Source organism: Oreochromis niloticus, linkage group LG17 (genome assembly GCF_001858045.2).
Source record: "Oreochromis niloticus isolate F11D_XX linkage group LG17, O_niloticus_UMD_NMBU, whole genome shotgun sequence".
Classification (NCBI taxonomy): Eukaryota; Metazoa; Chordata; class Actinopteri; order Cichliformes; family Cichlidae; genus Oreochromis; species Oreochromis niloticus.
Window position 1 is genome coordinate 19,893,824 of NC_031981.2, and position 71,257 is coordinate 19,965,080.

A 71,257-nucleotide genomic window follows, 5' to 3' on the forward strand; every position below is an offset into this window, starting at 1 on the left:
CATATCAATTCATATCGTATCAAGCAATTTAAAGCACAGAAGAAGATGGATTGTGTTCATAAAGGAATGGACCTATATATAGCAGGATGTATCCACCCTTTCATGCTGTTCATGCCACATTCTGACCCTACCGTCTCAGTATCGCAGCAGAACTTTTCACACACTGATGGATGTAGACACCATGACATCAACCTCTTATTTGTGAAGTTCCATGTTTGAAGCCTAGAAATAAGCAACCAAAAGCCATGAGAGACAGCATGTTCCTACGGTAATGATTTGTCAGTGACAAGGGAGCCCTGCAGGGTGATCTTCGGCAACGGATGTGGTCTTCTGCTGCTGCTTCTCCAATGACCTCTGACATCAGCAAGGCATTTTCTCCCAGGGAACTGCTGTTAGATATTTTTCCCTTTTTCAGGCCCTACTCTGTAAGCACTACAGATGGTCGTGTAGGAAAATCCCAGCAGATCACTGAGACCTGTGCATATGACACCACCAACCAAGCCACTTTCTTCCTCATGCCGATGCTCAGTTTGAACTCGGATTGACCGTCTCTACGTGCCTAAATGAGACAATTAGGCTTTTTTAGGTTCACCTAATAAAGTGGCTGGGAAATATATATTGTTTATTTTTTTTAATTGGATCACTTTTTATTTAAATCTTATCCAGTGACCCAATGAATAAAAAAGGAAAAATGATCTCATCTGATCTAGTTAAAAATTAGAGGAAAAATTACCCGCCATGCACGTTATTTTTCCTCGGTGCAGGACTTTCACAAAGTATGATGACATCGCAGGAGAGCTAACGCCCACACGCTCCTTCAGCTCTACATTGTTTGCTCTGTGCTGTACATTGTTATGAGGGGAATTCAGCAGCTGTTAATCGCTGTTTTGGTATATCCATTGTGTGTTTGTACAAAGCAAGCTGCTCAGTATTGTATCCTCTCTGACTGAAGGAAGTGATTTAAATATTTGCTTTTGCTCCTTGACTTCACCTCAATGCTTACAGAGGAAATGACCATTAAAGAAGAGACACTAGGGTTGGAAAAAAAAAAGTTTTCAGGACTTTTTCTGTTCTTTCCTGGTTTAATGAAAGTGACTATTATAAAATTAGACATTTGACCTGTAGGAAACAAAGCAACATGACTGAGTCATAGGAAGGATTTTTAAAAGTGATTACATCACACTGATGATTTGTAACCTTTTTCATGCCAAGCTCAAAAGAAACTTCATGTTTTTAGCTTTATTATTAGTAACAAAACATAAAACAAAAAAATAAAATTCTCTGTGTTATTGTAGGTTTTTACCTTAAAATAAAAAGCACAACTTTTGTTTGTGATTTGGCGCTATGTAAATAAAATTGAACTCAATTATATTGAATGCTATGTACAGTTGTGTTCATAAGGAACTAAAATAAGCTGTTGCTGTGTGTCCCTTCAAAGTATGTCACTGTCACGACTTTGGTGGGAACGTTTGTCCGACTGACCGGTCTGACCTCATTCCCTCAAAACCTGAGGAAGAATTCATGTTCAGCCTGTTTCACACCAACATGTCTACATTTTTTCAAAGATTTTAAAGACCTGGAGTTTTAAGGAAAGTCGAGTAAAAGGAAACAAAAATGAGTCAGTGTATTATCATTTTCATCTGTATTTCTCTCAAAGGTCAAAGGATTACAGTAAAATCAGTAAAACACACGATTCTCTCTCTATTTAAATTAATCTATAAAACCCTTAGCCTGACTACATTAAAAAACACGCCGAGTCATCTCTTCCCCCAGAAGTCCTCCCGTCTCTTCTGAGCGCGCTCCAGAACAGCAGACGCCGTGGAGCAGGAGGCTGCAGAGCGCCATGACATCACAGAGAGCCTGTCATCTGGGTAATAGATGCAAAAAGAAAAAAAAGTCAAATAATTGTCATTTTATTACAAGGAGTTAATCTTAAAAGATTTGGTTCACCTTCGTCTGAGCAACAGCCTCCGCCCGGACACGGCCGCTCCCTGAACCTCAACCCCAGCTCACCTGAGGAAATGCACAACAACCAGATTCATTGATCAGTCGCTGGCAAAGACGTGCAGACATACACACACACACATATACGCACGCACAAACACACACGCACAGATTGCCTCCTGTGGTAAACTATCTTTCCCTCTGTTAAGGTCTCAATATGAAATCTGAGCTGTTGAGAAAAATGAAATCTGAAAAGAAAATGAGAAGGAAGTGAGGAGCCGAGGGGAAGCCCAGGCCATGCGTCTGTCTGCAGCAGGAGGAGCTGCTTGTATAATCAGGACTGATGAGTACTTCATAAAAGTGCTCCAGTGTTACTCCTCTGCACAGCTGCAGGTGTATGTCTCTGCCACGCTCTCCACATTAAATTTAACACTTTTCATGTTTACTCAAAAACTGCCAAAGCATGTAGTTCCTCCAACGTCCTCTTGAGGCTCCAGCAGTCAGTCAGTCAGTCACAACAGGCTCACATTTTAAAATCTCTTTACAGCAGAAATAAACATGTTTACAGCCTGATACAAACACTGTTTTATCTCTGTAACTATTGTCTTCTTTCATAACAACTCTACAGGAGCTGAACATTTATTTAGCTTACCCCAGTTGAATTGAAGGCCTACAGTCTGTATTATTATATTTTTTAAATTATATTATTATATAATCATTATTATTATTATTATCATCATTATTATTATTATTATATTGGCCTCTTTGACTGGCATGTATTTTATTGATTGAAAGGTGCTAGCTGTCTGCTAGACTTCACCTCATCTAACTGGAGTCAATGAATTCTACCTCTAGACCATGTTTGTGCTGTTGGAGCTTTTTGTAGTATTTTTAATACAATTATCTGACCAATAATATGACTGTTCTATTGTAACTGTGCCAAAAGATCGTCCAAGAACTCTGAGCTCCAGTTTTGATGAGTAAGTCTATGCTAGCTAGCCAGCATTAACTAATAGCTTAGCACTCCACCCTGTTGCTCAGAGAACAGAGAACAACAACGTGGTAGCCAGAATGCTACATTTAAATCTCCAAAGTGGAGACTCCATCTTTAATCTTTAATCCCTCACCTCCCTGCTCACTTGGCTATTCAGCTGCTAGTCTATTCTTCTTTTTCCCATACTGCCAAACTTAATGGTGACATCATTGGTCTACTCCAGGGGTGGGCAATCTCAGTCCATGAGGGCCGGTGTCCCTGCAGGTTTTAGATGTGTCCTCAAACCAACACAGCTGATTTAAATGGCTAAATTAGCTCCTCAACATGTCCTGAAGTTCTCCAGAGGCCTGGTAACGAACTAATCATGTGATTCAGGTGTGTTGACCCAAGGTGAGATCTAAAACCTGCAGGGACACCGGGCCTCGTGGACTGAGATTGTCCACCCCTGGTCTAGTCCAATCATTGTCTCCCTCACATTCTGTGGACCAATGAGCCTTCCTGCTTTCAATCTCAGCACTCTTCTGTCAGTCTGCCTGTCAGACTCAAAGACTGATTCATGAGACCTACCTCCCTATCTCTTCCTCACCCTGGTCTAACCACTGGAGAGTTTATTACTAAATTCTGTTGTGCAATAAATCAAGTTGAACTCTTCCAAATGATCACTCCTCACTGAACTATGAACAGTTTATGAATCGTATGTATGAAGGTCTGAGGTCTCATCAGCTTGCTAAGGGGATAAGAACATGCCAAGAGGTCTGAAGAAGACGACGATCTCTAATCCTAACACGGTTTTGGAGGCCACTTCCAATCCTTTAACACGACTTGATCCTGATAGGCTGCAGGAATACTAATAGACTGAGTGACCAATCAAAACTTAGAGGCAGTTTATATAAAATGACACCTGCTTATTTCGAGCCTTCCTGCCGATGAGCTTGTACTTTAAATCTGTTCTAACTGCTCAGTAACAGAACTGGTGGCTGGTTTGTAAATCAAACTTCCTCCACACCACTGCACAGCCCAATCAAGTGCCTTAATTCCAGTTCTGATGCTCACCGTTGTGCTGAAAGTCCGGGTGTCTCAAGGTGCCCTGGAGACCATGCAGCGGGGCCGGGACAAGAGGCGGTGGCGCTGCAGCAGGTGAAAGTGTTTGCTTCATCCTGGTCGGTTTAAACGAAGGGCTGGAGGCTGATTTGTGGTCATGGGCTGGGCTATAGGAGACAGCGATATTGTCTGACCATGCTTCCTTACGTTTGGCTGGTGTTTCTGACCCTGCTGCCATGGAAACAGCCGACCCACATCTCTGAACACAGAAAGAATCCCATCAGTGTCATAAGCCAATATCATTTAAGTTCAGATGATCTATGCTTTCATCACTACCTGATGTTTGAGTGGAGAAGAGCCATCAGTGTTCCTCAGTTTCCCAACCAATATAGCGCCTCCTGCAGGACAATCACAGGCATTAATGTGTTTATGTGCTGGCAGTAACATCTGCTCATTTACAGTGATTTATTTTTGACTCTACCAGCGTGGCTTTGCATGATTCACAGATCACAATAATCCTTCTTTATCTTATACAGGGCCTTAGCGTGGCCCCTCAGTTCATTCTCTATCTGACAAATTCTGTTTTAGCTCCTCCCCCTTTAACAGATTCTTCTGATTGGTAAGCCCCTCGTATATAGCCTCTTTGACATCACACAGCCCTAAAAGCAAAAAAGAAACTGTGATAAACTGAGCTTCTGGCTCACACTGACTACTTGACTTCATTACCTGAAACATTGGTCATGTTTAATAATGAAATCCATCAGTAGAACAAAAGATAAATGTCAAAGTAAGTAATGGGAATATACACAAGTCTTTGGGATAAATGAATGAAAATTACAGCCGACAGATATCCGAGTTCAGACTTTTTTTCTATGTGTTGGTCTTTCCTCATGGATTCAGATGAACTTCAGTCAATTCAGAATGTGTAATTTCAGTTTGGTTAATATTCTTCTCCCAGGTCTTGGCAATCGGGAGACAAAACACGACCACTCTGCTTTTCTACAAATGGTAGGGTTAGTGTTGGATTCCTGACGACTTGGACCTCAACCACTTAAAAAGCAAATAAAAAGCTCAGATGGGAGCCGGTGGGTTTAAGATCTGGTAAAAAACCTTTTTAACCTGCAAGCAGTTGAGGCCAGATTAAATGTGATTGGATCACAGAACTCGAACTTGACTCGAACCAGCTTATTGTTACAGGTTACACTGCATCTATTTATTTATTAAATATGGAATTTATCTATCTAATGTGAAGGAAAGATGTCTGCATACCAGCAGCAGGGGTGGTCAGGTCGTGATGAGTCCTCTGAACCGGCTTCAGTTTTATCTCGGGAGTTGGCAGCCTTCCCTCCTCTCTACGTGCACACACACACACACACGCACGCACACACACACACACAGTTTCAGTTTCTGAGAATGAGCAAGGCTGCTTTGATCTGAGTGTCAAACTTCTGAGTCACTGTTTTCTTCAGCTGAAATGGACCTGATGAGTATCCAGGATCTCTGACGGTTTACCCTCGTTTTTCCTTTTATTTGTCACCAGCCTTTATGTAATTAGGCTTATTTCCTTTATTGTTTTTGATAACTCAAATTTCAATCTGACTTTTTAAAATAATTTCTTCATCTGTTTTTTTCTCATTTTTTATCAATAAACTCCTGAGATTATCTGTCAAATCCAGTAGAGACAGTCCCTCCATTACCCCGCTATCCTTTCACAGAGAACAGTGAGAGAAAAGTGAGATGGTAAAGAGAAAACTCACTCATCTGTAGTTTCTTCTTCTTCCCGTTTTTCCTCTTCTTCTTCATCTTCTTTTTCTTCTTCCCCCCAGGCTGTACGGCGTTCAGCAGGAGGTCCCGGTATGGCTTGTTTTTTTATTCGTGTGTCCTTGCTCATCTGCTGTGTTTCTGAGCCTGCGATGGAGGATCTCTTACTGGAGTGACTGAACAGACGACAGAAATCAGCACAGAGCAGTGTTCAGTTCTTTCTTTTACTTCTAACCAGTTGCATCTCTCACCTGGCCAGGTCCAGGGGCTCCACACCAGAAGTGCTGTGGCTGTCGCGGTCAGGTGAGGGGTTGGGGGGAAGGCGAGGGGAGGCAGGGTCATTAGCTGAGACTGTGGTGTCCGTCAGCTCCCACAGAGCATTGTGTTCGGATACCAGCTGGCTCAGATGGTCTCTGGAAAAGTTGGTCCCCCAGGCGCGATGACGATACAACAACGCCTTCTGCCTCAACTCCTTCACCTGGAAACAAAAAAATGGATCATCCCACCTTCTAAGGAGGAAGTCTTTATTTCCGGAAATTTTTTGCTGGCTGTAATACACAGCTCATGGAGGTTAAGACTGTAACTGAATTCCCGTAAGAACTTAGTTGGACAGCTGTTTTAAAGCATTATCTAAATGAACTTTAGATAACTGGCAACAGACGCCAGTCGGTCAGAAACTGGATGAGTATCAGAACTGTAAACACTGTGTCCGCGGTGAGTCTGACACCAGCATTATGAAGTTTGTGGATGACAATACAGTCATTGTGCAGAGATGAGGCAAGACTGGAGGCCAGGTGGAAAATAACCTTTCCCTAAGTGCAGATAAGATCAATGCATGTACATGTGTGATCTCCCTGGTGTTGCAGCATCCAGCAGCTTCTAAAGAAATCACAGCACAGACTTAACTTTGCTGAAGAAATTTGGAATATCAGCCAAAGTCCTTAGCAACGTTTATAGATGTGCAGTCGCTACCTCAGTCACAGTGCAGCTTAGAGGAGGGTGCTCAGAGGAAACGACCAAACTGTGGTGCACTTTTCTTCCCGTGACTTCATCCACTTTCAGAAATCGAAATAAAGATGATATAATCCAGACATGAATGGTAAATGGACTGGTACTTACATAGTGCCTTTCAACTCAATGCTCAGTACTCAAAGCACTTTCTACCGCGATAAACGACCACTGTATTCAAATAGAGATCCTCCAGCTTTAAAATGTATTACCCTTCCAGGACCTGAAGCTCAGGCAAGCACTCCATCGACAGCCAAATCCATCTGTTTTCTGATTGGATTGTTAAATTCGTGATTGACATGACATTGACCAATCAGCTGAAAGGAAGAAAAATTGGGTCAAAATTTGTACTTGCAAGTTGAAAGTCACAAGCAGCCAGGGAACTTAAGCGCAGAGTTTTACACGTAGTTTTTTGCTTTGTATCTGTGAGTAGACCTTAACAAAAAAAAAAAATTGCAACTTGTGTAAATATTTTTTACAAACACAAATCTTTTTTTATACACACACACACACACACACACACACACAAATTCTCATCTATAGATGCACAAACAAAAAAAAATTCAGATATGGTTTACAAAGTTACAAAACTCAGTTCACAACTATGCATTTGATGTACAAGTACAAAATATTTCTGACCACAACTTGAGCCCATATTTCTATGCCACCACAGTGGGGACATTTAAACTTAACTTCCAGACACATATGTCACCGCCAACCTATCTAGGGCTAGGGTTCACTTTCGGCCATTTCTGCAAAGCTTTGAACACGCATATGGAATGTTAAAGTTGAAATAAATGTTAATATCTAATTTTTAAAAATGTGCTAATTTAGCACACAGCTAAAACAAAACTTAACTATAACACTTGACAGGTTCCTGATGACCTCGAGGATGTTAACTGGGTAAGAGCGAAAAACATAATTAAGACCACGGTCTTCTCTCTCAAAAGACAGACGTAAACTTCAAATTTTAGGGATAAAACAGTCAAATAATAAGTAAAGTAATTTTCACAAAGACAAAAATGTCAAACCTTTACTGGTAACAGCTTCTAAAGTGTCAATGATTTTCTCTGTTTTACCATCATGAGTTGAATATTTCAGGTTACTGATCTGACTTTTTTATGGGCCAATTAAGATTAATTTGATGAACTTTTATCATTGCTGCCATTGTACATCATCTTCTTTACTCTGAAGTTTGCATAGGAATGCTATGAAACCCCCTTATGGTCACAGAGGGGGATTTCTTTTTTCTGGATAATTTCTCTGTTTACTTGAAGTGAAGTTTCCATTGTCTGTAACCACATAAAAAGGCTGAGATACAGCATTGTGTGTTTAGCAGAAAACTGCAGCTGTTTATGACCACAGCGTATAGTTACCGTCTCAGCTGTGACTTTCAGGCACTCTTCACTGACTTTGACGGTGTTTGGTGTTAATATCCTAACTGTAACACATCAGTTAAAATCTTAGTTGACGCTTCTATATCCCTGAACTCCTGTGGTGTAGTGCTGACACACCACAGCTATCAAAGAAGAACCACAGCTTTAAACAGCACGGACAGATACTTCCATGACAGCATACAATCGACCACAAATGATCTTTAAGGCTGAGCAGTAACCGTAAGCAGCCAAAGCCTCGGCAGCTTTATCCTGCCTTCTAAAAAAGGTAATAAGCAAGAAATGCATCATGTCACATCGTCAGTCCTTTCTATAGCATCTGCACAGTGTTCCCTAGAGGGATAAAGCAAAAGGTTTTGAAGACGGATACAAAAATTATGCCAAAAATATTCCCTGTTGGGAAAGAACTTTTTGATTGTCACTCTAAAGGAGCTCCAACAAAAGCAGCAGCTACAACAATATTTCTTAATACACTTTATACATTTACATTAAGACTGGCTGATGATAGTTTCAGTCCAGCAGTTACTCACCAGACTGCCTTTAGAGCGTCGGGGTTGCCTGAGGTGGCCTCCTAATGATTTAGCACCTCCTGACTTTTCTTGTTGATGTCAAATACACTGTTGTCAAGGTGTTTCTACACAGGACGAGGTTAAAGCAACAAGACTGACCAGGAACCACTGGATCCCCCCAAAAATTCAACAACGTATAGAAATAACCATTAGTGGCACAAATGAATGGCTCCCCAATTAAACTTATCCTAATTTTGAGGCAGTGACACACTGACCGACATGACAGAATGATGAGTTCAACAGAGGACTACTTCCAGAACCAGAGCCTGAAAATTGGAATGAGTTTCATGTTACCACAGAGACTCCAAAGCTATTTAACTGCCATCTTCTTTAAAAAAAACTCTAATCTGGACTTTTTGCTCTTGAGTGTCACGGTTTGTAGTCTGTGACTTTGGTACCTTCGGGCGATCGTGGCTCAAGGGTTGGCAGTTCGTCTTGTAATTGGAAGGTTGCCGGTTTGAGCCCCGGCTCGGACAGTCTCGGTCGTTGTGTCCTTGGGCAAGACGCCTCACCCGTTGCCTACTGGTGGTGGTCAGAGGGCCCGGTGGCGCCAGTGTCCGGCAGCCTCGCCTCTGTCAGTGCGCCTCACGGCAGCTGTGGCTACAAAGTAGCTTGCCATCACCAGTGTGTGAATGGGTGAATGACTGAATGTAGTGTAAAGCGCTTTGGGGTCCTTAGGGACTAAGTAAAGCGCTATACAAATAGAGACCATTTACCTCTTAAAGAGTCTTGAACTATTATACCTAAAGCTTGACAGTGTTTTTTTTCATGTAAAGGATCCTAAGACCATCTCCCTCTGCTGTCTTTGACTACCAACAACATTAGACCCTCAAAAAATTCTACAGTCTGCAATCTGAGTACAAAGAGGAGCTCAAACTACACAGGGACTCAGGCATGGCATGACCCTTTCATTCACTGCTAAACTTTACAGGGGCACATGTTCAGTGTGGTGTCCTCTTTTGTTGGCTAATACTGCATCCACTGATCCTGAGACCCTCCACATCTTTTGATTGAGTCTTTTTAGAGACATGAAATCTGATAAATCTGCACTTCAGCTTCAGCTGACTGTTTCATATGTGCTCTGAGTAGTATAATAAAAACTCAGAAAACTCTGTCACCAGTCCAAACATTTCCAGATCTGTATGTGCTCCAATGAACCCTTCTGTCCTAAAAGTTATACAAAGATACAAACTTAAATACTTGCACGTTGACTATATTGTGCAGCCTGACAAATTCGACAGTGAATGCTGCAGTCCAATCATGCCCAAGTTACTTGGAACGCAGCAACATGACGAGGCAACAAGAGCATAATCAGAAATAGAGTGGATCAAAAGACAACACATATTCGTAGAAAGTGTGTTGGTTGGTGCATGTGATTGGCACATTAGCAAATTAAAGAGTGAGCAGGAGGGAAGTGCTGAACAACGAGTTTCCTGCAGATTTATGGGAAATGATTTAAAGGGTTGCGCAACCAAATGTGCATTTGCTCAATAGTTCTTCTGCCTTTCTCACATCATGCTGGGGTCAAAAGACGTTAACAATGAAGCTGCTAATAAAGATGCTGATCTGCTCTGATTATGTAATGTGTCACAGTAGATTCTTGTAAAAAGTCACCCAACCCTGACCCCAGTCCAACCCTGGATAACCCTGACCCTATTTTGAAACCTCAGTATATTTCCAGTCTAAACCTAACCGAGCAACCCAGCAGCAGTAAGCCTGACGCTGCACCTCTCTTTGGCAACTGTCGTCCTGATGAATGACAGCAGAGACTGCAAGGGTTTCATAGCTTCCTCTGAATTCACAGCTCGTGACGCCAGCCGACAACTTCCCTGCACACACTGGAAGTTTTCGAAGGCCACCGCAGGCTTGGAAAGCTTAACCAGATGGTTACACCTCCCACAGATTCACTGATCTTATTTTCACTGAGCAGCTGTTTCTGTATGAAAGAATCTGCAGCACAGGTAGCTTTAATCTTCTACTGACGTTATGAGACAAAACCCTCAAAAATACACTCCTGAATGCTGCTTCACAAAGTTTCCTGTGAAGAGTGGAGGTCTGGTTTCAGGAGGGCGGAAATTCACAATCAAACCACATTAAAAGACTTTTGTAAATGCTTGCTGTTTACAGCCAGTTATGCAATAAATATGTTAAAGAAAGGGACCGAAATATGTGCCAGACGCTGTAAGATCTGACCTTGAAGCACCTCTGTAGTCGTGCGTGGGTTATTTCCATTTATAAATGGAACTGGTCTGACCCACTTTAGATCAAACTAGGCTGCATGCTGTCCACGAGCAAAGATCAGTCTGATGCCCCTGGAATCAAATATAAAGTCAACTGGTTGTTTTGGTCCTTTTAAGTGTCAGACAAACTTCTGACTGACAACTAGTTAGCCAGCAAGTGTGCAGAAAAGATGGTGATGGTGAAAACGCTTTATCATAGGACTCCACATCCATCCTTCAAACAGTTAGGCCTTTGTGCAGCGTGTTTTTGTAGATATTTGCCTGCAGAAAGGCCTTTCCTCCAGAAACCCACTTGCGCTGTGTAAGCTGAATGCTGATTGGTTGAGGAGTGGGAAAAGCCAAAATAGCTACCGCAAGGTTGAAGGGGAACAGGAGAAGCTTGAATGAAACGTCAAAGATTTAAAAAGACGGCATGAGACGCAGAGACAGCGGCTGCAGCGGACACGTTCAGTTTCACTTCAGATCTTTACAGAACTTCACTCTTCTCTGTAGCTGATGGACCAACAACACCCAAACCTGGAGTGGCCCAAAAGCCAGCTGCACCACAGACTCTGGGCACTGCCTCCATCAGGCAGCAGATGGTCTCTGCGGGGGAAGCAGGAGCTCACTATAAGAGCGGCAAAGCAGCAGCATGGATGGAGCTGAAGGAAGAGCTTCAGGTGAAACCAGCTAACAGGAGAGTTTAAAGTGTTTCATGTTGCTGTGACAACGCTTTCCATCCATCTGGTAGGAACATACCTGTGTGTGTGTGTGTGTGTGTGTGTGTGTGTGTGTGTGTATGACTAAGTCTGACATGTTTCCCTGAAATGAAGCTCTGTGGTTTTACTGCTGACACTAGCACTCTGGTTTTCTATCAGCAACATACAAACACACACACACACACTTGCACACACACACACACACACACACACACAGAAACACAAAACAGACAAACACACACTCTGTTCAGGCAGCATTGAGAGTGATCAGTGATCAATGCTGATGACTGGGGTTTACAGTTAAACATGGTTAAATGCTGTTTGAAACACTGAATGTTGAACACGTTATTTTAAAACCTCCGGTGTGTTTGTCCGCTGCTGGATGTTGGAAAATGTCAAATTCAGAGTCAGGGTAAGCTGTGTAACAGTGGCAACATAGTGCAGAGCAAGCGCCCGATCTGACCCTGACTCAGGAAGTCAGTTAACAGGTTGTGTGAAAGATAAGGAGACAGAGGTGAATGGGAACGGTTTCACAGGCATCTCCAGACACTTTCAGGCCTGTCACATGAGCTCTCCTCAGTGCAGAGAACAAGGCACCAGTGGAGGCCCGACAAGCTTTGGTGTTCTCTGTGAAGGAAGGTTGAGCTGCACTGTAAGCAGAGGGCCCACTGTTAGAGGATGGGCACTGTGATTGGGTCATTTTGTAGGATTTATTTTTGTAAATTTGTGGTTTTGTCAGTTTTGGCCCTCCATATAAACTAGGTAAGAAACAAACTTTGAACCTCTCTCTTCTGTGCTATGCTATGACCTCTGGTCAGTGTCTGATAGCGTCTCCACCTGCATAACTACAGATAAATAAATATGTGTGAACGACATGAACTGAGTTCTGGCTTTGCTGGATCCTGACCTGTTGGGCAGTGCTGTCCATGGCTCCGCCTCCCTCTGGGATCCTGCAGAGGGGAGAACGAAAGCTGGACTCATACTCTGTCAACATCCTGCCAGACACACACAAACGATTTCATGAATGAGTTCATGAGCACACAGAGCACACAAAACACAGCAACACACAAACACACACACACACACACACACACACACAGAACACACCTGTATCCTCTCCGCACTTGGCGCGGAGGAGGGGGCATGTCTCTCTGAAGAGCATCCCGCTGGAGGCGGGGCTTCTTCTGTGACTCCTCCTTCCTCCTCCTGGTGGTCTGCAGGTTGAAACAGAACAGGTGTGTGTGTGCAGCTCATCAGCACCTGTGGCTGTTTGCTTAAATAGGTGTTACATTTAAACCTACACCATCACTGATCAGCAGCTTTAAAGATGAGTAATGGTATGAATGCCTCTGGGAACAAAAGCTTTAAAAAATATGAAAATATCCCCTCCTCGACTCAACCTCCACTTTCTGCTTATTTACAGTGACTTTCTTAGTCTGACATTCATCCATTAGAAAGTGCCATTATACTCAAATCTTTAAAAAAAATCACATTTACAGGTCTTTGTGCTGAAGTCACAGGCAGAAATCATGAAAGCCGACCTCACTGAATGCATTCAGGGTTGTTTTAACTGACCTGGAGTCTGCTCTGCATGACCATTCCTGCTCATTTTTGGCCCGAGACTTCCTGGAAACTGACACTCACGGGTCTCATTTCTCCTGCTTCTGTTCTGAAAGCAGAGCTTTTAACTGTGACACACTGGTAATGGAGTCTTATCTGCCTATCTGACACTCTTCTTCACCTCGCCAGCTCTGTCTGTCATACTCCTCCCTTCCTCCTCATCTCTTCTCTCTCTCCTAGTCTCCTGCACAAAACCAATAAAATCTAACCAAGTCAGCCCTGGAGGCTGAAGCTTGGCGGGACACAAAGAAGAATCATCTCGCCTGCAGAACAGCAAATGAATCTGGGGCAAAGTCTTCCTACTGTAGAATTACATATAAACTCAAAGATATAAGACAGAAAAAAAAGACATGAACTGGTTGGGTTTCCAAAAACACTTGAGGGTCCAAACACACCATTAACCAAAGTATGAAGTGCAGAAATCAGCATCAGGATGCCTCGAGCTGAGCCTCCACCTTTCACACTGCCTGTGTCAAGGACAGGTTTAGGTTGTTGACCTTCAGGCAGAAGACCGTCAGGTTGGTGTGTGACCTTCAAAATGCAATGTGATGTTTCAGGGTGGAGGTCACTACACTAAGTAGGTCTTCACATCTGCACACATCTGTACCTTGTATGTTTGGAAGAGCGGGACTCTCTGATGCTCCAGGTGCTTCCGAAGCCGGGGGCCAGCAGGTGGCGCCAGACCCTGGAAGCTGCGCTGATACTCTGTTTCCATGGAGACAGGGTTTATCTTGAAGGGCGGGACAGACCTGCTGCTGGAGTGCAGCACCTGGAGAGCAGAAGTGACAATCAATCAATGAAAAGATCAACTGAATCCACAGCATCCACATGTGTGATCATCTAGTTTCCACCTTTCACTCTGCGCCCCTGTATCTGTGTTTAAAGCTCGGTGCTGACCCCTGCTGTGCACAGCAGGACACAGCGTGCTATCAAACCACTTATTAAACCCAGAAAGTCTGAGTAAGCAGTGCCATATTCATCAAAGAGTAAAATCTGTGACAACCACACATGATTACCACAGCACAAAACTATACAAAACAGTTGATTTACACAGTATCAGCATTTTGTGGCATTCATGTGCGACTGATCTGATCAGAAAATGTTATAGAAATGAATGTTTCTGACTTAATTTCATTTCAGTTCCTGTTGTGAAACAAAGAACTTTACGAATACAAATTCATTTCATTTCTTTGATGTGAATATTTTACTTTTATGAATGCTTCCATTTATTTACAGTCCCATTCATCCATTTAATTAGATACTGTTTCAAATGACTCACTAAAACTGTACGTTTATCATTAAATGCACCACAATCAAACAAACATCATTCCTAATATTATCTATTACCTTTTTTACTTTTTGTTTAATTTTTCTATTTATTTTATTTCTGTGTTTTATTTACAGTTGTACACAGACGATAAACTTTTGCAACCTGAGGAGCGCTGTATGTTTGGTTTATGAGCCGTCGGTCGGCCTGCTCTACAGCAGCTCACCTGGATCCGTGTGAGCCCAAACACAGGTGTGCATCTGGTCTCACCTGCTCTGCAGTCAGTATGGGCGAAGCAGCGGCGGCTGTTGGCTTCTTCCATCCAAACTGTCTGTGATACTCTGAGTGCTTCCCTCCTGACCTTTGACCTCCTGATCTCAGCCCCGCCTTTTGTCTCAGCGCATAATCGATCTGCAGGACAAGTACATGACATGCTGTTGGATAGTCTTCAAAGAAACAATCAGGTTTTGTCAGTTATTGCAGACTTCACCTCAGCCCCTGATGGCGCCAGCTGCCCGTTAGCTGCTGCTGTCACAGACTGGCTGGGCTGTGGTTGGCTGTCAGGATGCAGGGGACGGGGCTTCACTGAGGAGAAAAAGAACATGAATGTGCGTGTTGAATATTCAGAACATTAAAGGTCTGGCGGTCATCTGGAGCTGGTTTAGTTTCTCTTTGCTTTATGATATTTGAATCAGTCATCATGTAGCTGCTGCTCCATGTATTTATTCACCAGGTTTTCCATCAGCTGCCGGTTCCTCAGCAGGTCGTGGTCCGGCTGGAGTTTCCGGCTCTGTGGGGGATCCGGGATTTCCTCTGGGGGGTGTTGGTGGATTGGGCTCTGGGGAGGGCATCCTCCTGTGGGCTGAGTGGCTCCTAAAACCTGGCAGTTTGAAAATCATCAAATTTTCCGGCTTGTTCTTTCACTGAGAGACAAACACGATCAAATGAAACATCCTGGAGAGTCTGACCTTTTACTTAAAGCTGTTTTAGCAAAATGAACTAAACTTCAGGCTTAATCTGTAATCAGAGAACAGTGAGGAAGGACTTCTACTTTCCTCCTGCTGTTCAAATCGGCCTCTTTGTGGAGCCTGTTAGAAAGAGCAATAAAGGTAAAGAGGACTTTGTGACTGAATGCAGTCGTCCTTGAACTCCAGTGTGACGCTCACATTAAAGACACTTCTGCCACAGCTGGATCTGCAGCCTCTTCTACTTCATGTACACCTTCATTATGCAGCAGCAGCATGGGGTTCCTACCAGCAGAGGGCGCTGCTCTGTGAGCCAGTGAGTGCTGCTGCTCATCACCTGGAGGATGGAGCAGAGAGGTGGAGGACTGAGCTGGGCCCAGAGGCCTCCTCAGGCGCTGAAGACCCGGCTCCCTGCTGACACCTGACAGATAAACATCTCATGTGTTCAACCACTTCATGTCAGTGCTCAGGTGCAGCTCCTGTTTGTGTTATTGTGGTGGTTTCCTGTTTCTTACCCATCTGGTCTGAGCGAAGACCGGCCAATGGCATGCAGCGCTGAGGTGACGCACTCCTGGAGCGGGAAACACCAAAGCTCTTCTGATACTCAGTCTGACTCTAGAACAAAGACACAGAGATGCAAAAGCTCACAGGATGGAAACAGGTAATGAGGTATGATTGAAAAAACTGCTGATCAATTGATCATCAATAGATTAATTATTGTTTAATATAAATATTGGAACTTGTTGCTGTGCAGATAGATTTAAGGTCATTACATCCTCTCGGTTAGTTTCAAAATAAAACTCTTCACGACGTTCTTCACGTCTTAATCTGAAAAATCATTTTCAAAATAAAAGCAGTAATATGGTGCACTCTTAAGCGAAACAGCTTCAGGTCGACGTGTTGCAATCAGGTGTATGTTGTGTTGAATGATCTGGATGATCTGACTTCATCGGATTAAATCCAGATTAATCCCTCCTCTGCTATCGCGTGCAGACTGAGGGTCAGGATAACTCACTGTGTTCCGATTTATTACCATCTGCTGCTAACGCTAACACCTGTTGCGTTGTTTACCTTGAAGCGGACGGTCATGGCGCGCTTGCTGCTCTCCAGACACCGCGAGAAGTCACCCCTCTGTCATCACGCGAAGGGGTTAACTCGTTAAATAGTCGGTTAATGTGCTATAACTAGCATGACCAACATGCTGCTAACGACCGGCTCCGCTTCTGTCTTCGGACTAATTCACGGAAACAAGCTACCCCCGTTGCCATGGCAGCTCAGTGTCGTGCGCAGGCGCGTCCACAGCGGGGCGGCGTAGGACGGTGCGTCACTGAGCCGATTAACATTATGTATAATTATGTATATTAACATATTGCATAATATTTATTTTACAATTCTGCAGCTTTCTGTTGTTTCTGCTGTAAACATCATAGCATAAACGTAATTATTTCAACACCTGTACTGACCTGTTGTCAAATCGTGACAGCTGCAGATCAGTCACGTGGCTCAAAGTTTAGTCGGATTAAAATGACTATTATTTATTGTGATATTTTAACATATTCATAACAGTGAGGTACTCACCTGTGAAAAATCATACCATGGTGTTTAATTTTCTCTCACTGGAAAAGTCGAAATGCAGCATAGACATCTGGTATTTTATATAGAAACAGAAACCAACACGTTAAATCCAGCTGATGCAAGTGCTGAAGAGACAAAACCTGCAGTTCCTCCAACGTCCACCAGAGGCTCCCATTTAAAACCTCCAACTTTACAGCCTGGTTAAAAACACCTGCAGCCTCCATAAAAAATTTTCCCCTTAACAACAGCTGTGCACTGAATTATGTTTTACAATGATTTATGTTCGCTTCAGGCTCCAAAAGAAAACAAGATGGTAATGTTTACACTTCAAAATGCAGGAACAGTTGACAGCATTGACATCACTAATGATTCAGGTCATAATCTATTAAAACATATATTATTTCATTCATTAATCTTCAAACTGAGATTCTGATCTCAGTATCACCAGATCTGATGGTTCTCCACGCTGACGATGTTACGGATCATTCGGTCTTCTGTGGGTGACGGTAATGTGGGGTTTACACAAACCACTTGTTCACCACTTTGGTGGTGATGTGATAGAACTATTAGACCTTATGAATTCTATGACACTAAGCTTCTAGTTCCCACAGCTGCCACCTTCCAATACCCATGTTTCACACCGATGCACACTCCCCAACTTCAGGCCATGACATATATGCTCTTGATGCAGATCCCCGACATCTGCCTCCACATCTGCACACAATGCGGCTCAGGTGGTAGAGCAGATCATCTACCAGTTGGAAGATTGGCGGATGGTTCCTGATGCTGAACTCAAGAGTTTCCCCTGGTGCATCCATCAGCGTGTGAGTGTGTGTGACTGGTTGAATATGTCCGGTAGTAGGAAGTGCTCTCTGAATATTTAATGTCCATCTTGGTGGCTTCTTGGTTGTCATATCTTGCAGCTTCATCTCATCCTGTTTGTGCAAAGCGAGGTGTACGGCGAAGTCCAGGTCGCCGAGGCCTTTCTAAACAGCTTCAGGGTGATGAAGAAGAGGAGCAGAGACAGGACACAGCCTTGTCTGTGATGCTGAAGAAGTTCCGTTGACCATTTCTTGGTTTTGCAGCTCAATCGTCGACACAGATCTTTGAAGATGGTAACGAGAGCTCGAGGGATTTGCGCTGTTTGATTTCTACTAGTGGCTGAAATTCAGAATGACTCCACATCACAGGTTGCTGTTACAAAATTGCACCACTTTTATTCATTTAAGGCTTTTTAGTTTTTAACTTTACATTTGGCTTCACTGCCCCCTCCCCTCCCCCTGCCTCCCGCCGCCACTGTGGGTTTCCGTACTGGGAAGAAACCAGTTCAGACCATTTCAGCACCAGTGTTTAATCTCCCAGCAGCTTACTGGGTGTTTTTTTTTCTTTATTTTTTCAAAGCTGATACATCACTGGTTGAACTGGTTTCTTTTACATTTCACTGGTCATCATGCCATACAGAGAAAAAGAAGCAGAATTATATCAGTACTGAGAAAAAAAAATCAAAATAATTTCTTCGTATTGTGAACTGCTCATTCCAGTTTGCATTCGGCTGTGGCTGCCATGGTCACTTCGACGTCACATCAGATTGAGGACTGGAAAGCAGAGAGTGAAATATGTAAATGTGCCTCACATGGTCTGTGACACACTGCAATGCAGCTGTAAGAGTGAACTTTAATGCTTAAACACATGAAATGTAGTCAGATTTTGTTTTTAGTTACATTTACATGTTCATATCTGCTTACAGCTGCCGTACAGCGTTACCACTTCTATTAAATGTTTACATGCTGCTCTTAAATGCCAAATACGGGCACTTAAAGTGAAGTGTTACCATCTGCATCAGCCCCTATTTACTGTAGCTGTCAAGGCCTCAGTGCGCTTTAAATGAAGTGTGTAAAGACTTTAACACACGTCTGTTTCTGTCCAAACATTCAGACCTGGCTTCGCTGTCTTCAAAGCAACAATCGCAGCTACTTTTCAGTCTGCAGCATCGTTGCAGACGTGTGAAAATAAGGCCTAGCTCCCCTTCTTGTGATTTCACACAGCTGCTTCTGTTGATTCTCACAAGATTAAGAGATCTAAAGAACTTTTTTCCAAAACACCAGACTCGTTTCTTCATCTTCTTAAACCACACTGACGCCTTCAGAAGTCACAGGAAATGACGAATGGCACCACAGCCTCTGGGCGAAGGCCTGAAAGGTCCAAGTGCAGCCACGGCTGGCCGTGGAAATGACTGAAAGTTTTTTCTGAGGATGAAACCCCCGTGTTAAAGCAAGAACCCTAACAAACTCACTTTGAAGCAGTTCTAAACAGATAAAAGGACATTTCAAGCATTTATCACCTCATTTCTCCTCTTAAATGAATTACTCATAACCATAATCAGCTATAATCACATGAATGAATACATAATATGAAGCGTCTCTATTGATACATGAAGAAATACTTTCCAACACTGAGAATACACTGCAATGCTCAATGTATATGTGAATAAACAGTTAAACTAAACATAACACCATTATATGTAACTAAATATGCTTGCTAATCATCATTAATCATCAGTCATCAACTGCTAATACACCAGTTATGGATACTGTGTAGGAGAAGTGATAAAATATACTTAAAAATGGCCTCATATTGTTTTAAACTGTCATGAAAGTGGCTTATAAACATTATCAAGAGTACGATGGGGTGTATTTTTTATAATCCATGTTTGTTTTTGGCTATAAAAGGTGCTCTGCACTGCCCCTTGTGGCGTACACAGAAACATCTATTATACCTGAAGCTTTCAGAAATAACAGCAGTGGGTGTTTTCTGCTTTACAACCACCGGAGGCAGTAATAAGCCCCTCCTCTATTGATATTACAAGAATAAAGCTGGAATCATCATAATGCGCTGGCAGGAAACAGTTGGCGATCGGCCTGCCGCAGCCACAAACGGCCCTCCGGCCCGGAAGCTTCTGCTCGGCATGCAAACTGTCGCAGCAGCACCTCCTGGAGGTCAGACTGGGTACTGGCAGAAACATCAACATGCTACATGACTGAAGACACTGGAGGAGACCCAGAATACTGACAGCAGTACCCCGCTGATAGTACAACACTGTGCACAGCAGCACTCACAGAGGTCACGGGTCCGGCAAGCGGTTCCCGTGAGCTGACCACGCCCACAAACACATATTCAAAGGATTTCTGTGGCTTTAACCCTCTCCGGCTGGACTGCAGCCATGCTACTGTTAAACTGAAACACTGAGACTTTAAGTTTGTTCTTCAACTGATAAGAAAACACCTCCATCTATCGATGCTAACAGTTTAACATTTAAGTATTACTCAGCACGGTGCATGCAAAAGTGTTAGCATGACGTACCAAGAATACAAGAAACTCCGCCTTCTCCTGGTTGAGTTTGGGAATCCATCCATCAGAAGCTTAAAGGGGACCGATTATGCTTTATTAGTCTTTTATTGTACGCTACGTACGGTTATGATGACGTATTAGTGCCACGCCAAAACATGGAAAAGGGTTAAAAAGAATAAAACTGCAATTATTTTTTCAGGGGTGGTTTTAGCAAGAAGGAAATGATTTCACATTGTTTAGGAACACAGTCTAACAACTCCAAGGATGTGTGTGCTCTCTACAACGTGCTTCAACTTTATTCTCGATATTGAAACTTTATTCTTGAAATCTTGACTATCATATGCTTTTACTTTGTTTCTCATAATTTTGACCTTATTTCCAAAATCTTGACTTTTTTCATATTTCGGTTTTATTCTCAAACTCTTGACTTTATTGTTGAAATACCTACATCATTCTGCAACTTTATTCTGAAAATACAAACACATTTTTTTTTCCTAATGTGGTCCTGGTACTCCTTTCTAAACTTTAATGCCAGATATTTATTTTAAACATGGCCATAGTTTTAAATAATGGAATGAAAACGTGTGAAAGTTGTACTTGTAGACACAAAGCTCAGGCTTCATTTTGTTTTTGGTGCTGCCCCTCTGCATGCTTCCATCAATGGACCAATTAGAAGAAGGCGGGCTTTTAGGGACGGGGACGCCCTTAAAGCGACGGGTTAAAATGGCTCATTTTAAGCAGATTAGCCCAGAAGCTCCAAAAAGGGCCGGGAAAGGACAGTAAGGGCATTAATTTACTTTTAAATCAGGTAAAACTGCTCTAGTGAAAATAATATAGAGCTGAAAATGAGCATGACAGGCCCCCTTTAATATCTTATCAGTTAAAGTGACTAAAGGACCAATAATTCAGTGTTTCAACCCCGCAGGTCAAAAAACGATCATTACAGAAACTGGCCTGCTTCACTGTGTTACGTAGCTCACATACACTCACAAACACACACACAAACACACACACAGAGTTAAGGTACTGGACCAGTGTGAGTCTGCTGTCAAAAAGGCAACATGTCCGCCCTGAGCAGCAGATCAGGAGTCAGCTCGCCATGCTGCTATGGCAACAAGCCACCTAACATCTTCCTGTTATATCTGTATTCTTCCTGACTCCGCCCAGTTTGTTAGCTTTAGGCTAACTTTAATTACGGCATTGCTATCAGCACAGTAAGCTAACCTCTCGACTTGCTGCTACACCCCCCACCCCCGCCTCACCCCGCCCACACCTCCCTCCCCAAAAATCAAAAACATAAAATGACTTAATTGTTTTCACACAGAATCATAATAACAACCACTGTAATAATAACCACTGTATGAATCCACAGGTTTCACCAGAGCCATATACACACACGGTCAGCTGTGGCGGCGGCACCGTCATCACCGCGGCGATGCCGACACAGCTGACGGTCACACTGCGTGTGATTGGCTCAGGGCTGCCGGAAAACAATAAGGCGAAAGAAACGAAAAAAGAAAAGTTTAAAATTTTTTAAAAAGAAAAGAATGCAAGAAGCCACTCCCCACTGCAAAAACAGCCTAGCAGAGAGGATGATGGGAACCGTAGTTTAAATCAAGCCCCTGCATTCCCGCAACAGCAGAATCATCATCATCATCGCCACCGCCGTTGCAGTCCTTTGATGTTCTGTTTTAATGTTTCCAAGGCAACAGTCTCCTTTACATTGTGTGATGAAGGATGGGAGAAGCGATCGTCATGGTAACAGAGTGGCTGATGCTGATGGTGACATGGTTGTGTTAAAGGGGCGTGGCCAGCTGGAAGATGTCCTGTGATTGGTTGGTTGGTTGGTTATCAGGTGAGCAGGAATCTGGACACAGAGAACCGGTGTGTGAATAACAATCTGTGTGATCAACTCAATGTGTGTGTGTGTGTGTGTGCGTGTGTGTGTGCGTGTGTGTGTGTGTGTGTGTGTGCGTGGGACAAAAGAAGCTACCTGCCATTAGAGAAGCTGACAAGTGGACTTTTTGCGGGTTTTCCCTGGAACTGGACTCTTCCTGTTGATCTGTCGGACAAGGTCGTAGAAGATCTGCAAACAAACACGAAGAAATGAAGCCAATGCTGCCAAATACTGCCAAACATTTCCCAAACTACTAATGAAATGCCAAAAACTACTTAAAAATGCCAATGAAATGACAAAAAATGCATATTTAGACTATAATAGTCTTAAAATGGTCATATCCCAAAAACCAACAGAGCAGCAGCTGAAACACAAATGCTAAAGCGTCAAAATGTCTGACACTAACGATGAAATCCATTTTTTCTTTGTCTATGACAAAACTCTGGAGGAATAGTCTGATGTTTGTATTATTACAGCTTCCAGCCTTTTTGAGCCAGGACTGCACGCGTCACAGTGATTCTCTCATGTTGCACGCTGTAAGCTTTATTTCAGTTTTTTACAGAAGAACAAACTCCAGATGATATGTACATCGTTTTGCAGAATCAATGGTGCTCAAAACTCAGAAGCCCAAAGATATTTAGGTTTAAATTAGGGATGGGTATCGAAACCCGGTTCTTGTTGAGAACCGGTTCCCACTGTTTTTTTCCAATTCCTTGGAATTGTTTGCCATTTTTGCAAACGATTCCCTTATCGATTCCAGTCGCCCCGAATGACGTCACCACGTTGCGGAGCGTCATTTACTTGGCAGGGTGCCTAAGCGGCTCAAACGGTCAAAAGTTTGGTTATACTTTACGAGAACGGATGGCAACGGGGCAACTTGCAATACTTGCAAAGTAGATATTTCATTTAAAGGAGGAAACACTACGAATGTGCAAAAGCATTTGCTCACAAAACACGCGATAACCTTAAACGAATGTCGTGTTTTTAATTCCGCTCCAGACTCGTGAATCTCAACCCAGCAGCAGTGGTAACGTTTGCACGTCCTCTCCCGTTAATGCGGCAGGTAAATAATCAACTAACAGTGCATATTATGTTAGTGCGATCTGCCGTATTACAAAACCTGCCATTACTATGCGCTGCATTTAGGTGACCATGATGAGAGAGACAGACAGAGTCTGGCTGGCAGTTCTCGCTGCAGTCTACCGGTAGCATCTCCTTTCAGGCCAGGATAGACGAATGTCACCGAGCAGTGACTAAGTTTGTGGTCAAAGCTTTGCACCCATTTGCCACAGCAGATGCCCCCGATTTTCGGTAAGTGAATGTGTTTAATTGTAGGCAGGGACATTACTGGATATTCTTGTGTAATTGCTACAGAATAATTTATGTTATATTTTGTTAATGCTACAGAAGAATATTTATTTAATTATTTTACATTTACAATTTTTTTTCCTGGGGACCCTGTGACATTGAAGAGCCGTAGACTGTGGATCTCTTAAGATCTCACTGTTGGGTTTGTAAGGCCATGTTACTCCTAAATTTCTTGTTCAAAGAGAAGATATAAAACAAAGTTCTAAGCTAATCGACCTTAGTGTTCTCCTTTTTTAAAAATAAGAATCGATAAAGAATCGAATCGTTAAACAGAATCGAAAATGGAATCGGAATCGTGAAAATCTTATCAATACCCATCCCTAGTTTAAATACAGCTGTGACTAACTGTGTGAACTTTGCTGTGGGTGTGTTTTGTCACCTCGTTGACGTTAATCTTGCTCTTGGCCGAGGTCTCAAGGAAGGCACAGGAGTTCCACTGGCGAGCGAGACCAATGCCCGACTCTTTGGCCACCACACGCTCCACCTCCAGATCGCATTTATTTCCAACCAGGATCATGGGAACCTAAAGTGGCATGCCAAACACTCACATTCAGACAGCTGTTTGCAGCACATTCAAAGATGATCACTGGATTATTTTAATGGGAGAAAAATCATGTGAAAATCAGAAAAGAGGACATCAGTGTTTCATCTGGTTTTTAGAATCTGTAACGTTTGACATGAAGTCAGAATGTGTTTCCTTTATTTTTTTATTCATATTTATCCATTTTGTAAATAATCTGTTTCATAATAAAAACATGTTTGAAATTTTATTCAGTCATTTTATTGACTAAATAAATGCAGAATCATACATTTCTAGCTTGAAACATATTAAACATATTAGGTTTTTAAAAATTTTGTACAAAACAATGTTTTCTTTTTATTAATACTTTCTTTTTTAATTCACTTTTTTCTTTTTTTTTCTCATTTTAAATGTAGATATTATAAATTTATTTGCTTGTTTTATTTTATTTGTTTAAAAGCTTGTTTAGAAGCATTTTCTATTTTTTTATTACAAATTTGCTTGTTTATTTTTTTTAATTTAAACTGCAAATTTTTATTTTCAATTTTTTAAACTTTATTCTTCTTTCCCCACTAGATGCTGATTAAAACTAAAACTTTTTGGAACCTATGTAATATAAGTCATGTCCAGCAGGGGGAGCAATGCTAAAGGCCTGCACACAGGGTGTCTGATGGTGGCATGTTAAAACAAGTGACCTCTGTTTCATGCAAATAAATTACACGTACACCCATCAGCAGTCAGTTAGCTAGCTTAGCATAAGCCTGACAGCAGGGTTATGTGGAGGTGATAGAGTCCACTTCCTCTTAAACTCAGATTTAACTGATTTACCTAAAATTACATTTTTATGTCATGACAAACTATTTTTGGCTGCCACCAGAAACTTCTCCCTTTCTCCGCTGGTTTCTAGGCAACTGCCTCTGAGCCAAGAAACAAGAGTTTTAAATACAAACATCAGCAACTGACTAACTACGACCGGACAAATTACTCAGGAGCTCCTTAACTATGCTACAGACTCCTTCATCTGGCAAAGAAAGCTCCAGAAAACGTTAAGAGGAGCTTAATGTGCTTAACTTAACTGAAACCATGACTTAAACCTGCATATTAGGGTGAGTTTAGGCAAAGTATAGGGTGCTGTGGTTTCTTACATCCTCCGTGTCCTTCACTCTGAGGATCTGCTCTCGGAGGTCTTGAAGGTCGTTGAAGGTGGACTGAGCCGTGATGGAGTAAACCAGAGCAAAGCCCTGGCCATTCTTCATGTACAGGTCTCTCATTGCTGTGAACTGCTCCTAAAGACAGACAGACAGACAGGTGGTCAGGGACTCAGTCAGGCACATCACATGGTCAAAAGTATGTAGACACAGCTAGGTCTTACTGTTCCTGCTGTGTCCAGGATCTCCAGCATACACTGCTGTCCATCAACCTCGACTTGCTGCAGAAACAAAAGGAGTGAATCATAACTTTGGACTATAACTAAAACTAATTAAACTATAGATGCTTCTAAAAACGTGTGAGGATGAAGAGGTCCTACCTTCCTGTAGGAGTCCTCTATCGTGGGGTCGTATTTCTCCACAAAGATTCCCTGAACAAACTGGACAGTCTGGAGATGGACAGACGGACGGACACGAGTAGCGGGACAAAGAGAAGTAGGACAGCAGTGTTAATGGAGCTCTGTTCAGCTCCCCATTGGGAGTCATTAGAACGGAATTAATGTGACACTGTGACACATCTCCATTATATCATGGGGAGTAAAGCACTTCATTGTAGTGTGACTGACACCGCTGTGTTTGTGTGTCAGCAATGACCGGGCGCAAAAAGGAAGCACAGTGACATCACTGTGCAGCCATTTACACAGGAATCTGCACTGGAGCACTCCAGCCATGCAAGTTCCAAAGCTGCAAACACAGTTTTACCTCAATGTGCAAACGTGAATGTACAAAAATCTGTATATGAATAATACAAACACTAGTGCACAAACAGGACAAGCGATTTGCGAACGTTACATCAACAAAACATTTTTTTTTTCGTATTTTTTATTTTATGCTTTATTTTTTATATTTTTAATGTATATTTAAAATATATATATTTGCTGTATTTTTAATTATTGTGTTTTTTTATGTTTTGTACTAATATTTTAACCTTTGTTAATTAGCTGTTAACATACATTTGTCTTTATTCTATTTATTTGTCTATTTACACTGTATTTTTTTTATTTTTAATCTTTATCTTATTCAGTATTCATGAATATATTTTCTATCTAATTTATCTTCCTATTCATTCTTTATCAATTTTTATTTATTTTAAATATTTGAAAATATTTATTTATTTATTTTTCTTCATTTGTTTATGTAAATATTTGTCACTATTTCAGTGAGGTTTTTTATTTACATATTACAAGTATTTATTTTCAGTTTTCTATTCCTTTATTAGTTTTTGGTGGGGACTATTTTCAGCAGCAGATTAATCCACATTGAATAGTTGAGCTAAAATAAAGTACAAGGTGCTGCCCTGTGGCTCTGAGCTCATCAGTAGGATGATTTCAGTGTTGATTTTATTTTTTTCTGGCACTCACTGACATTAAATAGAATAACATCAGACTCTCACTTTAATGCAAACAACTGATTAACTTGGATTTTTTTTACTTACCAGAGCTGACTTGCCGACGCCTCCTGATCCTAAAACAACCAGTTTGTATTCACGCATCCTGACTGTCTGTCTGCTGGGTGAGAGACACAAACACAGAGGAGGAGACCGTTAACAGGTCGCTATTGGACATCCAGTCACAGCTACCAATCACACAGCAGGATTACAGTAAGCCCCACCTCCTCCTATGATGCACCTGGAGATGTAACACCATCAATTACAAACACACAGATGAAGACTTCCTGCCCCTCTCTGGGAGATAATGATTACCCAGCATGCATGCAGTAAGTTACTGAAAACTGCGGAGTCACATGATCTCACAGCTGGTGGTGATGCCACTGCTATGGAATCCTTCCTGGTTACTGTTGCTATGCGTTCATGTCTCAGTGTGTGGATGCATACCAATCATGCCTCGCCATGTGTGTGCAAACCTTCACTGTCACGGCAACAAGAAGCAACACGATGCACAAACACACACACACCCAAATACACACACGTTTAAGATAGTTCATGAGGACCCCCACTGACACGATGTGTTTACAGACCCTAAAACCATTTCAAATTTTACCGTCACAGCCTGTAAACAACACAAATACAGCTACTAACTGACAACCAGAAAAGACTATAAATGAGTAACACCAGGTGTAATCTAATATTTAAAGTCGACCCTTATACCCTGCCACATATCTCCTGCTCTGATGGTGGATGTTCATATTAAACATGGCCAAGTTTCTAATAAGGTCAGCATATGTACAATTAAGCCCCGTGAGCCAAACGGTTGCACTCTAAACACTGATTCAGACAGTTTTCACTATTATCGGATCTCTGTGATGTCATAAAGTGCAGATATCCCTAATCTGATCATCTCAGGCTCCAGAGCTCAACCTGCCTGCTGTTAAAACCAGAAATGTATTGGCCACCAGGGGGCGGCTCCTCGCCACAAACAGGCTTCTGTTTTTTCATTACCGAGTTTGAGGTTTCATTACAAGACTTCACTGATCAGCTAGTGATGTAACACTGGCTACACCCATCTCATATCCTGTCTGTGGTTCAAACATTCTGTTTACGAGGGGCAGCCAATCAGAACAATGGTGACTTAAAGGAAGGATAAAAGTCTTGCAACCCCGAAACCACGTTAGATCAGGTCTCCAGAAGCTGTTACTTTAATTTTAGTGGTTGCAAGGATATAAAAGAAGAACCGCATGCATGAAAGTTTGGTTTCTGTAACTGTGCAGTGTACAGGTCACAGGAAAACAACAAAAAGGTAAATACTGTGTCACAAATACTCTTAACTGACCCAAGACAAGACTAACTCAAGACAAAGTGCTTCTTAAATTTAAAGCTTTTATTTTGGTAACCTATCTGAGAATAACACTTATAATAAACAAGTTACCATCAAACATTCAGCTTAAGCTAAAGTTGCTTAATATTTTGTTCATAATTTTTAGGTAAATCCATTATCTCAAATAATAGGACTATTAATGTCTTCATGTAGTTATATTTAAGTCACGGCAAGACTCCTGCAGTAATTAATCACACTCAGTGAGTACTCTTGCTCGAAACTTTTGCCCAAATCCTATTTTCAGAGTTTATCTATTCTATTTTGGGGGCAAGAAACAAGAAGAGAAAGACTCCCAGTGGATTTTATTGTTCAGGGCTTTTGTACATATTTTAAATAAAAACTAGTGTGGTGTATGGGTCACAGGAAACCAGCAACAAAACAACAAAAATCGGAATCTTTTTGCCTCTTAAAATGTAATTATTGTGCATAAATACCCTTAAAAAATTATATTTTGGCCATCTCAAGTATCATTTTCAGAGTTAAAAGCGTAAAAATGAAGGGCTTTGAACTTTGGTACACTATGTTGCCTTCATGTGACTAATACTCACAGGACATTCATAACAAAAAGGTTAGTACAACTTTCCCTCTTAAGTTAATTTTGAGGCAATAAAAAAAAAAGACTCAATGAAGGGCTCCCAGTGGGTTTTCTTGTTCTTGAGTTGTGTTCAAGTCTTAAATACAAACTTGTGCTGTGTATGGATCACAGAAAACCCCCTAAAAAACCCTAAAAATGTTAAATGTCTCCATCTCCAGTCACGACAGCTGTATAAATGCGCTAAATGCACACAAGTGATCAGGTGGAGACTGGGAGGAGTTCAAATCTCAAGTTTTATCTGCCCTACTGTCAGTGAAGGCATCAGCAGTAATGGATTTCATCGCCTGAGGGTCTGAACAGGGCTTGCCTCACTACAACGCTCTGCAGCAAGTCCAGACGGGTTCAACGCTTCCCGAGAAGTCACTCACTGGAGCAGCAGAGGTGAGGCCATCGAGGGGAAAGTTGGATGAGCCAAAACATCGAAAACCCTTCGATCACACCTGAAGGCCTATCTCTGGACGTTTACGAGTCCCCCTGTCAGAAACCTGCCTCTGCAGGAGTGCACCTGCATCGGGACTTTCCCCCTCATGCTTCACGATGCTGTGCTTTGATGAAATATAATGAGACATTACAGAAACATGCACAGACACACAGCAACAGCAGGAAGTAAAAGATCATCACGTCTTCCAATAAATCATAACTAAGGCTCAGAAAGTACTTTAATTTAAAAAGCTCTCATAATCCATCCATCCATATACTTCCACTTATCCACTTCTGGGTCAGAGCAAAGTGAGCAAATTAAAATAGACACACTCTTCTCTTAAACTTCTTAAAGAAAATCAGCTGATTTGCTCTTACCAACCACTGCTGCTCATGAAATATTTGCCATTACAGCTCAGGCTGCCTAAACCTGGTTTGGCACACCCACAGGCATCAAACCCAGAAGAAGTGCCAAACAGGAACCTCGGGACCTGGAAAATTAACCTGAAGTACCAAAAAAGCTGCAGTTTCCCTAATATCGAACAGACACTGTTTTTGCTATAGAAAGATGGAGAGGCAGGTGGCTTCAGCTAATTGGAGTCTGTGAACTGGACTCCAATAATATCTCCAAAACAACCACAAAACACAAACGCCTTCACCATCTTTTTTTATACAGTCTGTGTTGAAAGCAACACACACTCCTGTCCCAATTCACAACATCAACAATACACAGAAGTAGAAAGCTTCCATATCTCTTTATAGTCCAAATTTGTAACAATTCAAAAAAGAAATACTGCCCTTTCTGCACACTGCGAGTGTATTTCCTTATAAATGACCCCTCACTGTGGGTCTGTTTCAGTTTAACTGCAGTTCAGACTTAATGCATGAACAACAACAATCAAACTACACAGCAAATTATTATATAACTGTAAAATGAGGCGTCACTGAGGGCTTTTATGTTGTATTGTGATTGTACCACATAAACGCTGACTGAAAGGAAGACTTTAACCTGAAACTTCATACTTCACATCAGTGTTTCCTGCTTGTTTTGTTTACATGTGAACAAAAAGAGGATCTGCTGCTATCAACATAGTCTGCTGGCCTTAATTTATAGGCTATAAATGCATTAATCTTTAGTTACCAGAGCCTCACTGCACAGATACACACAGTTCAACCCAACCTGAAACCTGCATTTTATTCTTATTTTTCAGTATTTTTGTTCACTCAGTGGGCACTTCTGCTTTTTCCAGCAATCACTGAATAATGTTAATCTACTAAAGTGAAGTTGTCAGAGCAGAAAGATGGACTCACAACACGCACAGATCCCTGAGTCAAGCAGAACTAGGTGGGGCCTGTCAATACTCTGTGTGTGTGTGTGTTGCTGACAGACAGTACAACAGGAGAGGAATAAAACCAAGCAGTGTCTGTGCAACCTGCTTTGGTTGCAGGTTCCCTCAAGCTCCTAAACTCTGCATCCTCTCATCAATCACTTCCGCTCTTCTTTTTTTTTTGCCTCCGGGACAGCAACGGGGCTTCCGCAGCTCTGTGGCCGCCTCACAATGCTCTCTGCCCGGGAAGCTCTGCAAGTAGGCCCCGCTGCCTCAGAAGAGCGGAGACAAAACGCGAGCAGAAGCGGACTTCGGGCTCTACAGACCGGAAACAGACACACAGACGGACAGACAGCCGCGTGAACGCCGTGAAGCACTCAGTCTGTGTCTGATATAAACTGTATTCTCATCAGGACAGCTGCCGTCCGTCTGTCTGCCTCTACGTCCATCCGTCTGTCTGTCCGCCGGTCGCTCGCTTCCGCAAACCCAGCCCAGCACGGCTCCCCACCGGCCTGTCTCCCGTCCCTGCTAGCCGGGACATTTCCCGGTTCGACCCAGGCTAGCTTACATCTACATGAAAGAGAGAGGAAAAAGGAGGGGGAAGCGAGGAAAAAGAGGTAAAAGCGAGAAACGGGAGAAAGGAAGCGGTACTCACAGTCATCCACCCGTCCACTCCGCTGCGCTCTCCGCCGCTCACTCTCTCTCCTGTTCGCAGTGAACGTCGCTCGACCAGAGCCGCTCCCTCCTGCTCCCGACGCGCTGACGTCAAGTTCGACACGGCGAACGCAAGAGCCTCCTGTCCGACTTTTCAAAATAAAACTCGTTAAAAAAACTGGTTCAAATATGAAATAAATTGTAATTTTAAGCATATAATTCTGCTTCATTTTGAGTTGCTCATTTGAAGATATTTTACACATTATTATATCATAAAGTCATAAAATACATATAAATAACATATGCTTACTTTAATTTTTAATCATTTGGATTTCATTTTACATCATTAAGATATCTCTGTTGTTATGTTGTATTTTAGGCAAGATAACATAAGATATATTTTATTTATAAAATGATTTGGAAAAAATAGCATTAAATAACTAGAAATGTATATACCTCAATAAATAAAGAAATATAATGTTGGGATTCTATTTGAATCTATTTGTCGCTAATGACAAAGAGTGACATCTTATTTACAAGGTGTTGCTACCGCAGGTAGTTCTGTATATTTGATTTGGGCCACAATAGTGTGATATGACTGAAAGCTACAATCTTTTGAGTACAAAATGCTGAGTAAAAGTTGTATAAATTTACTGGTGTGAAAACAATTGAACAAAAACAAAATGACAATAAGCAGCCAGAATGAAATAAATTAAAATACAACACAGAGCTGATGTTCTTCTTCAGAATTTCAAAAGTAAAGACACCTTCATAAGCAAAAAAATAAATACAAAATGTAAATAACTAATACCTGGTAACTAACTATTAATAGATAGTTAAAAAATATAGAACTAGTGAAGAAACCAGCTATGAAGTCAAGAAGTATTTATTGCTAATAAGCTAAGAAATAAAAACAAATTAATGTCTATAAATACACTAGCACAAGAAGATAATTAAAATTCTGTTATGAACCGCAAAATATAAACTTAGCAAAAATGCTAAGTTTATGTTAACTAACTGTAACCATGAACCTGAAGATTAGTATGATTTGATGAGACTTTGTATTTTTGTATTTTACTCACTAGAAGCCATTCAAAACACGTTTATTTAATATCAAACCAAATTACTTTCTCCACTCGTCCCCTGTTTATATGTTTATTTTGAAGGTAGACTGCATTTACTTCCGGTTTCTCCTAGGCTTCGTCACAGCTTTGGTTCAAGACCTCTCTTCTTTTTTTCTTGTGACGTTTCAGTCTCGCTCTCAGCTGCTTCCTGTTTCCTGTAAAACAGAACCTCTGTTTCTCTATGGTTTCTACTTTTATTTCAATAAAGTCACATTAAACACTTTCAGTTTTCTATCGTTGTTGTTGTCAGTGTTGTCAGCATGTCATCATCAGTCCAATCAGGACCAATCAGACCATATACAGGTCAGGTTTTTAGATAAAATAAGATAAAATTTGGAAAACATTTCAGTGGGAATATATCCATCATTTTTTTCATTTAGAACAATCTTTGTAATTTTTTATATGTAAAAGGTCAGAAATGTTTACAAACATTTTTAACTAATTGAAGTCTACGAAAACTTTTTTTTTCTTTCATCTAATTGTTTGGCATCCATTAAAGTATATTAAAAAACACATTCTAAAAGTGACAGAAAACAATGAAACTGTCAGATATTCACTAGCTAGAGAGGAATTGACAAATGTCTCTGTTCTTGGGCCTGTATTGTTCAATTTTTATATAAATGTCATCAAATACAGCAACTGTAGAGCCCTAATATCCACTAATAACAAGAAATAAAAAAGTCTACACTAATTATAAAAAGTTTCAAAATCACCATTCGTCTATAACATAATTTACCCCCTGTTTAATCTGCAAATTGCACAGGAATAATGAAAATGGGACATTTTTGTGCACTGAGATCCAAATACAGACTATTATATTTTTTCTAACCACTGGGTAAGACTTTGTGTTTACAATCATGGAAAATAATGAAACTGCCAAAAGTTTCCATGTGATCACCTGGTATCAGGGGCATTTGAGCTGTGGAGTACCCCAGGGCTGTGTTCTTGGTCCTTTACTGGGGGTGCTCAAGCACCCTTAAATTTAGTTACACCATCCCTAAAAATAACTGTAGCAATAGTATGTTGTCTTCTAATGTGATATATGCCAACTCATCTACTGCAGACAGGATAGAGTGAAAACTATCCAGTGTTGCGCATCGGCATAACTTTGTGCTGAACATTGGGGGGGGGGTGTCAAGATCTCTCACTAAATAAATAAATAAATCTGGGTAAATTCCCAGATGATTAAACATGCAACTATTTTGCTGGTAATACCTGAAATGAGTAAAGAAAATCAACAGCCTATTTATGCAAAATAATTAATAGTTTTATTGGGGGGGGGGGTTATATTGGTTCAGTCTGGAAATTACAGCCCTGGTGTTGCATAATATTGATAACAACTGACTGTAACATTTAACTTTTGGATGTCTGAGAGAGGAGGAGAGAGAGGGAGACAAAAGGAGAGAGCAAAAATAAACAGATAAGAGTGGACATGTAGGCAGCATGTAACAGCAAAAAATTCTAAAGCTTCAGCTTCTGTTTTTCCTACATTTATTGTTGATGACTCACATAACTAAAGAGTGTATTATACTGATATCAAAGTAGTTGTATACAATGTTTGTGTAAGATTATCAGTGGAATGAAGGAGTAAGGAGGATGGAGAGAAAGAGGAAGAACCAGGTGAGTAAATGATTATCGTTTTTTTTACCAAATATGTTGTCATGCATTTCATGGATGCCTGTGTGCTTTCCAGCAGCACACTTAAAATGGTCAGTGCATGTTCGAAAGAACATATTTATTGATGTGAGTAGTAGAATATGGCATAAAACGATTGTTGAAACTACACTGATGTCACAGACCACAAATCTGTTCTCCACTCTTGAACTGGGGCTACATGCTGATGCTCTGTGCTGATTCTGCATAATAAAAGGAGGGTTTGTATGAATTAAAAAACTGTAATGTAAAAGCAGCTCTCTTATCAGTTTACTTCATGTTGAGGTGTATGGAGTGGTAGTGTGATTTTCCACTTTCTTTGTTGAATTGTGCTACTTTAAGTGCTTAATGATCTGGTCAACTGCTTCTATGCGGTTAAGAGACTGAAAATACACTGTGTATGTTTCTCCTTTCTCCTCACAAGTTGTTCTTCACTTTCAAAAATTCTGATCAATTGAGCCTTTGATTGAAGATTGATAACTAAAGTTAGGTTGCTTTTAAATTTACTGCTTTTATTTATTGAAATAAGGTTTGCAAATGTGAAAAGAGCTGACTACATTTGAAAGTGGTATATTCCATTAATATTAACTGTAAGGCACTGTACGCATGACATAATGACTGGGGGCTGAGCCCCTCTAAAACTCTGAACCTACATTCACCTCTGTCCTTTACAATTCCAATTATATGTAAATAGCATCAAATCTAGAAACTAATATTAATAATACCCAACATAAATAACAATAACAAAGTTTGTAGTTGGTATATTAAAAAGTTAAATTATTAGTATGCCTCTATTAAACAATCTACTTCCTGTTTAATCTATAAATTAATGATGAAAAAGGGACATTTAGGTACCCTTAAGTCAAAATGAAGACTTTTATATGTCATCTTTTTCTAACCACAAATAACATTTTGTGTTTACAATCATAGGAAGGAATGAAATTACCAAATATTCACAACTGCACCTGAGGCGTCTATGCTGTGGCGTGCCACTGGGCTCTGTTCCTCTGCTATTCAAATTATACATGAATACCATCAAATCTGAAACTACAGACCACGAAGCTGTAACAAAAAAAGTTTCTTTTTCTGATGAGTACAGTGGCTTGCAAAAGTATTCAGGCCCCTTGAACTTTTCCACATTTTGTCACATTACAGCCACAAACATGAATCAGTTTTATTGGAATTCCACGTGAAAGACCAATACAAGGTGTGTACACGTGAGAAGTGGAAGGAAAATCATACATGATTTCAAACATTTTTTACAAATAAATAACTGTAAAGTGGGGTGTGCGTAATTATTCAGCCCCCTTTGGTCTGAGTGCAGTCAGTTGCCCATAGACATTGCCTGATGAGTGCTAATGACTAAATAGAGTGCACCTGTGTGTAATCTAATGTCAGTACAAATACAGCTGCTCTGTGACGGCCTCAGAGGTTGTCTAAGAGAATATTGGGAGCAACAACACCATGAAGTCCAAAGAACACACCAGACAGGTTTGAGAAATTTAAAGCAGGCTTAGGCTACAAAAAGATTTCCCAAGCCTTGAACATCCCACGGAGCACTGTTCAAGCGACCATTCAGAAATGGAAGGAGTATGGCACAACTTTAAACCTACCAAGTCAAGGCCGTCCACCTAAACTCACAGGCCGAACAAGGAGAGCGCTGATCAGAAATGCAGCCAAGAGGCCCATGGTGACTCTGGACGAGCTGCAGAGATCTACAGCTCAGGTGGGGGAATCTGTCCATAGGACAACTATTAGTCGTGCACTGCACAAAGTTAGCCTTTATGGAAGAGTGGCAAGAAGAAAGCCATTGTTAACAGAAAACCATAAGAAGTCCCATTTGCAGTTTGCTACAAGCCATGTGGGGGACACCGCAAACATGTGGAAGAAGGTGCTCTGGTCAGATGAGACCAAAATGGAACTTTTTGGCCAAAATGCAAAATGCTATGTGTGGCGGAAAACTAACACTGCACATCACTCTGAACACACCATCCCCACTGTCAAATATGGTGGTGGCAGCATCATGCTCTGGGGGTGCTTCTCTTCAGCAGGGACAGGGAAGCTGGTCAGAGTTGATGGGAGGATGGATGGAGCCAAATACAGGGCAATCTTGGAAGAAAACCTCTTGGAGTCTGCAAAAGACTTGAGACGGGGGCGGAGGTTCACCTTCCAGCAGGACAACGACCCTAAACATAAAGCCAGGGCAACAATGGAATGGTTTAAAACAAAACACATCCATGTGTTAGAATGGCCCAGTCAAAGTCCAGATCTAAATCCAATCGAGAATCTGTGGCAAGATCTGAAAACTGCTGTTCACAAATGCTGTCCATCTAATCCGACTGAGCTGGAGCTGTTTTGCAAAGAAGAATGGGCAAGGATTTCAGTCTGTAGATGTGCAAAGCTGGTAGAGACATACCCTAAAGACTGGCAGCTGTAATTGCAGCAAAAGGTGGTTCTACAAAGTATTGACTCAGGGGGCTGAATAATTACGCACACCCCACTTTTCAGTTATTTATTTGTAAAAAAATGTTTGGAATCATGTATGATTTTCGTTCCACTTCTCACGTGTACACCACTTTGTATTGGTCTTTCACATGGAATTCCAATAAAATTGATTCATGTTTGTGGCTGTAATGTGACAAAATGTGGAAAAGTTCAAGGGGGCCGAATACTTTTGCAAGCCACTGTATGTCTGTATAGAAAAACCTGCTGATATTTCACACTGTTTTTTGGCTGTAATCTGACAGCATAAATCAAATTTCCACAATAAACACATCAGTTTAAAACTAAAGAAATTCATTTGGACTTCCCTTTGCTTTGACCCAACAGTCACCCCACCCCCAACACCAACACATTGCTCCCCCCCGTGCTGCATCATCGTTGATGACTGAGCCGGATTACATTTGTGTGTGATGAACTCTACATATTGCACCAGAGCTTTCAGGCTACTAAACACACACACACACATTGAGGAAGTGTGTGTCAGTGAAAGGGAAGCTGTTTGGGTGGAGGGCAACTCTATTCTTGGTGACTCCTTCCTGTTTGGGTGTGGTTTCACAGTACTGTATCTGTGATTGTAGTAAACACAGTGTGTGTGTGTGTGTGTGCCTGCTCGTGTTACTCATGTTGTGTGGCAATACAGCAAATCTGACTATGCATCATAAAAAGTCGCCTTAAGGTGAATCAGCCAGGTGATGTTTTGGTCTAAGTCCTGGAATGAAATGATGGAAGCATGAGTGTGTGTGTGGGGGTGTTGAGGCGTACTTCTAACACGCTCTGACACGTTTTGCTCTTCATGCCAGTAACACACACACACACCCTAATACACCGCTTGCTCTGTAATTTCTGTTTGTTCTTTCACTGCTGACCTTTGACTTATTATTATTATTTTTATTAGGGTTACTGTCACACCTGCTCCACTCAACACCACTGAGCCAGCAGAGCATTTTCTCCCTCAGACTGATTTAACCTCACTGCGGTTCCAAATGAAACTGTATGATAAAATATTGATATGTCATCCAGTTAAGCCTGATACATAAATTTGTATTCTTCTAACTCTAAATTATGAAGAGTGTTTGTTGTGAGTTCTTGTAGTTGAGCTTTGTGTGCAAATGTCAGGAGGAAATATCCACCCAGATTTGTGAAGCTGACAACAAGAGCCTTTAGGCTCATTTTTTAATGACATTATCTGACCAATAATATGGCTGCTGTGTAGTTAATTGTACCACCAGGGTAACTCATCAAGCAGACCTTAGCTGCTCCAAAGCAGGTGATGTTCAAGATAAGAGATCAACAGGTGTAAAACACACCACCAACTGACCAATCAGATCTTTGGAAGATCCCTTGGACCTCAGTGGAAGGCTCAGGAATAGAAACTAACTTCTGATGAGCAGCAATAATAATATTAATACATGTATGAATAATTATCCTGCTTTGTTGGTCAGTCATCAAACACACAAACGTGCTGCAGAACAACTTCATGCTAGCTAATATTCTTTTTGTCTCCAAATAAGCAAAGTTAAAGAAGCAAACTGAGGTTAGATTTTTATGTTTTTATTAAACATACTGTTTTTAATTTTGTCCTTTTTTTTATTGTGAGTCTGCTGTGCTGCTTTTGTATGTATTTCCTGTCTCCTCTGTTCCTATTAAAAGGTTTCTTTTAGGAAGTTTTTTCTGACTTGGAGCTGTTTTACTCCTTGGCTCGTTGGTGTTGAGGCGGGGGTCTATCTGAGCAGAATAAATTACTAAACTTCAAAGGGTAAAAATCATCAGCATGTCAATGATCAGCCAGGCTAAAACACACACACACACACAAATACAAACTCATCAATTCAACTGCTGCTAGGAGACCAGCTGAACCAGCGTCATCCTGTGTGTTTGCCTGCTAACAAGTTTCTGCCTCATTTCAATAGCCAATCAGAGCTGAATGCGGCCCTCTGATTCTCACATTTGGATCTGTGATGACATCAGCACGCCAGGTAAACAGGTGAGACCCCACAGCCCTGCTGCTCACATGAAGCTAAACTGAACCCAGCATGGACTCCTGTTTGTAATGGTTCATTCACTCAGGTCTTGGGGATTTTTTTTTGTTTTTTGCCTGTCCTGTCCGGGAGTGTACCAATCAGAGCTGTTGTCTGAGGGCCAAAAAAATGCCCAGCGGATTTATTTTCCCAAGTGGACCCTTGCAGCTTTTGCTATAATAGTCCACTTCATTCAGTCATATTTTATTAGATTTTTATTAGGATGAGTTGGGAAGAAATGTTGCAGAGTAAGTTCAAAGAAGGAGAGGGAGAGAAAAATTGAGAAGAAGAGGGATATAGAGAGAAAAAACACTGAAAATCTGCTTAAACACCTGCTGAAAACCCTCCCAAAAACAACACAGGAGGGAAAACACAGCAACAACCAACATAAGTAGTAACAGTAAATAATAAATATTAAATGTTATTGAGGAGCATACAGGACTAATAATACATGATATGTTTAGAGGCAGCAGCAGACAAAGATAGTGTGCGTCTATGCTTACCCATTTATACACCTGTGTGTGCGAGCACCTTATTCATAAGGTTTCTCCATTTAAGTATCTAACAGTGAGTGTGGGGAGGCACAGCCCTGCCCCATGGGCCCATGGCGACAAGCTTTCTGCACCTGAGCAGCGGGCCGAGGGACCCAAGACCCAAGGGCCCCCAACCCAGGCAAAGTACCCCCTCTCTGTTGCCAGTTCCCCCACTGACCCCCATAGGTACCTCATTCCTTGAAATTCACCAAGGTCGGGGGGCCCGGGCCCACAACAGCAGCATCACCAAGTCCCACAGAGCACCGACCCCACCTAGGGGAAAAACTACACCCATCCCAACATTTAGTCAACTCTCAGAGTACATAAGACAATAGAGACCCAGGTTGAGTTCATCCTCCACCTCTGCTGGATCCTCCCAACCTGCAGAGTGGACTCCACAAGAGCAGAGACCACATGCAAAAGATAATAACAACCTCCCCTCCAGCTGAATAGGCCTCCAGTTCCACCGATGCACCGAAGGCCCCCATGCCAGGGCCAGGGCCCCGTGCATGCACCAACCCACAAACCCGGTGACATACCAACCAGGAACCAAGCGCCCCAGGCCCAACAAGAACCCCAGCCCAGAGGTGGTGCACCCCCAGAACCCTAAGTCCCCAAGCCCGGCCCCACCTAGGAGCAGCGCGGCCTTTAACCTACGTCCACTGGCACAGACACTTCTCTAGCTCTGCTGCACGCAGCTGTCAGAAAAACACCACCCAAGAGCCACCAAAGCCTCATTCAGGTCAGGAACACAGCTCTTGTGTCCAGCCCCAAAGAAACCCACCCCTAGGGAACCCCCAGATGCAGTTCATGAGGATAGTCTTCTTAGCAAAGCATTAGGCAGTGAGAGTCATGTGGACTGTATTCATCTAAGTTGCCCAATAAGCAAACTGAAGGGGAGGCTGGAATGTTACATTTCAGAAGTCTCACATATCCAGCACCAAAACCTCTGAACTGGTGGACAGAACATGGGTGTAACTGTCAGGTGTATTCCCTTGACAATGTAAGCAGTTGTTAGAAGATGTAAAACCCATCCTGAACATCTGTTGACCTGTATAGTGCACTCTTTGTAGTATTTTGTATTGTATTAATTGTAGACTGGGATTTCTAATCAATTTAAAGGTTTTTAAACATATCTGAGACCAGATGTTTTGGTCTAAGCTGACTGATAGATCCACCTCCCATTTTGCAATAGGAAGGGATATTGATCCATCTACTTTGGAGAGTGCCCTGTATATTTCAGACAGTAATTTTGGGGGTTTCAGATTAAGGAATTGTACCACACTTGGTGGTGTTTGTAATTTGACTTGCGTAGGCTTAACTTTCTTTTTTACTATAGATTAAATTTGTTGATATTCTAACTATCTATTCTTAAGCCCATATCGTATAACTAATCTGTTAAACAGAATAAAGTCTGTTCCTTCAAATATATGTTTCAACTATTTAATTCCTTTACAACTCCAATCTGGGAAGTTAGTCATATTATTGTTCTGTAGTATGTCAGGGTTGTTCCAAATGGGTCTACGTTTCCATGGGATTAATGAAGACTCAGTCATTTTTAGAAACTCCAACCATGCTGTCAGAGAAGAGCTGATGTTGATGCTTTTAAAGCATACATGTCACTTCATGTTTGTGCTAATGAATGGCAGGTCCAAAGTCTCTATATTATTGCATAGTGCCTGTTCTACGTCTAGCCAGGGCTCATCTAAAACGGTATTTTTTAACTATCCTGAGATGTTTTGTAGCCTGTTGGCTAAGTAGTGCTGAAAGTTAGGCAGATCTCGGCTGACCATAAAACTAAACTAGACTCCTGTTTGTAACTGTTCATTCACTTAGGTCTTGGGTTTATATTGTGACCTGAACTTTGGCTCCCTCTGCTGCTATAAACTCACTAAACTGAAAACACTCATGGCAGTCTTCTCATAGTTTCAGTTATATACAGATATTTTGATAAATCCCTACAAACAGTCCAAATCCAGGTCCGCATTTCTGAACATTTTACGATTCAAGCAGTTAGTCAACTACCACAGGTTTAAAAGAAATAAATTTTGAGTGAACTGTAAGTTCAAGAGGTCATCATGTTTGTAGGGGGGTATACATCTAATACACACTGATTTTAATGTTAAATTGTTGTGTTTCAGTTGTTAGTTTGACATTTTAATTTAACCTGCTGCAAATACACACTTTGGTTATATAAAGATTGAGATATATTTTTGACTTCGGTCAGTTTTCAGTCTTTTTTTGTGGAGAGTGAAATATTTGAGGATTTGATGCCAGTGACAGAGATCACAGCTTTGTAGCTTCCAAGATGGAAAAATTATGCCAATGTAGAAGTATTGTAAAATGAAGACCACCAGATGGCGACAGCTGCAAAAAGTCTGTGGGAAAATGACTTTCTGGCTGGACCTCTTTGAACACTCAGTTTGTGAGACACTTGCTTTGGGTAAATTCTTGTCATGTAGTACTCTACACCAGCCTTTTCTTATCACATTCAATTTCCTAGAATCAAGATGGTGATGGCAGAAATGCTTCAGAAGTTCAGAGATGAGCAGGTGATGTCACAATAGCTACAACCCCAGTTTCATTCCAAGCTGAGGGGGTCCGGTATCTGTAACGAATGATTTCACAATAAAACTGTTCTTGCTGTACAAAGGTAGATTGTAATAAAGCGTCTGGGTAGATCAGCTCCAAGAGCCAGAAATTATTCACCCTATGCGAAGTCTGTTTGGAGACCCACGCATGGATCCTAAGAAGCCGCTGATAATCTAACAGAACTCTTTTTATCAAACCAGATGAGCTAGTGTTCATTTTCAGCATATTAAACATGCAGACATGCGTATTGTGTCGGGTTTACAGACCAGCTGAAAGAAGGTGGAATAAGACTTAACTTCACTGTCGTTAAGGGTTCATCTCATTTGGCACAGCTTGTAAGTGAATTGAATTTCTGGATGCAGTCTGGCTGTGGAGGCGTGGCCAGTCAATGTTTTTACTGGGCTGTTTGTGGCCTGGAAACTAGAACTCTGTTACTATTCTCTGTTCATTTCATGAGCTGTGTGTTTAATAAGCATCTAATCAAACAAAATTTATTATAAAATACTGATTATTGCTTTTCAGAAATCATTGAACCATCAGGAAAATCAGCATCTCTAAAATGTAACAACACATAACACAGAAAAAAAACCGAGTCAGAACGTGAAGGCAGGCAGAAATGGACCTTTTTATTTTTCCTCGGGCGATTAACAACAGTGGATTGTCCTGACCAGACCGTAATGAACCGGAATGAACTAGACTGGACCCAGTTTGACCGGATTAAACCAATGAAACCAGTAAGACAGTAAAAATCAAACCCACGTTGACTGGACTAAACCGGCAGAAATGAGTTTGAGGAAGCCAGACTGTGGACAACCAGCAGAACACTGTTACTTTGTTTTTACACTGCAATACCACGGCAACAGCCACTATGGTCCAATCAGGTCTGGTCAGATGAGGCCTGATCCAATAATCCCTCCTCTTTCCTCTCTCACTTCCTTCCTTCCTAAGAGGGGTCAATGGCGGATCTACTGAATCAGGAGGAAACAAAGATACTGATTGGTCCACACACAGTAAAATCCCGCCCGCTGCTCATCTCCCCGTAGCCTCCTATTGGTTGCCTACATCAATCAAAAAAGGAAGAAAGAAAAAAAAAAAAAACCCAGAGCGAGCCCTTCTCCCATTGGTCACCACAGCTTAGGCGGAAAAGGCCGTTTCCCCCCGCCCTTCCATTGGTCAGTTTCGATAACATGCCAACTGTCAGTCACTCAGCAGCGGCGAATCAGGTTGCAGTACAGTACCTGTGGAACTTTCAGGAATTACAAAAAAGAAAAGAGAAAAAAAAAAAAACGAGAAGAATGATGATGAACAAGGAGATCAACCAGTTAGATGACCTCGCTAGAAAAACAAAGAGGAAGTGGGAGGAGCTTCCAAGCCTCGTATGTAATTTTTTGTTTTTGTCCTATTTCTCCATGTGTGAGCCGTCCATCCGTCCGTCCACTTCCTTTCTCTTCCAACAGCTGATTCAGTGCAATGCATCATGGAACGATCGATCGCTAGGAGAGGGTGTGTCACTACAATTTTGTGTGTGTGTGTGTGTGTGTGTGTGTGTGTGTGTGTGTGTGTGTGTGTGCGCGTGTGTGTGTGTTTGCGTCCTGTTGTCATGGAAACATGCTGCAGGGTTAGCGCTCCAGCAGCGGGTGGTGCCGTGTTGCATCGTGGGAACTTCTTTTTGTCCATGGGTTTTTTTTAACTGGTATCCATGGACTCCATGTTGGCAGAGCTGGAGTCTCTCTGGATGGAGTCGAAGATGGCCGCCAGCTCCTGGTTAGATGAGATCTGAGACTGAAACTCTGACATCAGCGGTGACTTCTCGGCCTCGGGGATGGTGAGCAGTGCGACAACAGCTCGCATCGCAGACCGCTTCAGCTCGTCCTGCTTCTCGAACTCCTGCTTCACTGAGTTCGCCTTCACCTACAGAGACAGTGGAGACCGTTAAAAAAAACAAAAAAACAAACAAAAAAAACCCCCCCAAAAAACAAAAAACAACCACAACAAACAACAACAACTAGGCAATCGTAACTCCAGGGACATCAGTTGGTAAAATGCAACAGCACTCTGATGCCTACTTTAAATGACTCATCTAAACACAAAAGTAAATCATGGTGTTCCTCAGGGTTCTGTGCTGGAGCTAATACTTTTTACATTATACAGTCATGGTCAGAGGTTTATACACACTCATCATGGACATAAATCTCAGGGTAATTTTGGGCTTTTCTTTTTTTTTTTTTTTTAACTGTTCTTTTTGGGTGGAATTATTGTATATCTTTGCATACACTTTTAATAAGTTTAAAAACAAGAATTGGGTGCACAAGTTTGGATTTTTTTTCCCTCATCCACACAGGGCCAAAACTAAATATACACATACACCTCACTAACATTTGGTTAAACATACTTTCGCCAGATGCTTTTGGCAGACATCAACTAAGCTTCTGGCATAATTCTGGATGGAAATGTGACCACTCTTTTTGGTAGAATCAGTAGAGGTCATTTAAATTGGTTGGTTTCTTGGCACAGACCCAGCTTTTAAGCATAGCCCACAAATTTTCAAAAGGGTTGAGAGGTCAAGGTTTCGGAAAGGCCATTCCATAACCTTAATGTTAGCCAGCTTTATCCATTCCAAAAGCAGTTTTGAAGTGTTTGGGATCATTGCTGTGCTGAAACACCCAAGTATATCCAAGGTTCAACCACCTAGCTGTTGATCTGAGATAAAGTTGAAAAATTTGTAAGCAATTCTCCTTCATCATTACTCCATCCACTTGGTACAAAACAGCCAACTGCATGATGCTACAAGTGTTCTATGTTTACTACAAACATACCTTGTCACTGAGGCCAAATAGCTCAATCTCTGTCTCCTCTACCCATAAAGCTTTTCTGCAGATGTAATTCTGCTCATATCGTGTTGACTGAATGTGTTGATTCTAGAGCAGGGAATCCTTTCTCTGTGTTCTAAAAGTGACCTCACTGTGGACAGTGATGGTGGTATTCCGGCAGTTTTTCCAATTCATGGCAGGCATGCCAGGCTCAAGCCTTGGTGGCTCTTGTGTCGTTCTTTGAACATCCAAACCAATTTCTTCTCATCTGAGGGTGATAGTGAGGGTCTTCTTCCAGATGTTTGCAAAGTGGCAACAAATCTGAATAACTTGTAGTTACATACAGTTTTTTGAACTGATGAGCCTGGGAATTGCTGCTGTTTAGAAATGGCCTCAACAGACCTTTCTGACTTTTCTAAATCTATAATTCTCCTTCATGGATCACAGAGTGCTGTCAAACAAATCCTTTTTATGCTGGCAGTTATAGTCAATCATCATCACGCATGAGACGTTAAAAGACATCTCAGAACCTTCAACACCATTTACAAAAAGATTTCAGTGTGTGTGTGTGTGTGTGTGTGTGTGTGTGTGTGTGTGTGTGTGTGTGTGTGTGTGTGTGTGTGTGTGTGTGTACATATATATATATATATATATATATATATATATATATATATATATATATATATATATATATATATATATATATATATATATATATATATATATATATATATATATATACACACACACACACACACACACATATATATATATATATATATATATTAATAACCCTGTGTAATTTAAAGAAATAAATTACATTAGAAAAAACAAAACAATACAACAGAAATCATTAAAATCCCCAAATCACCGTGACATTCATGCCTATGAGTAGATAAAAACTTCTGACTACAGCTTTACTTTCTTCCTTTTAACCTTGGCCTCCAGGAACACCATGAGGAATCTTGGGAGTTATTTTTAACCAGGATAAATCCTTAAAAGTCCACAATAAACAAATATGTTGGACACATTGGATCCAAACTGGTTTAAAAATACCTTTGTGGTACAGGTGGCCCTCAGTGGCTCCACTAGTCTGTCCAGTCTTTGAAGAACAGCACTGGGACACAGAGATGACAGTCTAGCCAGCATCAGGAAGGTCAGCATCTGCAAACACAGCAGCTTCAGTATCTATGATTCAAACACCTTATGGTGTTTAAACATCATGATCTCAGGTATACAGAAATGACTCTCCTGGTTTTTCACTGGACCATAAATGAACCCAGCCACTCATATTTGAGTTTTAATAGAAGAATTAAACCTGAATTTAATGAAAATCCTAAAGGTTAAAATACACTTCTGATTTGTAACTCCGTCCTCAGGATCCAGGTCCTGGGGCTCAGACACACCTTGATGTCATAGTGGTCCTTCAGACCGTCCTCCACGTGGTTGAGGAAGGTGAAGATGTCGAGTCGGTCCAGGCAGCTGTCCAGCAGAGTGTACATACACTCGAACGCAGCCTTCCTAAGGTCCAGCCCATCGTCTACCGTGTGTTTGAAGGGTCCCATCTCCACCTGCAGAGCAGTAGGACAGCAGTCAGACACCTGACCCCGCCCACTAGATCCCCTCCTAGCAATCGATTCCCCGCTGCAGGTGTCCTCACCTCTCGGATCAGCTCCTTCCGGACTTTGGTCTCGTTGTACAGTTGCGGTAGAACCGAGTCTAGCAGCTCGCGGATCAGACTGGGTTTATTGTGGGCGGCAGAGTTGAACGTTACCAAGGCAACACGCCGCACATTCAAGTCTGGATCCTCCAGCGTCTTCAGGAAATCACCTGAGGACAAAAACAGCCAATCGGAGGACAGACAGAGGGGGAAACTTTCATTTCTCACCAGAGTGTGACAAACTCAGACTTTAATGATAAAAACATCAACTTCGGACATCTTATAGTGTTTAATTAAGAAAATAAGGTCTTCTTGTCACGTTTAGAGTTTACATAAAGAAGGAGAAAAAGCCCTGCATCTATAGCCTTTCACAGCTGATTGAATTTTTCTATCATAACTTGTGTTTATTACAACTGTGAATGGATGTTTTTACCACAATATTACTAAATATGTGTTAATCAGCAAATTAAAACAAGAAACAAAAGCTGCCACCTCGAGAATAAAACAAAAATGAGAAATCTGATAGATCATTTTCTAGTTTCACAAACTGCTGAAAGTTGCATCTTTGCTTTCTGCACACCTCCTGATTCTGCTCGCATCATCAGAGCGCCACCTTCACCTTGTGCAGCTGTGTGTATAGTGACTGTGATGGCAATCAGCGTCTCCAAGTTTGAGATTAGAGATGGGTGGGGCGATCCCTCTGGGTTTCCACCCAGAGCGTCGAACTCAAGTATCTCGTGTTCACAAGTGATGAAAAGCCAGCAGTAATGCGAGCATTTGTGGTTTGAGTTTTCATTTAATCACAGACCCTCACCTGTCACTGAAACAATGAAATCATAGATACGAGCAGCAGAAATAAGATTCATTCCCCTAGTTCTTGCTAACCAATGTTTTGATGACACAGACTAGAAAAAAATATCTGCAATTGCCACGGCTACCCCTCAGCCTCCTAGTAAACAGACCTCTGGTATCAATTTCAAAATCACATTGTTCTGAAGAAGCTAGAGCTGGGCGATATAAGATTTTTTCATATCACGATATGTTTTTTTCATTTCAGGCGATAACGATATATATCACGATATAAGCCAAATAACTATATTTGTAAGATTTAAATGTGCCGTTGCTCACAAGTAAAATGTGAAATAATCAGCAGCTTGTTTTGATTTAAATATTTATTTCCCATAATAAGTTCAACAGGACAGATGTACTTAAGGAACATGAGACTTCAGTTTCACATAAATAAAGGCAAATATTGCTAACTACACAAAAGGTAGCCGCTAAAGCATTTAAGTTTCAAAATAGAACAAACAAAACAGACTACTAAATTGTCAATTCCACTTAGAAACAAAATATTAATTCTAAAAAAAAATCTTAGTTTGTTTTACAGAAGAACAGACAAAATTGACTAACTTTTGCCAATATCAAATAAACTGAGAACTAAAAAGAAATTCTCAATCTCTCCTTGTTGTATAGCTTAGCTTTTCAAACAGTTTTAAAATAAGGATGCTAACAGAACATTCTTTAAATACTAGGTGCACATCCAAGGTGCAACTCATATATATATATATATATATATATATATATGTATATATATAAATAAAACTTTAGTCTGACAAAAGCCTACAGCTTGCGGGACAGGAAGACAAGTCTATCCACTGCTTCAGGCTTTAAAGCGGCCCTGTGGCAAGTCACAATATTACCCCCTGTACTAAATACCCTCTCAGAGGGGGTGCTGGTTGCGGAGATGCACAGGTAGCGCTTTGCCAGGCAGCTAACTCTTGGGAAAAAACGCGCTACTCTGTTTTTTTGTCAGACTTCAAATAGCCGAAATACCTCCACACTACGGAACTTCTCTGGCCCTTCCTTTCGACAATCTCTCCGGCATTGGAACCGTCATCTGTGTTGTCTTCGGTAACCTGGTCACCCAAGCTCTCGGTCGATTTTTCTCTAGTCGGCACACGCATTTCCTCCATTACCCGGCCGGCACAGCGGCTGGCTGCTTCCCAAACAAATACACATGTGCGGCTTGGCACTTGTGCTGTACGTAACAAGTTACGTGATGTGACACTGCGGCTGTGATTGGTTCGGCTCTGCGCTACTTAATTTGGATTGGCTGTTCTTTTTTTTTTTTTTTTTTTTTTAAAGAGAGGAAGAGAGAGAGAGATGAGGTCTATCGCAATAGTTTAATTTTTCTATCGAGAAAAAGTTATTTCGCAATACATATCGTTATCGTTCTATCACCCAGCTCTAGAAGAAGCTATCGAATTCACAAGACTTTCAGAAAACGTGAGCCCTGGGATTCAAACTCGTCTGAGATTTTTAGCTGCTCCTGCTCACATTCACAAACTTCTGTCCACACCGCCCAAACGAAACAACAACATGAAGCTTGTGGGTCCCGAGTTAAACTTTCCTCAATTTCAAGCAGACCAGAGACAGCAAATGACACCGCTGACTGTCATACGACAAGAGAGTTAGTCAGGCAACACTAACCCATCACAAGAAAAACAAGAAGAGGAGCTCTGGGACAACAGTGTAAACAAAAACAAAAACCAAAAGAACCCAAAAGTGACAAAAGAAAGATAAATCATTTGGATTTGTGTGTGTGTTACCTATGCAGTTCTTCAGCAGTGGGTCAATGGGCTGCGGCTGGTCAGAGATGGTAAACTTCACAGCCGTTACCACAGAACTCCTGGCGTACGACGAACCTGGAAATGTGCAGAAATCGATAAATCAACGCTGATATCGATCAGCCTCATCACCAGCAACGACCCATCTGATTGTATGTCACATTGTATGGGTCACCTGAGAGCAGGTATCCTTTGAGGCGGGGCAGCAGCGTCTCGGGGTCGATCAGCGTCAGTTTGCCCAAACACTCAGCCACCACGTTCCTGGTTCCCTCCTCCTGACACTCGCAATGTTTGAGCAGCAGCGACCAAACAGACTCCACGTAGGGCTTCAGCCCGGAGACAGACGCCGAGCCTGCACACAAACAATGTTAAAACCAAACACACACACGCAGGAAATCTCAGATGTGTTTTTCCTCACTGATGATCTCTTTGAGCGAGTGAAGCAGCAGGTACTGCCTCTTGGAGGAGGTGATCTCCTGCAGGACGAAGGGCAGGTACTCTGGCAGGTTCCCCACCGCGATGCTGCCCAACGCATACGAGGCCGCCGACTTGACCTGTGACACAGAGAGCAGGCGGCTTAATCTTCACCGAAACAACAGCACAGGTCAACAACCGCAGGAAAGCTCATAGCTTCCTCTGAACACATCATGTCAAAGATTAGCACCTTTTCCATCAGCTTTTTTATTTAGTCAGTAAAATCCTTTTTAAAAAAATATTTATGGAACTTTTTAATTTTATTCAGATAGAACAGTGCAGGAAGGGCAGCAGAGCTGGGGGATGTCACATCTGGATTCAGAGTGTAGACAGGTGTAGTTACCTCTTCACTGGAGGAGGAGAAAGCATCCAGGATGACAGTCTTGAGCTCTGGTTGGCCGCTGAGGTCCACGTGGTGTCCAACCTCACCCAATGAGAGCAAAGCGAGGAGTCTGATGGAGTCTGTGGAACGGCTGTTCTTCACATCCTGTGAGGAACACAAGGTCTCTGAATCTCGTGGCTCTTACTGCTCGCTGTTCATCGGAAGGTCAGAAATTACAAGACTGTTTGGAAGGTGTCGCCCCCTACAGGCAATGAAAACCTCAAAAAAATAGAGAGGTGAACCCTGCTCACTCTGACTCACCTGGATGAACTGTCCCACCACGGCAGGCCCCTCAGTGGGACAGGCTCTGGTCAGAGCAGCGACACACTTGGCAATGGAGCAGTATGCCTGTTTGTGCGGCAAGGCGGCGCTCTGGGAGTAAACGGGGCCAGTGAGCATCCTCAGCAGGTCCATGTAGCCCAGGCCGGGAGTGTCTGTAGCCACGAGCGCCTGAGCAGGAAGTCACATGGTTAATATGCATATTCGCGCCCACCGTACACGCTGAAGGATAAGCGGAGCTGGAAGTACCTGGTAGAAGTCGAGCATAGCAGAGAGCGCGCCTCCTTGCAGCAGCGGGGATCGAACCAGCGCGATGAGCTGCTGGAGGATGTTCCCTCCGCTCAGCTGACCCAACGAGGACGGGTGAGTCACTGCCAACGTGGACAGGAAGCTCAGCGCCATCTGAGACACGTGCATGTCGCTCTCAGAGATCAGAGGAGGCAGCTCGGCCAGGACAGCGTCTACCATCACTGGAGTCACCGCAGAGCTGAAGCACAGGATGAGAGGGTGAGGGTGGTGGACAGGGTGGAGCTGAGGTTTGGTGGGTGGGGCTTACAGGTGTGTGTGTGTGTATGTTACCTGTAGTTTCTTAGCAGGATGTCCAGAGCAGCCAGTGTGCAGAGCTTCAGGGCACGCTGGTTCTTGCGGAGGAAGGAGGCGAGGATGGGAACGGCGTCGGGAAGAACCGGCCTCAGGTCGATTTTCAGTGGTGAGCCGGCGATCAGCGTCAGAGCTGTGCGCACACACACACACATCAAACACTAACAGCTCCAGCCCGGTAAACAATATCCAACATTTCGATATGGAAGCAGAAAAGAGACAAGCTTCCTTTGAGACACAACTGGTGTGTGGGCGGGGCTTACCTTTCACCGTCGTCAGCCTTGTGATCTCATTCTTGAGGCGTTCCAAGAAGATCAGCAGCGTTCCAGGAAGCTCAGCAGGCAAATGGTCCCCTGTACAGGAAAACAGGAAGACATTAAACCGAGGAAAGCTTTGTGACATCACATCATGTGACTGGCAAGTGTGTGCGTTACCTAGGTTACAGATGATCTGCCCCATACAGGAAATGGCTCGCTCTTTCACCTCCTGGTCAATGTCAGCGGCCTTCAGGCGCTTGATGGTGCAGGTGAACAGGTCGTTAATGTAAGGAGAGGGATCGAAGCTGTCGCTGGCTTCTGATTGGCTGTCCAGTGGTCGGATCACCTGGTGGAGACGCAGAACAGAATGGAGGATAAAAATCAGCTGTGAAATTAGAAACAGAAAGGACGAGGTTGTGAGTTTGACTCCCACCTTGACAAGCTGCTGAGTAACGAGCAGAGCCTCAGAGGTGATCTTGTAAAAGGGGTCTCCCACGCATGACACCACGGGCGGGACAAGGGCAGGGACGTGGGCGTGGAAGGCGTGAGCAGGGTGCGTGACCATGATGACGTGGAGGCAGGCTAGAGCGTCGATCTTCAGGTTTGAGCTGCTCGACTTGTCGTTCAGAGAGAAAATGATACCTGCAGAGTGCGCGCACGCACACACACACACACACACACACACACAATTACCTCACTGCCACCAAGACACACAGCTCCAAAGCGCCCCCTAAAGAGTAATCCCAGCAAAAACAGAAACATCAAACATTCCAAGAGCCTATACAAAACGTTTTGGAGCCGTAACCTAACCCCAGCAGAAAGCCGGCCATTCTAACATCTGACTAAGATCCTGTTTTGTGGGCGTGTTCCCGTGTCCTCCCTGAAATCTGTTGGGGGGGCTTACAGTTTTATGGCACCAATTCTGCACGACTGGCCCACAGAGTTATGTAAAGAACTACAAAAATACTGGTGAAAAATATTTGTATCAGTGTGTGGTGACTGTATTCTATCATATCGAGATTACTCTCGGCCCGCGGCAGCGTTACCTGGTATGAGGACCGGGATGTGCTGAGTCAGGGCGCCCGGGAGGACGTTCACCAGCTCGGTCAGCATGTTGAAGCAGCACTGACGGGTTTTCACACTTTTCTCCTTTAGCTGTTTGTGCAGAGCTTTCACAATCATGGGGACCTGTGGAGGGCGAAAGAGGTTACCAGAGAATCACAGGAGACCACCGCAGGTACTTCCTGTTGCTTGTGGTCGGCTTTGCAGGATGCTGAGGGTTTCCTGTCGCAGTGAGAACCAAACACATGCTCCTAAAAACTGTGCAGCACTGACATCTGCTGTAGGAAAGCTGAACTACAGCCAGAGACCTGTGAGAAACTGTCCTGAGAGAAAACTTTTTACCCATTTCTCATATAGAGTGAGCACTGATTGGTTGCCAGGAGGTGATGTCACACCTTTTATAAATAACCTGCTCCAAAGCTCCTCTAAAATCTCATACTTTATACATCTCTAATATCTCTTTATTTCATTAATTTAAAAAAAAAAAAATTCTGCTTCTGCGTAAACAGAAAGAAAAGAAAAGAGCTCCGCCCACAGCAGGAGCGTACCTGGCTCTGCAGCATCGTCAGCGGCGTGTCTCCTTGCTCCATGGCGTCTGGATCAGCCAACCAGCTCTGAGCTGGTCTGGTCTGTTTGAGCAGTGACAAGTAGGCGTGGAAAACATCCGCCTTTACATTCTCCTCCCTCTCCTGCATGCGCATACACACAGAGGCAGGTCAGACATTAAGGTCATCGTTACACATCTCAGAGATAGAAGCCGATCAAATGACGCTACCTTGAAGCGACAGACAAGCGCAGGAGACACGGTGCGGTAGAACTCCGGCAGCATCTCATGACGAGTTGAGACGACAGCGTCTAAACACTTCGCCGCCGCCCTTCGAACCTTCCAGCTCATGTCGTCATCATCACTGTACTCGTCATCGCTGCCTGGAAAGGAAATGAAGAGATGGCGTCACCAATTAATGTTCAACCGCCTATTTTGGATGTAAATGAGTGGGCAGTGTCATGTGATTCCAACGCACCAATCAGCGGAGCCTTTAACAGCTTAACATAAACTGGAGGTTTCTTACTTCAGCAGCAATAGTAAGAGTCAGGGTTTCAGTACCTTGATAGTCTTCGTCGTTCTGCTCAGCGTCCATGGCGTTGTCATCCTCGTCTTCATCATCAAAGTTGTAGTTTGGGTCATAGGTCAGGTAGCGCAGGCAGATGGAGATGACGGTGGGGACGTGTGGGTAAACTTCTTTGGGACACCTGGAAAGAATAAAAGCAGTGAGCACACGAGGCACCGCCGCCACAGATTCTTCGGTCTGAGCCGGTTTTACCTCCTGACGAAGGACTCGAAGGCCTGGATGCAGTACTCTCTGAGCTCGTCATCGTCCACGTTACAGAACTTCACCACCAGAGGGATGATCTTCTCCAGGTACTCACCTGTTAAAGAGAGACGAGAGGTCAGAGGTCAGGGAGGATTCATCTCTAAATCAGAGACATGACAGTGTGGAGGCTGGGCGTCTCACCGATCCTGTGTCCAGCCTGTCTGCTGATGGCGGCCGTGCACTGGATGTATGTCCTGGTGGTCGACATGTTGTCATTCCTCCCCAGCTCGGCGAGGAGATGCTCGATCAGGTCGATAAACACCAGATTCCCGCAGGACATCACCAGATGGCCCAGAGCCATGATGGTCCTCTGAAACGCCCAAATAACAGCGGGTAAGGACACAAACAGCTTCCTGAAAGCTCAAAAACACAAAAGTCAAAGCAGTGGGACGGACCTTTCTGACGGCCAGCCGGGGGGAGGTGAGCTGAGGCAGAAGGCAGCTGAGGATGGAGGGGTGGAAATTCACCAGCAGACCCCCCTGTCTGCAAATAGAGACACAGAGAAGAAGTCAAAACTTCACCCATCCTCACCAGCGCCATCCATCAGCGACCGCCTAACTACGTACCTGCAGAGCATGTCGGCCATGATGTCGAGCGCCTCCAGCTGCACGGACACATCTTCCTGTTTGGCGATAGCGCTCGTCAAACGACCCGTTATCTTCTTACAGACGCTGGCCGCTAAAGCCGAGCCTGAGACGGAGGCAGGAGGAGTAAAGATCAATCTTCACATTTTCACAGGAAAAGCATTAATGATCTGAAGATTCATGAAATCACTGGAAGCTGAAAATGTTCACATTTTACACATCAAAACTCGCTCACTCAGAAGTGGTACTGAATGAAATATCTGCTGTTATGAGTGCAGTACTAGTCGTATATTTTACCACTGGAGGCCGGCGGTAGCTCCCCAATGACTGTTTTGAGTCCGATGGAGGAAATGTCTCTGAGCTGCTCTTTGTCTGAAAGCATGTTGGTGCACAGAGTGTCTACGATCGTCTCCACCTGGTACTCCTTCACCTTACTGACCAGAGGGCCCAGGCTGAAACAAACACACCCACAGTCACACACATGGACACCATCAAACAGGAAATTAAAACTTAAAATCAAATAAGTTACCATTTGACAGCCAAGTTCTGAACTTCTCCGTTCTTGTCTTCCAACAGTTTGAGAATCATCCTCACCACCTGTTCATCAGTGTCAATAAATTTCAAAAAATTATCAATAAATTATAATCAATCATCAGACAGACACCAGGTGAAGCAGTGCGAGGTCATGCACACGGACCTTCCTCTCGCTGTCGTCGTCCAGCTTGATTGAGTCTTTCTGAAGCTCCGTCATCAGGTCGTTAGTTGCCATAAATCTGGAAAACAGCAAACAAACAAATGAATAAACCAAGTCGAAGTGTGCGGTGATTAAACGCACAGATGAGCGAGTCATTTTACAGCTGAGGAGATGCAAAAAATACAACATCTGCTTCAGCCAGAGCTGAAGTCTTAGCTTTCCTCCTGAAAATCTCAGAAAAAATAATTGATTTTGAGTCTTTACAGCTTGGAGTAAAACATACAACAGGAGGCGCTGAAGAGACCAGGAAATGGAAACCACTAAAAGGGAAAAGGACATGACAAAACAGGCAACAAAGGAGGACTTATTTGTTCTGATAGAAGATCAGATCATGAACTCTGAAAATGCATATTTAAGACTCATCAGTCCATGTTCTTCCCAAAGTGTTTTCACGTCAGTTTATTCTCCAGCTGTCCTCATGAAATGGTTCATTTTTTTACACCAAAACCCTGTTAGGTCGAGCTCATTACAGCAGGATTTCAAACAAGCAATTAGATGATATATATATATATCTAAAAAAAAAAGGCAGTTCCTCTCATACTGAGAGGATCAGTAGAGGATTCAGTGTCTTTTTCGTTTGTGTGACAGAGCAGCGAAATGACCTCATGCATGTTTCTCACCAAACTCTCAGACTTCCCGTCTGTGACGTCATCCAACATGACCGGTTTGGCAGTGGGGCAGTGATGTCACACTGACCTCCACAAGCTAAAGTCTGACTGCTGTTGGGTGCCAGGATGAAGCCCTCGGACCTGACGCTGGTGCAGGACAGTTGAGAGATCAACCTTCAGAGTATTTAAGTTTTAGTCTTTTAGCTTCTCAAATGTGCATCAGCCAAAGTCCTGAGTGCTTCATTCAGACATTCTGACCTCTGTTTAAAGAGCTTTTATAAAAACCAAAAAGGAAAATGGAAATAAATGAAATTATGTAAGACCCTCTCTTCTGTCTGAGCTGCGTCTCTCTAAAGCGAGCTTGGTAAAAATAATCTGGAGGATGACAAACGAGCCGTTTTAGGACACTTTTATTAACTTCTTTAAATTGATCCTTTTTGCTGCAGATCCAAATCCTTTAATGCAGAATGAAATGTGCTGTCAGTCCTCCGAGGTTTACATATATACAGCCCAATACAGAGGACTGAAGCTGCCAACATCAGAGAGAAAGAAATGTATAAACTGCATTTTTCTTTGTAATAATGCACATATTTAATACATGTTTTATTTTATTTTTTTAACCTAATAAGCCGAGTACTAAATTCTCAGAGAAAGTCAGATAATATACAAAAATAAAGGCATAAAATGTGATGAATTAAAAATATATATATTAAATTGAAGAAACCCTGAGATGTACAGGGCAAAATGTAAAAAAATATTCAAAATATGTACAGTCAGTAAACACATTTTAATAAAAGAGGCAATAAACCTATTATAAATATACACAGTGATGTCAAAAAATATATTATTGACAAAATAATGAATTCAAATTTCACAAATTACGCTGAATTTATTACTGGCATTAGTAAAGAAAAATGTGACCAAGTATAATGAATAAAATCCACATTTAATTTACTCTCGCATTTCTTTACTTTGTCATTAATTTAAAAAACAGAATTACTTATTTTTAGTAATTTAGTAGTAACTAAGTAAGTAGTAATTTTAGTAACTTATATTTAACTAACAATGAATAACTTAAGGAATTTAAAAAAATGGAGAAAATAAAGATCAATAAAACTATGAAATAGAATCTACCAACTGTAGGTATTCATTCATTTATAAATTGAAATCTTCACCATTCATTCATAATCAGTTAATTATAAATCTAATCATTGCCTGCTTTTTTGTGCATTTAATTTTGCATTCTTTCCCACCTTAAAAATTTTTCATTATATGTTTTTTATACATTTATTTTCTTTTTAATTATGAAAATAAGGACTGGGTATCAGTGCGCAAACTTTAACATTAAAATAGAAAAATAAGTCTAACAATTATTATATTAATGAATAAATCTGAAAAATAAAGAATAAACACATTTTAAAATGTAATGAAAAATTAAATACCATTAAATGTGATATTTACATGAATTTATTTTATAGATTAATGCCTATGTTTATCTTCCATGTAACAGTACTGGTGCACTGAATATTAGTATATTCTTTTTGGCATTCGGTGAATTTTATTTCTTTTTTTGGCAATTTCAGACCTCTGCACCAAGCACCTCATGCTCCATACATTTATAAAATAACTAATATGTAGTTCCTGTCTCACAGAAGCCGTGTGGAAACGCTCAGATCAGACCTAAAAGTGGGTCAATTTTTACCCAACAGAAGGCGAAACTGACAGCTTTCCATGATATCGAGGATTCCTTGTTCTGAGAGGGCGGCCGTCAGAAGCGATGAAGCTGATTATCTGTGCTGCCAGCTTGTGATCGTCCCCGAGCAGCTGACACAAAGAGGGCCAGGCTGCTCTGAATTTCAAGTTAAATATGAGCTTCTTTTTACTGGTCAAAGAGTCTGATCCAAGCCACTCTGCGCCTCTTTATGCAACACTCCTCAAAAACACATCAACATGGCTCAAAGTATGACCACCACAAAAACCAACACAATCAGGCAAAAACATGCAAAAAACACCTTAGAAAAGAAAAAAAAAAAACTTTTGAATTCCTTTAAATTAAATTAAAAGCTTCACCTTAAAAATTTCCAATAATATTAAACTAAAGGGAAATAAAAACCGCACAGATAAAACTAAAGTAGTATTTATGTTTAAAATGATCTTAGTATTCTAATTTTCTCTGATTTTCTGCCACGTACTTCTTTCTCCAGTGGCAAAGTTTTACGTTAACAGGCATCAGACTGCTCTTGAAGCGAAGCCCCGCCCACCTGACGCTTATGAATGTCGTTCAATGGTGGCTTGAAGGGCGAGGAGCTAAAACAGCTCGTTTTAGACCAAGGATGAACTGAAGGGCAACACAGAGGCTGAACATGAGTTAAATGTGGCTTATTTTGAACTGTGAATCATGCAAAGCTGCGCTCGCACAGTCTAAGAACAAAAACGTGGAGACCTGGGATCGACAACTCTTTTCTTTCCTGTTCCTGAACAGCTGATCAGAATTAGTTCAATCAGCTCTCAATATGTTTACCCTGAGTTAATGAAAGAAAGCCATCATCAGTGGAGCACCAACACTATAATGCCCCATGGTAACGGGTAAATAAAGAGCAGAGCCTCCATTTTAATCCAGATGAGCAGGGCTATGAAGACGTTTCAGTGCTGACTGTGATATTCAAACAGGAGGGAAGAAGAGAGTGATTTTATTCAGCTCTGTCCACTCTGTCATCATCACTGACTGAATGAAACTTGATAACCACACTTTAACTTATAGATGACGCAGTAATCCTAATTTGATTAGATTTTTAAATCTAATTATCCGTTTAAAATGTTGTTTGGCATCATTTAATCACTGAATCTCAATCAATGAATACATGTAATGAGTTTACAATCAGACTGTGTGCATCTGCTTCCAAAAACTCACTTTAAATAAAAATAGTTCAGTTTCATCTTTACATCTCCAAAATTCCAGCCGTGGCAGATGTTTTTCCATCAGTGTGATCAGTTACAACAGCGGTCCCCAACCTTTTTTGCGCCACGGACCAGTTTATGCCCGACAATATTTTCACGGACCGGCCTTTAAGGTGTCGCGGATAAATACAACAAAATAAAACTAGTACCAGTACCGACAAAAGAAGATTTATTCATAACACACGTGAAAAGACCCAGGAAAACAGAGTTAACGATAAAAACAATAACAAAATAACGCTGAAAACCGATAAAAACCCTGAAAACCATACATTTCACACCTGAGCCTCAACTCTCGCGGCCCGGTACCAAACGACTCACGGACCGGTACCGGTCCGAGGCCCGGGGGTTGGGGACCGCTGAGTTACAACACAATCAAGGAGTGATCATTGTGCTCTGTGTCTGAAGCTTTACTCAGATTAGTTTGATTTAACCACTGTTTCTCAGTAACATACAGTAAATGTTAGTAGTGACAGTCTGACGGCTGTGTTACTGCCCACAGAGTCTTGGAGGCAGAAAGATGAGACTACAGAGTTTATTCTGAGCTTGATTATAAATCAGTGATGTAATCGCAGAATCTGCCCTCATATATTGACGAGTGACTGACCTTAAAAGCGCTCACGTAAAGTATAAAACACACCTAACACCTAAACTGGGATTTCAGTGTTTGTAAAATTGTCTGTAGATGGATTCGTTCCAATCTTTGGCGGTGACTTCATGAATGAGGAAATGAAACTGAGTCAGCTGGTTCAGATGCAGTAAGAAGGGAGGAGCCAGAGAACAGTTTTAGTTCACAGAGTCTGTTACCATGGTAACTGGCAGAGAGTTTAAGTTAACTGTGAACCAGAAAACCCAGTTTCCCCGAGCTCAGGATTAACAAACTCCTGGAGCAGGGCCTGATGACGTTCTTCTTCCTGTCAAATCAGTTTATAAGCTCATTTTTTAACACTCCAACATAAATAAATCATTGCATATTTATGTTTGTCTGGCGCTAACGGACCTCCTGTCAGACGCTTCATCTGCCTTCACTGTTTGCTAGACGATATCAGCTGCAGATAATCAATACAAACTGTGTGACTTCAGTCTGCCTGTTAATAAACTCATTAATCTGAAGCTTCAGTTCAGGCTGCGACTGCAGCATTTCAATTTCACCTGCTGATTATACTGAAGATGAATCGATTAAACATTATGAAAAACAGCAACAGAAAACAGCAAGAAGGCCTTTTGTGAACTCCCTTTGTTTTTCAGATACTGTCATTTATATCTGTAGGTTTTAGCCCTGAGTTTCTGTGGTTTCCGTGGTTAAAAGCTCTATGATGGTGGGAAAAAATGCAGTTGGTAATCAGTTAAAAAGCAGCAACTGCTTTTTATGTCATCCTGAAAATGACAAAGAGGAAGAAGAGGTTGGCCAAGAGTTTCCCTTGTTGGCTTCACACTTATTTTCTACAAAGAACATGCTCTGTCACCATCATCTCAGCTTACACTACCTGTGGTGTACCACAGGGGTCAATTTTAGATCCTGTATTATTTCCTTAAAATACAACTTTTTACAAAACACACTAATGTTTGTATTAAACATCTTCAAAGCTTCAGTGATCTCCTGCAGCAGGTGTGTCATAATTTAAGGCTTGGTTAAATCAGTCTCCTTATTTCTTAAGGTGGTATTTTTGGTGAATGCATTTTGTAATGAATTTAAGCATTCAGGTGATAATTTGTAAACCTATGTCACTGCTTGTGATTTATCAGAGTGCCGTGGTTAGCCAAACACCAAACCTCAAAGTTTGAAAACTTAAGACAACACCGAAACGCCAGAAAATGCACTTCCTCTAACTCTCATGTTAGAATACAAATTTACAGCAGAAATAAACAACCTCTACAGCTAGTTTCTTTCTCCATAGTGACTGTATGGAGAGTATATTTAATATAACTCACCTGTTTAAATCCCATTAAATTCAATTAAGGGTTAAAGTGTGCATTATTGGCCTCTGTTAGCTGTCTGAACTAGACCTCTGGATTGGAGTGTTTGTGCATTTTTGAACATCTTTAATGAAATTATCTGACTAATAATATGGCTGTTGTGTGGTTAATCATACTAATAGACTATCCAAGAAGTCTGAGCCCCAGTTTAGGTTAAAGATGAACCTAAATCGAAGATTTAATTTGGATTTTAATTAGCAGGTATGCTGACCCTGTACACTGTACTGATGCAGCTTCCATGTTTCTAAATATGGTCTCTTCTTACTCCAACAAAAACAATAAAAACTCAGTCCAGTAGCCAAAGGGTGCTGCCACTCTAGTTACAACGATCTTTTAAAGTGCTGGTTGCTGCTCCGCAGCAGGCTTCTAAAAGCTGATCACTCAGAGGACAGTAGTGGTTCATTCTCTACTCTTGACTTAGTACAATATCAAAGAAAGCAGATTCCCAGAAGTTCTGTGACCTGCATTTTCTGTCTAACACAAATGGTTTCTATTTGTTTCCCATCTGAAACTAGCAGTTTTTTTCTGAAACAAGCCACTTACTGTCTAAAAACAACTACCTTCTGTCTGAAACAAGTCGTTTGTCTAATTTCCTTCCTGAAAATAGCCAATTTTCTGTATGAAATAAGCTGTTTTGGTGGCGCTAAAACAGCTTATTTCAGGGAGGATGAACTGCAAGGCTGTACCGAGGCCCAGTGAGAGACAAAGCCGGCTTATTTTGAACTGTGACTCATGCAAAGCTGCTCTGATTTGAGTTTTAAAACAAAACAACCACAGAGATGGGATCAGAATAAGACACCTTTAACGCTGACAGGGTCTATATGAGTGCAAGGCTGAAGCTCCGACCTTCTCCGTCTGTTTACCGGCGTCACCACACCCCCGTTAGCTGGAGCGACACTTTAACATTAAACCCGCCCGGTTCCCGGGAGAAATCCCGCTAGCAGGGCGGCTACCTTCACATTTTAATCCACAGCAAAGAGCGCCGTCACTCATGCTAAGCTAGCCTGCGGATTGACAGAAGTTGGTGCTAGCCCGCTAGCCTGCAGGCTAGCTGCTAATGCTAGCAGCTAACCGCGGATGTGACGATGATCAGACAGGTGGCATGCTAGCTGTTAGCCTGAGAGCGGCAGGCCCGCCGCAGCAAAGCGCCGCTTTCAGTGCGAAATAAAAACACTCCGATGCGATAAACAACAGTGGACGGTCAGATCCCTCCACCTGGGCGCTGTTTTACCTGAAATCCTTGTCGCTGGATGTCATTTTCTCCAGCAGGTTGGAGATGTGGTACGAGGCGCTCGCCATGTTGGTGCTGTTAGCCTCCTACTAGCAGAGTGCGCTCGGTGAGGATGTTCCGGCTGCGGGCTCTGGTGTCTCTGGCTGGCTGTGTGACCGCCCTGCTCGGATGATTTCGGGGGTAGAGAGTATGTTTCTGTTCTTCTTCCTCTTCTTCCACCTTTCTCTTCAGCTACAGCGACTGTCGCATCCCGGGGCGACCAGTTTGGTGTGTTTGAATGGAGCTCCCGTTCTCTCCGCAGAGGGGCGGGGTTAGCGGCGCTGGACGATGCGGGGTCGAAGGTCACAGTTTGACCAATTTTTCTGTCAGTTTGTCTTTCTAAACCCTCATAAAAGGTCATTTTACCCCAGATAAAATGAAAATCAGCATGAAACACTCACCCCGAGTCCAAAGTGTGAATTAAAACGACTCACTGAAAGTCTTTAAGTCATAGATTCGACATTTTATCTTTTTTTTTATTCCCTTTTTTTGACTGAGGTCAAAAAGAATCAGATTAAGAGGTTTTATTATCACGTGCACAGTAACATTCAGTAGTGATACACAAAAAAATAGTTTTAAAAATAGTTAAATAGAGGTCAGCTTAAAAAAAAAACAGCGAGGCATCCAAAGTAATAAAATGATAGCAGCAAGAGTGAATGGGGAGGTTCACAAGATGTTAGTGCGACCTTCTCTGATTGATGGTTTGGACATGTGAAGAGGAGGGATAGTGACTGTATTAGATAAAGGATGTTGAAGATGGAGCTGCCAGGCAAGAGGAACAGGCAAAGAAGATGTCAGCTTAAAAAAAACTGACTTGCAGAGATAAGATTAATGATTTCACTGTGGAGGTGACAGTCAGTCATCAGGGATAATGTCCAGTGTTGATAGGAGTCCACCAATCTGTAAACATCTGGGAACTGAGGAGAACACTTTTGGAACTTTTGGGAGAGGAATGTTGTCCCATGGAGCAGATGTTGCTCTAAAACCTGTGTATACCTTTTAGCATTGATGGTGTATTTCCAAATGTGAAAGCTGCTAATTCCATTGACACTAATATACCCCCATACCATCAGAAATGCAGGCTTTGAACTGAGCGCTGATAACAAGCTTGGTGGTCCCTCTTCTATTTAGCATCTGTGTTTTCCAAAAAGAATTTAAAAAGTCTGATTTCAAGGTTCAAGGTTCTTTATTCTTCACATGTATAGTTATACAAGTATAACACACAGTGAAATGTAACCTGACACGCTCCTCGACTTGTGCGAAAGGGAGAGGAAGAACATTATATATAATATATACATTAGGTGAATGTGCAGTAGTAGCATGTATGCAGCAAGCAGGTGAATTCTGTACATTAAGTGAATTAAATAAGAATAGACAATCTGACTATTTTACAAAATAGACAATATGAACATATCTAAAATTAAAGGAATTTGAAATGTACATTGCGCCGGTGGGTTTAGAGTGTCTGGAAGAGAGTCCTGTCTCAGTCACTTATGGATGATGTGAGAGGGCGGGTGTGTGTGTGTGTGTGTGTGGGGGGGGGTTAGGGCCCGGATGGCTTGGGAATAGAAGCTCCTCTTGAGTCTCTCTGTCCTTGCCCGGATGATGCGGAACCTTCTACCGGATTGCAGAAGTTGGAACAGTTTGTTGCCAGGATGGGACGGGTCCTTCAGTATCTGCGCTGCTCTAATCCAGCATCTCCTGGTGTAGGTGTCCTGAAGCGGGGGGAGAGCAATCCTGCAGCAGCGTTCTGCTGTACGGATCACTCTCTGAAGAGCTTTATTCTTGAGATGGCGCCCAACACCACTGTGTCGTCAGCAAACTTCACAATGGTGTTGGAGCCGTGGGTGGCCACACAGTCTGAAGTGTAGAGGGAGTAGAGCAGTGGCGAGAGGACACATCCCTGTGGTGCTCCTGTGTTGATAGTGATGCTGTTAGAGACGCATCTACCCACCCTCACCACCTGAGTTCTGCCAGTGAGGAAGTCCAACACCCATGCACACAGACGGCTGTTGAGTCCCAGATCCCTCAGCTTTGTGAACAGTCTGCTGGGGACTATTGTGTTTTGTCTGACCTCAAAGCAGCCCGAAGATCACAGGCGACCAATATTGCGCACAGAGATTCCTCCAGAATCTTTCAGTTATTTAGTGTAGATGATGAGAAATAAAAAATTTTATTTCATTTATGAGATTTGTTTTGCCATTTTAATGAAGCGTTAGGAAAGGTAAAAAAAAAAAAAAAAAAAGATAAAGATACTAAATGATCATTTAAAACACAGCCTCAGTCATTGAACTCATACTTCAGAAATAAAAGACACAACAGATAAAATGATTTTTTTTATCTTCTAATTATAACTTTCTGCATAAAAGTTAAACAGAATAATATTTGAAATTTAAACAAAACAAAACAAAAACGTCCCTCATCAGGACATAAAAGTTGCCTCCTTCAGTCATTCTGCTCTGCTCTATATATTTAAGATGTAACTTCACATTCGCTTCCATGAAATCCTCTCACGGCCCCTCAGGTTTACCCACTGTCGCTGCAGCGGAACTGCAGGCTGAGAACATCTAGACTAAACTGTGTTCTTGAATCCATCAGTTTTACAAGCAGTGTTCAATGCTGTGATTCACCTGCAGCAGGTGTTTTTATTCAGAGCCTCAGTGAGAGCTCCACCCTTTAACAGGACCTGTAAACTGTGTGTGTGTGTGTGTGTGTATGTGTGCGTGTGCCTGTGTGTGTTTAGAGCTATATTGAGCATATTATCCTCTGCTCAGAAATGAATCACCACTCACACAGTAATTTTATACATGCGGGAGACGCAGTCAGGATATTCAGGATGCTGTTTTTGTAGCTTGAATGCATTCAGTATGCAATTCAGTGTGTGTGTGTTTGTGTGTGTAATACTGATGTTGTGAGGACATGAGTGTTTACAGAGGTGTACTGTAAGATCCTCTAGGGACTAAAACAGTGAGTCTCACTGTGTAAATATGAACATTAAAAAGTAAATCTGGATTTTATTTGATGTTAAAAGTCGTCTGTGTGAAATTCAGGAGAAATTAAATATTGCTCTTAGTAAATGGGGACTGTATTTTATCCTTGGATTCTGCTAGGGCAGCTATGTATGATTCACAGGGCAGTCCCTCACTTCATCTTCTGTCTTAAAAAGGCTGTTTTAGCCCCTCCCCCTCAGCCTGAGATGACCATATTAGGAATAGCTGCTCTTGGTGACATCACAAAGGTAAATGAAGAGAAAAACTCCTTGAAGTTGAGTGCTTAGCACAGTTAGAACATTTTTAATCAGATCAGAAACATGTACATCCTGATCTGAAGAAAAAAATCAGCTGTATTACACGGGCTGACCTCCGTGTGAGCTGCTTAACTGTGTGAATCTACAGGACAGTTCAAAATGCATGAAAAATGTAGAACAAATGAGGAAGGACGCATCAAGTGTATAATCTTTGCTAAAACACACCTATGGGTCAAGGAGAATGAAATTTCCATAGTGCATCAGTCGGAGCCCATATTACCAATAACTACCTCAATGCTGTTGGTCAGCAGGTGCTGGTGGAAACTGTGATAAAGGAAGAAAAGGAAGAGGAGAGGGATAGGCATATTAGGAGGCAGTGGGAGAGAAAGAAAGGCAGGCGAAGAAAGACACAATGAGTTTTAGAGGGAGGCAGGTAGAAAGGTGACGATACAAGGAGAAGAGGGAGTGAAGATAGATTTAAATGTCTGAGGGACAGCTCAGGCTGAGCTGTTTGGACGTGCAGAGGAGAGAGAATGGATATACTGGACAAAGATGGAGCTGCCAGACAGGAGGAACAGATGGGATCTAGTGGACGTAGCGAAGGAGAACATATATGCTGCTGCATAGGATGTAAATGGGGGCAGATGATCCTCTGTGCAGAGGCCTGAAGGAAGGAGCTAAGAGAAAAAGAAGAAGACTTCTCAGTTTGTACGAGATGTTCTGATTGAACCTCTGTTCTAAGTGAAACCAGCAGGGTTACTTTCCACTTCTTTTTTTTGGATAATTTTATTTTAGATTTTCAGAATATTAAACAAAAACAAAAACAGACTGGCTCCGATGTGTTACAGAAAAAACAGTTAATTCAAATAAACATGCACATCACAAAACACCACAGGACAGAAATACCAAAAGGTGGGATAGATGAGAGTTTACAAATCTGTGTCCAGTTTAGCCCAGTCTGGCTTTCACAAAGTATTCCAGAAAGGGGTTCCAGACGTTCAGGGTTACTTTCCACTTTTAACAGACAAAAAAATGTGACTGCTGGAGGTCGGACATGCTGGCAGAGAAGCAAATGCAGCTCACACAAAGACCCAAATTTGAGTGCACGTCACAGATTTCCACACATAATTATCTTTTCTTTTAAGGACTCAGGATGCATTGCTCGCTTACGTTTAGGTTGCCACTTCTTTTAAGGCTCTGTTTTATTGGTTACCATGGTGATGTGTTCCCACTTTGTCTGGACAACTGCAGACAGGGAATAGTTTCCTGCTGAAATACATTAGAAACATTACAAATTCATGCTGATTTTCACTATAACAGGCCCATCACCAGCTGCGCCCATGAACACAAACAAATTCATGGCTTTTGCACAAAATGACAACAAAAGAAGGAAAAACAACCAAAGTAACACACAAAAAGACAACAGAGTCTCCTCTGCATTACTGTGAGTCAGTGTAACGGACTCTGAAATTATGGAAACATGAGGCTGGGGGGGTGTTCTTGTCTGCCTTTGGAAGAACCAGCCTCTGCTTCAGCTTGTCCTCGTTTCGGGTACAGCTGGAGCTTCTCCAGGCCTGGTTTTCAGGTTCAGGTTGGAGTCCGAGTGAAGGAAAAGGAAATGCTTGGTATCAGTGAGGGGTCCTCACAGAGGCGGGAGCGGAGTGGTGTGTGTGTGATGAGTCACAGATCAGTTGAGTGGGATGTTTACAAACCCCCAGGCGCTCTCTCTTTCTGTTGACACATAATGCAGCCTCTGACATATGCACGCTGTGATTCCAGCGCGTGTGTGCGTGTTTGCATACGAGTGTGTTAAAGCATTGACAGCGTTTGACAGTAATCTATGAAATGAGGCTGCAGCTGCATCTCAAGTACTCGCAGTCTTCTTCCGAAATCTCTCAGGAAATAATGATGATGCACTTTTTTTATTTCTTTAACTCGACGGAGAAGCAATGAAGAGGATCATTAATCCATTCACGCTTTCAGACTCATCAGCTTATCATCAGCCTTGGCTTGATGAAGATGAAAAATCCACGGAGGCTCACCTGAGTTCATCACTGTGTTCATGTCCTGCATGTTAATGAAGCTCCCAAGCTCAGGGTCCGACAGATGAAGCTCAGGCTGAAGCACCAAGAGCTGCAGTTTTGGTTTTGGTTTCGCCATAAACTGTAAATAAAAGATGACATCTGCCCCATGGACTCCACACACTAATTAACTTGTCAATTACTAAATGATACTAAATGAAGCCCCTCAGTCTATCCTCTCCTGTGTCTTTAAGAGCCTCCCTCCCTAAAAGTCCACTTTAGTCTGATTGATGAACTTCTGGAAGCTACTAGAAGAGCCACACCAAGGCCTTGAGACTGTATATAAAAGATGGGGATTTGGTGCCAGTTTAGTGATGGTTTGATTTAAACCCCCCACTTCCTGTCACCTGTGGTTGATCCACCCATAGTCTGAGTGTCGTTCACCTCCTCTGATAGCTGTGAGACTTCGAGTTTGGACGCAAAATTATACTAAAAGAGTTCACTGATGTTTGCCTGTTTTATTACTGTTTGTCCTCCTGGATACAAACCAAACCGCAGCAGCTCTGGGTTTAGTGGAATTTCTTTTGGGATATGTTCCTCTTATCGCTCAAACTTCATCCATATAAGTCTGCAATATTTAACTTTCCTAAGTTCCACATGTCCGAAGCACCTGGTTAGTCTGAAAAACAGCTCCAGCCAATCCTCTACCTAGACTCAGTTTTCAAATAATCATTATATACATTTAAATTACTATATAAACTCTCTGATGAAAAGGAGATGATGTTTTTTGTCTTTAAAAAAAAGAAGTTATCAAGATTCATTATTCACCTTTGATCCAAGACAATCTTGGCATCAAAGCTGGATTTGTGGTTCCACTGGGGATTGAACTCAGGACCGTCTGCGTGTAAAGCAGATGTGATGACCGCTACACCACAGAACCACACAGCCAGAGAAGGCTTAGCTCACATGGACTGCTCCGAATCAATAACGGCGACTAATTCAAATCTAAACCCCCTTTAAGTTGACGCGGTAACTCATGAATTACTTCATTAGCAAACAATACAAAACATCCAAACTCCATCAACTGCCTGAAAAGAAAATTTAAAGATGGAAATCTCCAAAACTGCAAGCAAGCCCCTGCTGAATCAAAACCCACACTGTCCCACCATGTACCCTGCTTTAATGTGTGCTTGACTCTAAGTCAGACCACAGTTTACTAAATGAAACTCATGCTGCACTGACTAAGACTTAAAACTGGCGACTGAGACTAAAAGCTCATCATAGAAGTCTCCATTTCAAACAAAGTCTGAGGTTCTTATATAGCCCGTTTCCATTAGTACCTACTCAGATAAGCTTGATGTGACTCGCCAGGTTTCAGCATCGGCAGTTTTGATTTTCAAGGAGTCGCTCTCATGACTCATTGAGTGAGCCCACTTATTAGCCAATCGGTGGCATTCACTCTGTTGATGTCACATTTTCAGATCACCTCAGATCACTTGGAACCCCGGGCGAGCAGGTACTTAAAAAGGTACCTGTTACCAGGTACTACCACCTAATGAAAAACCTTTAAACCGTATTGAGCTGTCACAAGACGATCCAAGTAGACGCTAATGAAAAAGGGCTAATAAATGTCTTCTTTGCAGCCAGAGAAGTCACCCCCTGTTGGTCATTAGAAACAATGCAGGTATGTTCTGAGAGCCAGTGAGTTGCAAAAATTTAGAACCTTTTGGCTCTTGAGGTTTTTTAAAACCCACCATAGGTCTGTTTGTGGGTTAAGGTTCAGGTTAACGCATTTATCTGTGATGGTTCAACCTTCGAATACAAAGCAATGAATTTCCCAGGCAGCTGTCCCTTTAATGGAGAGCAACATTTAGCCAAAACATGAAAACCGCTCAACCAGATGACCTCAAATTTGGCACAGAGCTCCCCGAAGCCCCTGGCAACACATGAGCTGAGTCTGAAGAATGAGCACGCACTGATTTCAGTAATTATGAATTACATGTTTATTCTGGGAGATCATCAAACTCATATATGAACTAAGTGTGAAGGACAAGGCCAGGCTCCATCTGCTGCTGTTGAAGATCATGTGAGATGGTCCAAAGCTACGGGGCATAGACTTAAATGGACCTGGTGGTGAGATCGGCTGTTTTTGAGGTCAGGAGTTCACTGGATCTATTTTATGATGTCCTGGGAGTCCTTACAGGCTGAAAAAGGAGAGTATGAACATGTTTGAAGACACACTGACTGAGTGCAGATGACTCTGTAAACAATGTTCACCATAAATACTGCTGATAGTTTGTGAGTGCAGGTTTGGTGTGAGGGCTGTAAAGCTGCAGGATTCTCTCTGATGGGATCACACGAGTCCCCCCTGCTCTCTTCATATCGAGGTCAGTCTCTGCTTTTTGTCTTGTAGCCTGCAGAGACTCATTCTTCCGCTTCACTGCTCCTTTTCCTCCTCTTCCGCCTCCTCCTCCCTCTCTGCGCCGATCCACGGGGATGAAAGATGGTCGCTCGTCACATTGAAGGCTGTCAGTTAATCGCCGCCCTTGTCAGACAGGCTGGCGTTGTTTTGACATACAGGGGATTTTCTTTTTTTTACTCCTTCCTGTCAGAGTCCACTGCAGATGTAGTCCCACCTGTCTCTGTGTTTAAACTGTTATTTCTGACATGAGGAGAAAAAGTACTCTCAGCTTTAACCACAGCTTTAACCACAGCTGCATATATTGTTCCACTGACCTGCTTGTTGAACATAAAAAATTCACATAGCAACATGTTAATGACTGAATGCTTAAAAACATTAAAAAAAACCAAAAACAATGAAAAAACTCAGAAAAGAGTGTCTTTCGTCCTGTCTCTCTCCCCTCACCCTGAACTGGTCACAGCAGATGGCCGCACCTCCCTGAGCCTCGTTCTGCTGAAGGCTTCGTCCTGCTTAAAGGGAGTTCTTCTTTCTCACTGTCGCCAAGTGCTTGGTCATTGGGAGTTGACTCATTGATGGGTGTTTTCTGTATTATTGTAGGGTCTTTATCATACAATATAAAGCACCTTGAAGTCAACGTTCTTGTGATTAGGTACTTCTTCCTACTTCTTTTTTACACGTGTGAGGTTATTTATTGTGATTATGAATATGTTTTGTTTTGTTTGTGGTTTTGTCTTTTTTGATGTTTTATTTTAAAAAAATATTCAAAATAAAGACATAATAATAATAATAATAATTCACATATTCTAACTTGTGGTATCAACAGCACCTCTTACCAGTCATGTTAATGCAGTTATAGCTTTAACAGTGTGGGAGAAAGGAGGTGTTGTTGATTTCTGTCCAGTGAGTCAGAAGCAGATCAAACATCCAGAACATCAGTGCTCGTTTCTGTTAATCTGATGTTAAACTCCTGTAGTTCATCCAAACTATGATGTCCGGTGACGCTCAGAGTTGGTTACTGACAAAGAAACAAGATGTTGGCTTCAGATCGTGACACTTGGAGTTGGTGTGACGTGGATAAAGTTGCAGTTTCTAACAGAGCTTACATGTTGTTTTTAATGTAGATCACCTTCATGTTGATGTCTCGGTACTCATAAAGCTATGAGGGATCAAACACCAAATTTCAATGCACTCTTCTGCCTTCTGAGGGTCTGTAACTCAGAAGATGTTCATAGTGTGAAGGTAAAGTTTGTCAAACCGTTTCAGGGAGGAGATAAGTTGACCCACAGAAACACCAGAGATCATGTCATAACCTGTTCAGGCAGGATAAAGATGGGTTCATGGGTCCTACAAAGATTCTTCTTTAAATCCAGACATTTTAAAAAGTGGAACTGTGTACATGTATAATTTTGATCTGGACTTTAAGAGCTACACATTTTTCAAAAATGAGATCTTCCATGTAGTGTTTATGTAGTCATTTTGTTCCTCTTCAGTGGGACAGGGCAATCGCACCCCTCAGTTACTCACTGTAGTCTCTGTTTATGAAATGATCATGGCCTGTAATGTTCTGATTGGTGTTTGTGGACTCATATTTATTTCCTCCAAGTTTTTCTTCTGTTCAGTCTCATATGTAGTCATTTGTGTATATGCACACAAAAATATTATTCTCTGTGTTTAGAGGGTGTAAACCTCCACATTTGGAGAGTGGAGGCGTTGGTGGCAGAACAAATATTCAGTCAGACAGATAATTACATGCAATTTATATTAATTTTAAAAGCTTTGAGTGTAAATGAATTATCAATTATAATTAAAAAAAACCATTAGGTTTTTAGAAACGTTACAGTTTGGATTAAAACACCTCCTTTTTCTTTAAATGCTCGCATTTCTCAGTCGCCACGGTGACATGACTCTGCCTCTCTCGCTTCATTAACATGACGTCACCTGCACCATGTTCTCCTTTCCTTTAAACTTTTAGTGGAATAGCCCTTTAATCCTCAGCTGGGAGGAGATGGGGTGAATTCCTCAGAGGCGAGTTGGGACAGGAACCAGATTTCAAATATCTGCGAGCAGCTATTATCTTTGTGTGGCTTCCTGTTAATACATCTGCAGGTTCACTGCTGCCCACATCTGTGGGCTTTATCACTTCATATTAAAGCTGAAGCTGGAAATCAAACACAGGGGTCATATTTATTTTATACCCTATGTAATAAAATTACTGCAGGAGGTTGGAAATGCTTTAAAAAGATCCCGCTGCTAGGACTGAGGCAGAAACCATCCCAAACATGTCC

At 42.0% G+C, this 71,257-nt stretch overlaps 3 protein-coding genes and 1 non-coding gene across 10 annotated transcripts; all 4 read right to left on the reverse strand.

The window, feature by feature from the left end:
• Positions 1-1,625: 1,625 nt before the first annotated feature.
• Positions 1,626-17,228, reverse strand: mdm1 (Mdm1 nuclear protein). 5 transcript variants are annotated; one of them, XM_005475794.4, is made up of 16 exons: positions 17,080-17,228; positions 16,017-16,116; positions 15,791-15,922; positions 15,267-15,416; positions 15,027-15,121; positions 14,807-14,947; positions 13,877-14,038; positions 12,757-12,863; positions 12,557-12,644; positions 5,992-6,218; positions 5,737-5,916; positions 5,249-5,331; positions 4,316-4,377; positions 3,992-4,238; positions 1,951-2,013; positions 1,626-1,867 (listed from the first exon to the last, which is right to left on the reverse strand). In XM_005475794.4, exons 2-16 carry the CDS (start codon positions 16,048-16,050, stop codon positions 1,758-1,760), a joined length of 1,881 nt encoding a protein of 626 aa, XP_005475851.1. In that variant the 5' UTR covers positions 16,051-16,116; positions 17,080-17,228; the 3' UTR covers positions 1,626-1,757. The 5 variants fall into 5 exon arrangements, with proteins under 5 accessions (XP_005475851.1, XP_005475850.1, XP_005475849.1 ...); XM_005475793.4 differs by lacking the exon at positions 17,080-17,228 and adding an exon at positions 16,573-16,749 and having other exon boundaries at positions 12,557-12,599; XM_005475792.4 differs by lacking the exon at positions 17,080-17,228 and adding an exon at positions 16,573-16,749.
• A 1,444-nt stretch (positions 17,229-18,672) lies between these two features.
• Positions 18,673-31,322, reverse strand: LOC100707998 (ras-related protein Rap-1b). 3 transcript variants are annotated; one of them, XM_019346503.2, is made up of 8 exons: positions 31,190-31,322; positions 26,853-26,922; positions 25,738-25,806; positions 25,582-25,638; positions 25,355-25,495; positions 24,069-24,212; positions 22,422-22,510; positions 18,673-22,291 (listed from the first exon to the last, which is right to left on the reverse strand). In XM_019346503.2, the coding sequence occupies exons 2-7, from the start codon at positions 26,907-26,909 to the stop codon at positions 22,424-22,426; spliced, it is 555 nt and encodes a 184-aa protein (XP_019202048.1). In that variant the 5' UTR covers positions 26,910-26,922; positions 31,190-31,322; the 3' UTR covers positions 18,673-22,291; positions 22,422-22,423. The 3 variants fall into 3 exon arrangements, with proteins under 3 accessions (XP_019202048.1, XP_003448128.1, XP_019202047.1); XM_003448080.5 differs by having other exon boundaries at positions 22,418-22,510; XM_019346502.2 differs by having other exon boundaries at positions 22,418-22,510; positions 26,853-26,925; positions 31,190-31,308.
• A 10,889-nt stretch (positions 31,323-42,211) lies between these two features.
• On the reverse strand, positions 42,212-61,578 carry cand1 (cullin-associated and neddylation-dissociated 1). Its single transcript, XM_003448081.5, has 26 exons — positions 61,244-61,578; positions 54,416-54,491; positions 54,248-54,315; positions 54,016-54,170; positions 53,701-53,824; positions 53,530-53,617; positions 53,276-53,444; positions 53,084-53,189; positions 52,867-53,012; positions 52,537-52,688; positions 52,310-52,450; positions 51,746-51,887; positions 51,133-51,341; positions 50,877-51,045; positions 50,706-50,795; positions 50,422-50,575; positions 50,092-50,329; positions 49,825-50,013; positions 49,525-49,668; positions 49,126-49,261; positions 48,883-49,059; positions 48,690-48,785; positions 46,081-46,250; positions 45,827-45,991; positions 45,477-45,584; positions 42,212-43,521 (listed from the first exon to the last, which is right to left on the reverse strand). Exons 1-26 carry the CDS (start codon positions 61,309-61,311, stop codon positions 43,297-43,299), a joined length of 3,705 nt encoding a protein of 1,234 aa, XP_003448129.1. The 5' UTR covers positions 61,312-61,578; the 3' UTR covers positions 42,212-43,296.
• Positions 61,579-67,417: 5,839 nt separating this feature from the next.
• Positions 67,418-67,490, reverse strand: trnav-uac (transfer RNA valine (anticodon UAC)). Its single transcript has one exon. It is a non-coding gene; the product is annotated as a tRNA-Val (tRNA).
• Positions 67,491-71,257: the final 3,767 nt, after the last annotated feature.

Coding starts and splice junctions, on each gene's coding strand:
- cand1 (XM_003448081.5), bottom strand. CDS start 61,311: ATGGCGAGCGCCTCGTACCACATCTCCAACCTGCTGGAGAAAATGACA. Junction 51,046..51,132: donor TTACTCAGCAGCTTGTCAAG/GTGGGAGTCAAA, acceptor CGTCTCCACCAG/GTGATCCGACCACTGGACAG. Junction 48,786..48,882: donor CAAAGGATACCTGCTCTCAG/GTGACCCATACA, acceptor GCACATTTCCAG/GTTCGTCGTACGCCAGGAGT.
- LOC100707998 (XM_019346503.2), bottom strand. CDS start 26,909: ATGCGTGAATACAAACTGGTTGTTTTAGGATCAGGAGGCGTCGGCAAG. Junction 25,639..25,737: donor TAGAGGACTCCTACAGGAAG/GTAGGACCTCTT, acceptor TTGTTTCTGCAG/CAAGTCGAGGTTGATGGACA. Junction 25,496..25,581: donor TCCTGGACACAGCAGGAACA/GTAAGACCTAGC, acceptor GTCTGTCTTTAG/GAGCAGTTCACAGCAATGAG.
- mdm1 (XM_005475792.4), bottom strand. Junction 15,417..15,790: donor CAGAGCAGCGCCCTCTGCTG/GTAGGAACCCCA, acceptor TCAAACTGCCAG/GTTTTAGGAGCCACTCAGCC. Junction 14,948..15,026: donor TGGCGCCATCAGGGGCTGAG/GTGAAGTCTGCA, acceptor CTTGTCCTGCAG/ATCGATTATGCGCTGAGACA.